The sequence below is a fragment of the Anopheles gambiae genome, chromosome 2 (assembly GCF_943734735.2).
Source record: "Anopheles gambiae chromosome 2, idAnoGambNW_F1_1, whole genome shotgun sequence".
Taxonomy (NCBI): Eukaryota; Metazoa; Arthropoda; class Insecta; order Diptera; family Culicidae; genus Anopheles; species Anopheles gambiae.
Genome location: NC_064601.1, coordinates 71,012,199 through 71,084,287, shown reverse-complemented (window position 1 = coordinate 71,084,287; position 72,089 = coordinate 71,012,199). Strand labels below are relative to the sequence as shown.

The window sequence follows — 72,089 nt, the reverse complement described above, 5'->3', positions numbered from 1 at the left end:
CATGAATGTGAACGCGACACCGGTGCGAAATGGACACGCGCACAATAGCAATGAACTCGGCATTCCCTCACAGGTGTTTCTCCAGTGCACGCCATTGAAAGGCCTTCGTGCATCTCTGCGTTGCACGTTGTGTGCGAATGGTAAACTTTGTGCGTGCATTGAGCTGGCGCGCAGTTATTCTTTTCAATGGGCGTTTTGTTTCATGAGCGCGGCAGTATTCTTTTCTCGATTTTGTAGGGAAGACGCTTATTCGCGTACTCGTTGATAGTTTTTATCCATGCGATGTTTTCGCTGCTCCAAAACGATGTAATTCATCGCGTATAGAAGTATAACGCAGGCAGAGCACGGGATCAGCCGTGTCCAAGTTTTTAACCAGCGCGTTCTTGACGGTCCAAGCAAGCAATATTAGTAACAATAGGTCGAGGTAAACGTTGTACCGATTATCAGCGCCATATGTAAAAGCGAATGGCTGCTGCTGGCATTAAGCGCAAAAGGATCGAGTTCGTAATGGAACGATCGCGCACTTTTGTGGCAAACGCGCTTCGGACAACCGAAACGTGCTTAGACAACTGAAACGCGCTTGGACAACCGAAACGCGCAAGTCAACCGGACGTCCTCAGAAGACCACGTCGAAAGAAGACCGTAACATTGTTAATATATCGAAAACACACTGATCGCGAGGACGGTGGTCCTGCTTATCACACCAAAAACCTAACCCAAAACACAAAAAAACTACTTACAAATCTATCCGAAACGACATACTTGTGAAACAAACACACACATCAATACACATTCAAACATACATCCACACACACACACACACACACACACACACACACACACACACACACACACACACACACACACACACACACACACACACACACACACACACACACACACACACACACACACACACACACACACACACACACACACACACACACACACACATGCACACACACATACACACACACACACACACACACACACACACACACACACACACACACACACACACACACACACACACACACACACACACACACACACACACACACACACACACACACACACACACACACACACACACATACACATACACACACACAAACACATACAAACCACACATAAACTAGGCCCAACGGGTGCACGGTGCGTTAAAAAACCAATGCCCTATCTATCTGTCCGATACTGTATGTACATGAGGCACACCTGCCCTTGGCTGGGGAATTGCCTACGTTCTTCACGTCGGTGCACTGTAAGATTGCACGCATACATGTACGCCATCGCATACATGTATCGCCAGCGTGCGCGGCTGATCCTAACACACTAACGGCGGGTCAGTTGCAAATCAGAGGTATTTGTGTTCGGATCATTACAATATTAAAAATTTCTATCGCTTTATCCATAACTATATATATATCGCGGCAGAATTAACCCCTCCAACGAATAATGGTTGGTTGGATGTATTTGCCGCGAGACGAAAGATATATTCCTCTGTCGCGTAGCCAAGAGGACCGCACCAATATTGGGCAACCTTATACGGTCCAACGTTGCTGCGGGGACCAGGATTTTAACCGAATGTTGGCGCAGTTACAATCAACTGGACCAACTGGGATATTTGCATGCCACCGTAAACCACACTACGCTTTGAATTTTTACCTGGCGGAGTATGCTTTTGGCCGGAAACATAAGGACAACGTATTTGCTGCACTCTGTGCAGCACTTACTTTTGCTTGAAGCGCTGTTGCTTCCCTTTTTACCAGCTTTGCTTTCGTCCTTTTCCCCTTAATGAAACTCTTGCTGCCATTGTCCAGTTGCATTTGAATCAGTAGACTACTTTGATTTCCTTTGGGCTACCGTGAGCAGTCCTGCACATACCATCTGCAGCGGGCCAAAGCAAAGTGTATGAATATCAGGTGGTCTCGTCCCATACAAATTGACAACTAATTTCGAAATCAAAAAAATCTCCTTTTGACAGAATGGGTGAAGTGAATTTCCATAGGAACCGTTCGCTTTGTTCTTAGCAACACATACGTAGTACACATTGGTGTCCTCATCGACGGCATTATTTTGATCCAAAAACGGATTTTAATTAGTTCAGATTTGGTTTAGCTTACAGTAACATATATTTTGAGTGCTTTTTAAGGTATTTCAGTGCAAATAACGAAGATTCTAAGATTGTTTGTGTGTAAGGCAAGTCGTCAGAAAGCTTGTTTGGGGAAATGTTTTCACCCATGCTGTCAAAAAGTGACGTTCAACTTTTGCTATGAAAAACAGGCTATGAGACCACCTGATATTCATACACTTTGGGCCAAAGCCTTAATGCGCTGACGGCAACGCGAGCAAAGTAGTCACTGATTTTCATGTAACTTGGCAAAGGTTGGGAGGATGTAATAGGGTGCATCCGTCAATAAATACAGTGTCAGGAGAAGCGGACTTGTGCTCGATAGTGTAAGGGTCTCATTAGCCCTTACACTATTTGGTACAAAGTCATAAGGCTCATACGCCAAACGTCTCTAACCTCGACGTCACAGCGCGGCGCCGAGACGATAGGCCCGATTATTAAACACAAATTGTAAAGACAAGTTGTCAAAATCGGAAGATTTGTATTATGACATCCGTTTGTGTTGCGTGTTGGAATTTTTTTTTTGACAAAACACAAACTCACAAGCATACTGCCAAGATATGTATTATGAAACGCAAACGGAAATCCAAAATTGTCAAACTGCTTTCCGTCAGCTTTTTGTTACGGAAAGGCGCCAATCTCAGATTGTTTGACCGACAAAACACAACAACAGAGTTGTTGCTGTTGCTTTCACGACAAAATATAAGTATTTTATTTTAGAAATAATCAAATTTTATCATTTTAATCTAAAATATGTGTACTGCCATATCCATACAAATGGCGATATGCTGGAGATACTGGTAACGTGCTGCTGTTTTGGGTTAAGAAGCTGCTGTTATTTCCTTCCTCTGTTGTTCTTCGATGGTAGTCGAAAGATGAAGGGCTCACGCACCTGGTTTGCGTTCAACAGCATTGGATTCCAGCAACTTCTTCAGTGAGTGGCTGCTTCAACAACCAACAGCATACGCACATGAAATTATCACATCTAATACTGCATACACTTTTAGTAATAACAAATACTCGGAGGGCTCGATCTCCGCCAGAATGCTAAGGAAAATTTCCTTTGACACACGATTTTTTTTTCTTAAATCTGAAATTTACAACCACGAAATGAAACATGTATAACACGGTTTGCACAAATGATCCGTATGCTTAACTCACGCTTGGTTATAAAGCTGTAACGGGTCGAAAACACTTCGAAGCAGTCGGCGCTGTTTTGCCAGATCTACTGTTGTTTCTTCTTCACTGCTGCTATCGTCACTTACGAAGTGGGAGAAAATCATTTCGATGTTTTAAACAAGGATTGTTAGCTTGATAAACGATCGTGTCTTAAATAAACTTGTTTACGTTTTTTTATTTTGATTTTGAACATTTTGACACATCGATACAGCTTTAACGAAAGAAAAAATTTAACGAAACTTGTCTGTCACAAGAACGGTTTCAAAATGCATACCTATTTTCCGTTTGTCTTGACGCACTTGTCTTGTATCATTTCCGTTTATGTTTAATAATCGGGTCTGATATCTGCTGATTCGTCTATACCATTTTTCTGCACAAAAAAGGCTCGAGGAGGTTTCCGAAGGCATCCGACAGTACCCGGGGGGTGGTCCCTGCTGTGCAGCCGTCCAACTGGATGCTGGTCCCTATGCATGGTTTCCTCCCTGATTAAAAAAACCAAAATCGAACCGAACGAATATATATATATATATATATATATATATATATATATATATATATATATATATATATATATATATATATATATATATATATATATATATATATATATATATATATATATATATATATATATATATATATATATATATATATATATATATATATATATATATATATATATATATATATATATATATATATATATATATATATATATATATATATATATATATATATATATATATATATGTATATATATAGATATATATTCGTTCGGTTCGATTTTGGTTTTTTTAATCAGGGAGGAAACCATGCATAGGGACCAGCATCCAGTTGGACGGCTGCACAGCAGGGACCACCCCCCGGGTACTGTCGGATGCCTTCGGAAACCTCCTCGAGCCTTTTTTGTGCAGAAAAATGGTATAGACGAATCAGCAGATATCAGACCCGATTATTAAACATAAACGGAAATGATACAAGACAAGTGCGTCAAGACAAACGGAAAATAGGTATGCATTTTGAAACCGTTCTTGTGACAGACAAGTTTCGTTAAATTTTTTCTTTCGTTAAAGCTGTATCGATGTGTCAAAATGTTCAAAATCAAAATAAAAAAACGTAAACAAGTTTATTTAAGACACGATCGTTTATCAAGCTAACAATCCTTGTTTAAAACATCGAAATGATTTTCTCCCACTTCGTAAGTGACGATAGCAGCAGTGAAGAAGAAACAACAGTAGATCTGGCAAAACAGCGCCGACTGCTTCGAAGTGTTTTCGACCCGTTACAGCTTTATAACCAAGCGTGAGTTAAGCATACGGATCATTTGTGCAAACCGTGTTATACATGTTTCATTTCGTGGTTGTAAATTTCAGATTTAAGAAAAAAAAATCGTGTGTCAAAGGAAATTTTCCTTAGCATTCTGGCGGAGATCGAGCCCTCCGAGTATTTGTTATTACTAAAAGTGTATGCAGTATTAGATGTGATAATTTCATGTGCGTATGCTGTTGGTTGTTGAAGCAGCCACTCACTGAAGAAGTTGCTGGAATCCAATGCTGTTGAACGCAAACCAGGTGCGTGAGCCCTTCATCTTTCGACTACCATCGAAGAACAACAGAGGAAGGAAATAACAGCAGCTTCTTAACCCAAAACAGCAGCACGTTACCAGTATCTCCAGCATATCGCCATTTGTATGGATATGGCAGTACACATATTTTAGATTAAAATGATAAAATTTGATTATTTCTAAAATAAAATACTTATATTTTGTCGTGAAAGCAACAGCAACAACTCTGTTGTTGTGTTTTGTCGGTCAAACAATCTGAGATTGGCGCCTTTCCGTAACAAAAAGCTGACGGAAAGCAGTTTGACAATTTTGGATTTCCGTTTGTGTTTCATAATACATATCTTGGCAGTATGCTTGTGAGTTTGTGTTTTGTCAAAAAAAAAATTCCAACACGCAACACAAACGGATGTCATAATACAAATCTTCCGATTTTGACAACTTGTCTTTACAATTTGTGTTTAATAATCGGGCCTATCGTCTCGGCGCCGCGCTGTGACGTCGAGGTTAGAGACGTTTGGCGTATGAGCCTTATGACTTTGTACCAAATAGTGTAAGGGCTAATGAGACCCTTACACTATCGAGCACAAGTCCGCTTCTCCTGACACTGTATTTATTGACGGATGCACCCTATTACATCCTCCCAACCTTTGCCAAGTTACATGAAAATCAGTGACTACTTTGCTCGCGTTGCCGTCAGCGCATTAAGGCTTTGGCCCAAAGTGTATGAATATCAGGTGGTCTCATAGCCTGTTTTTCATAGCAAAAGTTGAACGTCACTTTTTGACAGCATGGGTGAAAACATTTCCCCAAACAAGCTTTCTGACGACTTGCCTTACACACAAACAATCTTAGAATCTTCGTTATTTGCACTGAAATACCTTAAAAAGCACTCAAAATATATGTTACTGTAAGCTAAACCAAATCTGAACTAATTAAAATCCGTTTTTGGATCAAAATAATGCCGTCGATGAGGACACCAATGTGTACTACGTATGTGTTGCTAAGAACAAAGCGAACGGTTCCTATGGAAATTCACTTCACCCATTCTGTCAAAAGGAGATTTTTTTGATTTCGAAATTAGTTGTCAATTTGTATGGGACGAGACCACCTGATATTCATACACTTTGCTTTGGCCCGCTGCAGATGGTATGTGCAGGACTGCTCACGGTAGCCCAAAGGAAATCAAAGTAGTCTACTGATTCAAATGCAACTGGACAATGGCAGCAAGAGTTTCATTAAGGGGAAAAGGACGAAAGCAAAGCTGGTAAAAAGGGAAGCAACAGCGCTTCAAGCAAAAGTAAGTGCTGCACAGAGTGCAGCAAATACGTTGTCCTTATGTTTCCGGCCAAAAGCATACTCCGCCAGGTAAAAATTCAAAGCGTAGTGTGGTTTACGGTGGCATGCAAATATCCCAGTTGGTCCAGTTGATTGTAACTGCGCCAACATTCGGTTAAAATCCTGGTCCCCGCAGCAACGTTGGACCGTATAAGGTTGCCCAATATTGGTGCGGTCCTCTTGGCTACGCGACAGAGGAATATATCTTTCGTCTCGCGGCAAATACATCCAACCAACCATTATTCGTTGGAGGGGTTAATTCTGCCGCGATTGTATTTCCTCTTGACCAGCTTTGTTTCGTCTATCTCGACAGTTTTACCGGGACCACCAATCATCGATCCGGTGTACTGATCGAGATACATCAATAAGGAGCGGATTTTACGGTAAAACGACATCACAGTTTTACGGTTTACATCCGCTTCGATTGCGGCTCTGTCGACGCCTATCTCCATGCTCCAAAAATACATGAGCATCATTATTTTTTGTAGCGAAAGTTTCGAAAGCGTTGTAGCGAAAGTGTGTGTGTGTGAAAAAAGCGTATGCTTAATGAAATTTTTGTTATTATTGGTTAAGTCAGTTAAGTTAGTTGATGTGTTAAACATTATGGTTGCATGTCGTTTTGTTTTTATTTCATCTTACCCGCTGCGCAAAGCGATCGAAAACTTCTCTAACTCAAAATGCAAACATATTTCACAACTCATGGCTGTGAAATATTTCGCATTCAAACTTGTTGCAAATTTATAAATGAAATATTTCGAAATTTTCAATGCTGAATTTTAGGATTGAAATATTTCTTCGATCGGAATCCAAGCGTTTTCCCTGACATCCCGCTGCGCAAAGCGATCGAAAACTTCTCAAACTGCAAACATATTTCACAGCCCATGGCCCATGGCTGTGAAATATTTCGCATTCAAAATTGTTGCAAATTTATAAATGAAATATTTCGAAATTTTCAGCGCTGAATTTTAGGATTGAAATATTTCTTCGATCGGAATCCAAGCGTTTTCCCTGACATTTCTGCTCGCTTTTTCGATCGCTTTTGGCGGAAAGCGATCGAAAATCCGAGCTACAAAACTGCTCGATTTTGTCGTGCGGGATTTCTGCTCGCTTTTTCGATCGCTTTTGGCGCAAAGCGATCGAAAATCCGAGCTACAAAACTGCTCGATTTTGTCGTGCGGGTAGTGTTTTGTTAGCGGAAAATAAAAATATGCCAGGCTCATACTCGAAGTGATTCCTTTCGCATGGCATGCCAGCATCTCAAACATTGACTTCATAGCCGTGTGGGGGCGGCCTCTTCGGATGCTTACCTTATTTATTAGATGGTTAATTAATTAATATTTTTCATGTGTAACGCCTTTGTTACTTTGTTAGCGTATGGTAGTAGGATTAGGAAAAATAAAAACCAATGATACTTACATGCTGTTTCGAAGGTAATGTTAAAAATTTGCGCAATTGACGCAGAGATTGCTCAAATGCAAAGAGAGAGGTTCACGCTTTTGGCGGTCTATTTGTTATGATCGATTAGCTGTTGACATTTCTGTGGGGTTATGTGCACACATAAGCACATGAGATCGGTGTGTTTTTGTTATTTTAGTTTGCTCGATTGTACTAATTCCTTAAATTGGGGCTATCGTGCGCGAGACAAACATTTATTTTCTCGTTTTCGATTCATGATCAGGTATTCCATGCCTAGATTGCTGGTGCAATAGATCGCAACACAATCGAACAGCAAGCACAACACATTTTCACAATCTTCATAAGCAAACTGAACACGCACAAACAAGTGCAGCCACTTTTCATCTGTGGTGTGCGTTTCTGTAATTTTGGCACTTTATCGCATCGGAAAATAACGTGGCGCATTCGCATTAACATGCAGCACCGGTAGCGCAATATCAATGCAACTAATTCCAAGCATATACCCGCACGACAAAATCGAGCAGTTTTGTAGCTCGGATTTTCGATCGCTTTCCGCCAAAAGCGATCGAAAAAGCGAGCACCCGCTGCGCAAAGCGATCGAAAACTTCTCAAACTCAAACTGCAAACATATTTCACAGCATGGCTGTAAAATATTTCACATTCAAAATTGTTGCAAATTTATAAATGAAATATTGCGAAATTTTCAGCGCTGAAATTTCCCGCTGCGCAAAGCGATCAAAAACTTCTCAAACTCAAACTACAAACATATTTCACAGCACATGGCTGTGAAATATTTCGCATTCCAAATTGTTGCAAGTTTATAAATTAAATATTTCGAAATTTTCAGCGCTGAAATTTTAGGATTGAAATATTTCTTCGATCGGAATCCAAGCGTTTTCCCTGACATTTCTGCTCGTTTTCTCGATCGCTTTTGGCGGAAAGCGATCGAAAATCCGAGCTACAAAACTGCTCGATTTTGTCGTGCGGGCAGAAATAACAGGAAAAACGCTTGGATTCCGATCGAAGAAATATTTCATTCCAAAATTTTCAGCGCCGAAACTTTCGAAATATTTCATTTATAAATTTTGCAACAGTTTTGAATGCGAAATATTTCACAGCCATGGGCTGTGAAATATTTTGGAAGATTGAGTTAGAGAAGTTTTCGATCGCTTTGCGCAGCGGGTAACCATCGCGGCCAAATGCGACGGTTGTACCCAATTCCCAACGGCTATTCAAACCTTTCGAATCGAGCAATAGTTGAATTTAACCTCAAGCTTAACAGCTCGTTTCGAATAGTTTAAATTCAAATATTGCTCGATTCGAGAGGTTTGAATAGCCGTTGGGAATTGGGTATAACCGTTGCATTTTGCCGCGAATGTTAATGCTTCGAATTAGTGGCATTGATATTACGCTACCGGTGCTGCATATTAAGACGAATGCGCCACATTATTTTACCACATTACCCGCTCTTAGTTTATAAGGGAGGGACTCCATGACTCCACGTCCACGAATGCCTCCAGGCATTTGGATTTGCTCCGTCCTCGGATAGTCCTAGGTCCGCAGGGTTGATGTAATCGGTGACCCACGGATTGTTCGTCTGTTCTCGCTTCCCGCTGCGCAAATTCGAGCAGTTTCCTGCGCAGGAAATGTACCAAAATCTGCGCTAACCAGCGCAGATTTTGGCCCGATCCCCGCGCGGGACTTCAGCGATTCCTGCGCAGGCCTGCACAGGTTTAGCGCCCTCTGTTGGCGAAATTGACGAACAATTTTTGGTGGTGGAGCAAAAAAAACAAAAAACGGTCAAAAAATTTAAAATTATTGGCGCCCTTTTTCTCGTCCGCTTATTCTCCCTCCCTCACCCTGCCTTGCCTTACTTGCGCTTCAGCCCGTGCCTTCCGCTGATTGGGTGTTGCGGTGTATGCGTTGATGCTCATATGTGCATTGCGGTTGTGTATTGTTATTGGTGGGTGTTAGCATTTATTAATTTTTGTGTGACCTTGAGACGAAGCGGGAGAAGCTGGTTAGGGATTTACAGTGTTATCGGTGTATTGATGGTTTATTTTATATCGTGTCGCTGCTGATGAGACCATTCGATGCCCGTGCCAATCGAGGGTAAAGAAGCCAATTTCAAACGAGCGTAGGAGAACGTCTAACACTAATCGAATATTTTTGAATTTGAACATGTTTGACGCTTCAACGACCTTCTAAGCGTCATGTAGCACAGTGTATAGTGGCAATAAAATACTTTTTTTTATATGCCGAAATCTGTCTCGAGTTTTTGGGTTGTGACATACGCGACATACACAGCGCGGGGAAAGTGACCGTCCACTCTACCATGTCTCGATCCCCCATCCCGCCCGGCGCTTTGGATGAGGATGCGCTACAAGATAGCTGAACCAGCTTTTCTTCCGATAAGGTAGCCGTACCCAAACGACCAAAACGCGATGAATGGGTAAAACTACACAGCAAATTTTCTCATCCTGCTTCAGTAAAGTTTTTTACTGAAACGGTTCAGTAATAGAATATTTTACTGATTTTCAGTATGAATGTCATGTTTTTACTGACTTTCAGCAAAACAATTTACTGAATGCATTTCAGTAATACACATTTTACTGAAAATCAGTAAAATAAGTGTCAAATTAGTCGTTTCACTGGATATCAGTAAAACAAATTACTGAAAATGCAGCAATTCATTCTGTCAAATCGACCTGTCAGTTAGAACATCAAAACAAAACAATGCGGTACCTACTTGCTCGTGATGTGCAAAAAGTTGATTTTGTAGGCGCTTACAAGCACCCTGGTGAAATTTCAGGTGATATTTCGGCTTACGGGATTAATTTAAAAGAATTGGCAGTCGTGTTGGTGTGTAAAATGTTTGCTACAATCCACTGTGCTTGCTGAAATTGCGTGGTGTCTGAGCGCTTACTGAACCATCTACACTTGCGGTGGTGAAATACAGTATAAAAACTGTATAAAACAACACGAAACATGTATTAATATGAACTGAGCGACTGGCAATATCTGTGCATCAATAAAAACTCAATTTAAAAGAAGTATTTCGTCATTTTTTAATCGCTACCAACTACTGAAAAATCAGTAATATGAGAATGGCTTTACTGGGATTTCAGTAAACGAGCTGTCATTTTGGTGACCACCGGACATTCCTGAATGATTCAGTAAACATTCTTTTTACTGAAAGGATTACTGAAACTTCAGTTAAAAAAAATTCAGTAAAATTTTACTGAAGTTCTGTAAAAAAAGTTTTCTGTGTATGGACCTGAGATGGGCCCCAACTCAGTACCCAAACTGGTACCCAAAGGCAGACACTTTTGGACTTAGTGGTGGGGATTGGTGGAGGTTGCGCGCTCGTGGGTGCGTTCTCGCGTGCGTGCATACATGCTTGTGTGCGTGCGTGCGTGCGTGCGTGCGTGTGTGCGTGCGTGCGTGTGCGTGTGTGTGCGTGCGAAAACACCACAACTGTTTGATTCTGATGCGTACATTTTCATCCGCTGCGGCTACAAAGTCGGTGCATTTTCGATCACGCTACCTGAGAGACAACACAACCATTGGACTGGCACCACCATCTTTGTCATCGGTTCTGCTGTTGGGGGCATTAAAAAGACTCACGATCGAAGCAAACGTGCATGTGATATGTAGCACATTTCTGTCCCATTCAGCTACCGGACGCTTCTGGAAACAAAACTTGAATTAAATTTATACAAAAGAGGATTCTGGATTTGTTTATTACGGTACGCGTATGGTGCTGCACCTGTCCGTCCAAAATCTGACGGCTTGTTGGCTTGGAGTTGATATCGTGACGCCGTGCGACCGGCTCTGCCTTGAAATGGGTAAGGCTCGGTAGGTTCATGTTTTGGTGCATTGCATTCCGTGCATTTGTCGCGTCACAGCGGTAGCCCGGCAGCAACAAAGACAAACCAATCTCTTCTCCGTGTGTGGACTGCGATGCAAAGTTATTTATTAATATTATTATTATTATTATTATTATAATTATTATTATCATTTTTATTGGCGTAATAGCTTACGCGATCATGTCGGCCTTTTCAGGACTTGAATACCACGTAGCACCATGAACCAGAGGCGGTAGACGGACAAGGCGATCGCCGAAAATCTCTAGTCTGTGACAATTGGACAGAGTATTAATGACAAGGGCCCCCAGAAAGATGGTCGTTGGAGCCCCGTGCCTGGAGAACCATTTGCCCCCACCCCCGTCCTTTCATGCCTGCAACAATTTTAGGGCCTGTGACCGATGATCGTAGGGGTCCCATGACCACTACCTCCCCTCCACCCGAAGGTAATTTAAGTGTACTGTTCAATCTCCCAACAGCTGTGTGCCAGTACCCTCTCCCCCCGGTCATTAGTTACCATTTACAGGGACCTCAACTTGTCTTACTGCCTAGGGCCCCCGATTCCTCTAATCCGCCACTGTCAAGAACACCTTCCTTTCTTTGACCGATGGATCATAACATTCCGTAAGAAAACACATTTGGCGACAGTTTTGCACACACACGCAGGCTCACACCCATGCGCAGACGGCACAGCATATCTGTGTAATCTACACCATACGAAAGCAAAAGCTTAGTGTAACAAAGTTATGCTTAATGCTTAACACGTTCAGTTCGATGGCAGGCCCCAGGGACTGCCAGTGAACTTTCCAGTATACCGGTTTCACAATCAGCATGCGTTCTTGATGTCGGCGGAACAGAATGTTGATGAAAATCAACACCGGGCTCAACGTGTTAATGCGAATTAGGGTTCTGCGCGTTGCACAGCAAACCCTCCATCGTGCGCTAGCGATTTCGTACTCATTTTTACATTGCATCGATTAAACTCATTGCGCTTTTTTGGTTTGATTTGTAAAAATGCAACTTCATCGCCGCAATGTGTATGAACGGTTTTTTAAGCGCCACAGCAATTCATGAGCATTGTCCACACGCGAGAAAGAGATAGCGCTATGGAGGGAAAAAGCACGGACGACGGCTGACAGCGATTGGCCGTCTGACGCACCAACACATCCAAACCTTCGACAGCGCGCTCAGGCGAGGGGTATGAGGCGGAGCCAGGGACGGGTAGCTCGACGAGCTGCCCGAAAAAGCGAAAAAGCGAGCAGAAATGTCAGGAAAAACGCTTGGATTCCGATCGAAGAAATATTTCATTCCAAAATTTTCAGCGCCGAAACTTTCAAAATATTTCATTTATAAATTTTGCAACAGTTTTGAATGTTAAATATTTCACAGCCATGGGCTGTGAAATATGTTTGCAGTTTGAGTTTGAGAAGTTTTCGATCGCTTTGCGCAGCGGAAAGTTTGAATGCATAATATTTCCCAGTTATGGGTAGTGAAATATGTTTGCAGTTTGAGTTTGAGAAGTTTTCGATCGCTTTGCGCAGCGGGTTTTGGCGGAAAGCGATCGAAAATCCGAGCTACAAAACTGCTCGATTTTGTCGTGCGGGCGGTTCTTCGGACGTTTCTGCTCGCTTTTTCGATCGGTTTCGGCGAAAAGCGAACTAGAAGCCGAATTCAAAAACTGCTCGATTTTGTTGTGCGGGAATGTGCACATGAGAGTGATCCACCCGCACGACAAAATCGAGCAGTTTTGTAGCTCGGATTTTCGATCGCTTTCCGCCAAAAGCGATCGAAAAAGCGAGCAGAAATGTCAGGGAAAACGCTTGGATTCCGATCGAAGAAATATATCAATCCAAAAATTTCAGCGCTGAAAATTTTGCAATATTTCACTTATAAATTTGCAACAATTTTGAATGCGAAATATTTCACAACATGGGCTGTGAAATATGTTTGCAGTTTGAGTTTGAGAAGTTTTCGATCGCTTTGCGCAGCGGGCACCCATGGATCCACCGTTCACGATGGTCGAGATATCGCTTGCTCTGCACTCCAGCAAAAAAAATCCCAAGGACCCGCACGACAAAATCGAGCAGTTTTGTAGCTCGGATTTTCGATCGCTTTCCGCCAAAAGCGATCGAAAAAGCGAGCAGAAATGTCAGGGAAAACGCTTGGATTCCGATCGAAGAAATATTTCAATCCAAAAATTTCAGCGCTGAAAATTTCGAAATATTTCATTTATAAATTTGCAACAATTTTGGATGCGAAATTTTTCACAGCCATGCGCTGTGAAATATGTTTGCAGTTTGATTTTGACAAATTTTCAATCGCTTTGCGCAGCGGAGACTGGATCAGATTAGGAATAAATTGCTCCTTAATCTGCAGGTCCTGGCGAGGAAACGGCTGTTGAGATTATTCAACATTATGTTGGAGCTTAACACCGTCCCGTTGGAGTGGAGAGAAGTGAAAGTAGTCACCCTTTTGAAACCTGGTAAACCGGCATCAGAATACAACTCATATCGACCGATAGCAAAGTTATCTTGTCTGCGAAAATTATTTGAGAAAATGATTCTTTTTAGACTGGACAATTGGCTTGAATCCTAAGGCTTCATGTCAAGCACCCAATTTGGCTTTCGCAAAGGCAAGGGTACCAACGATTGCTTGGCGCTGCTAGTGTCCGGAATCGAGATTGCTCATTCTCGTAAAGAAATGACGGCATCTATATTTCTTGACATCAAGGGGGTTTTTGACTCAGGATCAGTCGATGTTCTGTGTCAAAAGTTAGAATCTGCGGGCTTAATCCCAAAACAGAATAACGTCTTATTCAACCTCCTTTCGGAAAAGGCAATGAATTTCGACAATGGTCACATGAAAATTCGGAGAATCAGTTACTACCCGACCGACAAAGAGAACGAAATTTTCAAGCGAGGGCAAGGTGGATTTAAGAAGATCAGATGGTGGAATATGGAGCATTTTGCCGTTTTGCGAGTTGACGTAAGGTCCCCAGATTTTGAGTTTGTTTACGTTGGGATTTGTTAACATTTGTTTTTGCAGTTGTTCCAGTTTTCTTCGCAGGAATCTTATTAAAGTTAAAAGTGTTTTCATCATGCCTTGTAGCTGTTCAGAGATTTGTTGCAATAATGGCTCGTCTAAGGCCAAAAAGTTTGGGTTAAACATCAAATTTCATAAATTTCCTCCCGGTGAAGATTTAAGAACAAAGTGGATACAGTTTTTCGGACGCGAATCGGATTGGGAACCTTGTAACCGAACTGTGATTTGTTCGCTTAAGTTTAATGTGGAAGATTACCAAATGTTACCTCGCAATTATACAGAACCAAACGCTTATAGATTTTATCTACATGGTAGGTTCAGAGAAGTAATAGTAGAAAGTTTAGTTTGATTAAACAATAAATGTAAAACACATATAATAATTGACTCAACATTGGATTCGCAATGTGTTTTCCTGTGTAATCGAGAGTGTTAGTGTTGTAGAGCTGAGTTAAAATATGTTCTTTGTCGGTAGTAAATGTACGTTTTGAGTTAAAAAAAAAAAACAGGAAAAAAACAACATACACAACATACGCGATTTGGCCGGTTAAAAATAACAAAGTCTAAAATGTAGTCAACTTTATCGAATCTGAACGATACGAAGGCGTCGGAGGATACCGCTATGAAAAAAGGACGTTGATTGCTCTAAACGATTTTTGCATTAATTGCAAAACTGTTCAAATGATAAAAACATGTTTGATTTATTTAAACTTATATTTCGGTGGTTCTGTCCAAAACGAGCATTTCAACTACTGAAAGATAATTAAGAGAAAATGAACAAAATACAGATATTTGTGTTGAAGAAAGTAGTAATGAAAATGTTACCCAAATAGTACCACTGAATAATTTAGAAAGTCTCATGATAGTTGTTGGATCGACCGATTTAGTAGATGCAGGAAAATCGCAGGAATCATTACAGGTATTACGTAAGGCAAACCATGTACTGAAAGAAAAACTGAACGATTCTTATAAAGAGCTAAATACTTTGAAAATCGAAAACGAAAACATCAAAGAAGAAGCTTGAAAAAACAAAAGAAGAAGTATAGAACCGGTAGAGTTCGTTGCCAAAATAAAAACTATTTTCATAGCGACTCTTTCCAGCAATCAGATAGACCTGATTATGAAGGAAAAGAAGCGTGTGCAATGGACAATTCAGGAAATAAGCTCTGCACTGACATTGCGATATTTCGGAAAACGAGCCTGTAGGTACACTGGTGGACATTAAAATAGGAAAAAAAAATTTGTGTGTTTTTTTTGCATACACTAGGTGTGTCATCGCCAACAGTTCGAGGCGTACTGAATTTGTAATAGCCGAATTTTGCCTTTTATACTCTCATTTTTGGTGCGCTACTTATCTGAGTTTTGAGTGCCGGCAGCGTTTTGCGGCAGTATAAAAGGAGAGCCAAACCGTGTTGTGCTTCATTCTTCCATCAGTGGTCAAGGTGAAAGGTTGCTGTTTAAAAATTCCACAAAATCATCATGGGTCGCGGAAAGCACTGCACACCAGAGGAGCGAAAACACATTCAGGGGCTGTATCGTGAGAACGTGCCAATCAAGACAATCTGCAAGGCGTTCGGCCGTTCGCGGACGTTTGTGGACAACGCCATTCGTAGCGAGGCTACGGGTAAATCGACAGGTCGTCCGCGAAAAACAACGGCCGACGTTGACGCGCGGATTGTTGAGATGATCAGGGCGGATCCTTTCAAAACTTGCACTCGTATCAAGCAGGAGCTTGGTTTGCAAGTTTCGGCGAAAACGGTGTCTCGCCGTTTACACGCCGCTGGGTTCTGTGCCCGGAGACCGAGGAAGGTTCGTAAGATGCAGCCGCACCACGTAGAAGCGCGCATTCGGTTTGCCGAAGAACATTTAGCTGCATCCATCTTTTGGTGGAGCAAAATCATTTTTTCGGATGAGTCCAGAATCAATCTGGATGGTTCGGACGGCATTAAATACGTCTGGCGCTTTCCTAATCAGGCGTATCATCCGAAAAATACGATAAAAACCCTTAGTCACGGAGGCGGCCACGTAATGGTGTGGGGTTGCTTCTCCTGGCACGGCACGGGTCCTTTGTTCCGTATCAACGGGACACTGAACTCGGAAGGGTATAGAAAAATACTTAGTCGTGAGATGTTGCCATACGCCCGACAACAATTCGGAGACGAAGAGCATTACATCTTTCAGCATGATAACGACTCTAAGCACACATCGCGAACAGTTAAATGTTATTTGGCAAACCAGGATGTGCAAGTTCTACCGTGGCCTGCGTTGAGTCCTGACCTCAACCCGATTGAAAATCTGTGGTCAACTCTCAAGCGTCAGCTTAAGAACCAGCCTGCACGTTCAGCCGATGATCTATGGACACGCTGCAAGTTTATGTGGGAACGCATAGACAGAAGCGAATGCCGTAATCTCATCGGCGATATGGCCAAACGCTGTCAGGAAGTGATAGCGAATAACGGTCACCAGATTGACCGTTAGAATGTGTTTTCGCTCGGTGGAACACCGCAACACCTCCTCCCAACAACCACTTAAACAGTCCTTTTCAGGGCTACCAAATATTTCTGACAAGAACTATGTCTTTCGGTCACAGAAAAAAGTTCCTATTTTTATGTCCACCAGTGTACATAGCAACCCTACTAGCAAAGAAAATGTAAAAGTGTGCGACTTTCAGGCGAGGGACATGTAGAAGCAGGGGGAGACGATTGGAGAGCGTGTTTTTCTTTCTACACAGTTTTTGCACTCATACAATTACACAAGTGTGGATGTGTGCGTTCACTTTCAGCCAGCGCGCTCACCCAAGTAGCAGAGCTGAAGTTGTTAAGAGATTTTGCTGTGAGCCAAACCGAGAGACCCCGTCTTCTCTTTCTAGATTTTGGAAAGTTTACCGTCGCGCGTGTAAAGGTGTGTGCGTGTGACGAAAAATGATAGATGAAAAACGCTTGGAGCGGGGTCTGAAGTCTTTCGTTCGAAACACACACATATACATATGCCAATGGATTGCGCTGGACCGAGTCTACCCATCTCTCTCTATCTACTATGATTTTTTTGCTATTGCACTCATCCGGGTGTTCAGCATCTTCAGTTTGTCCAGAACATTCGTTGTGAGAGGATGTGCCGGAGTAATGTGTTATTTCTTGTGTCCCCCTACTATCCTTGTTTACATTTTGCGCAGTGTTGCTTGATGAGGTAAATTTAATCTCATGAGTAGTGCTGGGTAAAGTAGCACAATTCAGTGTGCTGTGCGCCCTTTTCCCTAAGTGTGCTGTGCGTTCTTCGAACCAGTGCGGAAGTGCTAGCACAGTGATAGCACAGTGCTAGCAATTTCGCACAGTGCGGCTGTGCTAGCACAGTGCTAGCACTTTCCCAACGGAACAAAAGTAGAAAGCTTGGAGCGCTCGAGTATATTCTCTCAGAACTGAGTATTCGCAGTTCAACCCGTGTAGTGAGAATGTATGTGTTAATGTGCAGCGAAATTTGTCTCTGTATCTCACTCCCCCACCCCCAAAAACCCACATTCACTCTCCGCGCACTCTTAAAATTTTGACGCGCACGCTACGTACAACACAATACAAAAGGTCGTTTTAACTACGCGCACTGATCAAAGTCGCGATGGTTCAATCGGAACGCCGACACTCCAAGTCAGAGATGTGGTGTGAATAAAAGGTTTAGCTGACCAAATCGACAACATACACCCAAACGACCAAAACGCGATGAATCGGTAAAACTATGGACCTGAGATGGGGCCCTATCTCAGTACCCAAACTTGTACAGTATCGGACATAATGATAGGGCATTGGTTTTTTCAACGCACCATGCACCCGTTGGGACAGGTTTATGTGTGGTTTGTATTTGTTTGTGTTTGTGTGTGTGTGCATGTGTGTGTGTGTGTGTGTGTGTGTGTGTGTGTGTGTGTGTGTGTGTGTGTGTGTGTGTGTGTGTGTGTGTGTGTGCGTGTGTGTGTGTGTGTGTGTGTGTGCATGTGTGTGTGTGTGTGTGCATGTGTGTGTGTGTGCATGTGTGTGTGTGTGTGTGTGTGTGTGTGTGTGTGTGTGTGTGTGTGTGTGTGTGTGTGTGTGTGTGTGTGTGTGTGTGTGTGTGTGTGTGTGTGTGTGTGTGTGTGTGTGTGTGTGTGTGTGTGTGTGTGTGTGTGTGTGTGTGTGTGTGTGTGTGTGTGTGTGTTTGAGTGCGTATTGGTGTGTGTGTGTGTGTGTGTGTGTGTGTGTGTGTGTGTGTGTGTGTGTATGTATGTATGTTTGAGTGCGTATTGGTGTGTGTGTTTGTGTCACAAGTATGTCGTATCGGATAGATTTGTTAGTAGTTTTTTTGTGTTTTGGGTTAGGTTTTTGTTGTAATAAGCAGGTCCACCGCCCTCGCGATCAGTGTTTCTTCGATATATTAACAATATTACGGTCTTCTTTCGCCGTGGTCTTCTGAGGACGTCCGGTTGACTTGCGCGTTTCGGTTGTCCAAGCGCGTTTCGGTTGTCCAAGCGCGTTCCGGTTGTCTAAACACATTTCGGATGTCCGAAGCGCGTTTGCGACAAAAGTGCGCGATCGTTCCATTACGAACTCGATCGTTTTGCGCTCAATGCCAGCAGCCGCCATTCGCTTTATGATATGGCGCTGATAATCGGTACAATGTTTATCTCGACCCGTTGTTACTAACATTGCTTGCTTGGACCATCAAGAACGCGCTGGTTAAAAACTTTGACACGGCTGACCCCGTGCTCTGCCTGCGTTCTGCTGCTATACTTGATGAATAACATCGTTGTGGAGCAGCGAAAAAAGCGTATGGATAAAAACTATCAATGAGTAAGCGAGTGAGCGTCTGTGTGTGTGTGTGTGTGTGTGTGTGTGTGTGTGTGTGTGTGTGTGTGTGTGTGTGTGTGTGTGTGTGTGTGTGTGTGTGTGTGTGTGTGTGTGTGTGTGTGTGTGTGTGTGTGTCGAGAACTCATGTTTTTGCTCTTTCCTAGAACCCACTTCGCTGAGAATGCCGCTTTACAATCCGCGTTCCACCAAGGAGTGGGTGGTCTTTTAAAAATCCTGGTGGACGGCCTCGTTTGGGCACCGAGGGCGCACTCGTTTATCGCCATAACGAGATTATATAGAGATATATATATAGCGAGATATATATATAACGATATATATACAACGATATATAACGATATATAGATATATATATATATATATATATATATATATATATATATATATATATATATATATATATATATATAATATATATATATATTAAATCAAAGTTATCGGGCAGGATGCTCAAACAACAAAATGCTTACAGTGTACATGTTTAAAGTATGGCCCTAGAACTAATTTGAATATTCAGCTGACTAACGGATTGATTGAAATCTGATGTTTATAATAGGTTAGGGTTATCAGCAATCGGTTCGAGTAGTGGCGACTAAACCAGTCGATCTAAAAGAGCTTCTTAGTAGCTCTCTACTTCTAAGACCTCTAGAGGGAGTAGAAAAGCAAATAAAATTTAAATTGTCAGGTGCATCAACATTTCCAATTAATAATTTGTGCATAAAAGTTATCTGAGCAGTAGTTTTCCTATGCTGGAAAGTCTCTAAGCCAAATAATAAACAGCGAAAATTAACCGAAGGACGTGGAATTTGAAACATAACACGGAAGACGATGAAACATAACACGTGTGATTTTTTTCTGAATTTCAATTTTATCTATGTATGTAATCTGATGGGGACACTAAACTACACTGGCAAATTCCAGGATGGGACGGACTGAAGAACAGTATAATATTTTCATAATAGGTATATCAATGAAACTTAGTTTCGAAGCTGTTTTTGTGTGAATAGCAAGGATTACTGCCATAATATTGGTTTCTTGCGTAATTTGATCGTAAAAATGTATAAATTTGATCGATTAAACTATTGACTAAAGTACTGCATCACACCTGTCGTCAACCCACACTCAGAAGAGTGTGCTTAATTTGAAGTAAATTTTTCATTTAGCCAAAAAAGCGAATTTTGGCTTTTTTTTGGTAAATTTTCTACATAAAACTCATTCCTGTAACAAAACATGTCAAAACTATCCTTGAAAGAATCTAAAATGACCTAGTTTTATCGATTTTATTACTATAACCACTATAGGAACATGCCTGTTTTGTGTAGCCATAATGACACTATGGTACAAAGCATTTCAAAATGCATAAAACAAAAGGCAAGTAATTTTAGTACAACAATAACATTTCATAACAGTTATGTTGAAAAACTAGTAATTGCGTGGTTATGTGGTCATTTAGAACGTTAACAGAAAAATGAGTTTCGTTTTCAAATCGTAAGGATTTTGGAAAAATGTTGACACATTTAACAAAATTTTTGAATTTTTCAGCTAAATATTTTTATGTCTTACTTTACTAATAACAAATCCTTGTATAATTTTGTCCATAACAAGATGGTTCAACAAAACCTGCTCTACATATGAAACTGCAAAAATGTTCAATTTGCCTTCTCCTAATGAGTTTCTCCAATCAGACTTAATTTGGTTCAATGTTGAAAAGGATCTTTCTGCGGAATGCATTAGATATCAAAAAAACCTGGATTAGTCAAGAAAATTTTAAAAAAATACTTAGATATTCGGGAAAGTGCATGACATATTTTTTGTTATTTTATACATTTCTTCTGCTCTGGTCTAATTCATCATCAACTATTTGAACCTAAATATCATCATTATATATATTTTTTAATACTGCTAATGCTTCTGATCTGTTTTAATTGCTCAAACTCCTGTATCATGCATATGTTATAGTCAGTTTACATAACTCTCATTACACTCAAATAACAGAAATTGTCAACACACAACACACAATTACAACCTTCAGTCAGGAAATGTAAATCAGCAGAAAAACTCTTATCCAAAAACACTTAAAAACATGCAAGCCACACACTAACTTTCAAAGGTTAGAAAAACATTACTCAGCACAAAACCCTTTAGAACGCACTTGGAGCGTAAAACCATAACATTGCATAATAGCAACCATCAAGTCATATATAATGAAATAGGAGATACCGTACCTTCGTGTGTACCAATAGAACCGTTACCCGCAAGCGTAGAAACAAAACACCGCATAAGCACAAAACCCCAGAACTGACCTTACAGAATAAGCGCACCCATATGTAAACTCAAAAACTGATCTTCAGCATAATTGACACCAAACAGAAAATGAAAGTAAACCAAATCTAACTATACTCGTAACTTGTATAAATAAAGATGTAAGATAAGACCGAGTACTGCTCAGTTACGCACAGTACGCACAGTGACACGGTTCAGTGGAGCCGTTTAGATCTTATCGTAATTCGCACAAACAACACAAATGTGTTAAATTCATTCATTGTGTCCACTCGTTACCTGGAACGCCGATGGCTTCCAATGATCATCCGAAACTCCGCCTTGTTCTAATTAAATGTACTAGTGAGTGATGTTTATACACATTATGCCGGTCTCGTAGTACAGTCGTCAATTCGTACGACTTAACAACATACCCGTCATGGGTTCAATCCCCAAAAGACCGCGCCGCCATACGTAGGACTGACTATCCTGCTATGGGGGGGAATCAATTAGTCACTGAAAGCCAAAGCCCACAAGTGGGTACAGGCAGGCCTTGACCAACATCGGTTGTTGAGCCAAAGAAGAAGAAGAAGTGAGTGATGTTTAAAACTACAACACTGTTGATCTACCCGGCGCGTAGGAACCGAACATTACACTCCGATCAAATAGTACACCGAAAGGCTCTAACACCGATTCATATTTTTTAGCTCTTATCATTAGGTCTGATTTAACAAATCATGAAGAAAGTATTGATTCTAAATTTATCCTTCAGTGTACGTTCGGTTTCATTTTCACTTGCTAACTGATTTTGTTTCCTCTTTTCATTTAGATGCATCGTTTCAAATGATAAACCACAAAGTTCTGTTGAGTGTTGCACAACTTTTTCGTAATCATGTCTATATTCGTCTATAAATTTTTGATAACGATACCAGCAATTTAGAACCAGTTAAAACTTCACACGTTGGTGATTGTAACGATTTAGCTGTAACATTTATGCGTTGAAGAATTGAATGACATGTTATTGTTAGCAATGCAGTATCATACTTGCACTTTTTTCAACAATGACTTAGCCTCCAATTTCGTTACTTGTTTTTCTGCCTCTTTTATCTTATTATACCCACGATAAAAGCGTTTATTGCGTCCGCTATAGCCGACCATCTTGTGTCGCAAATGCGTTTTAAATGAATTTGATGGTTTTTGAGAATGTTTAATTTTTCTTGTAAACTCTTCCAACGGTGTGTAGACCAAGAAAATAATGTGTATAAATTTTGAATGAACATACATTACTTTACTGCTTCAATACAATTCTCTGAGGCTTTGGGATTACGTTTTTTAAGGCGTATTTGCAGTCCATTATATTTTCCTGCCATGATTGCTGCGTTGTCGAAGGACTGGCCTCGACTAATCCATAGCCTCGACTGGTTTAATCTACTCCAAATTTATCTAAAAACTGTAACACAACTTGTTCTAAATTCACAGCAACATGTTCTTCGATTGGTGTGAGAAAACCTCACGAAATTTCGTCTACGTTCTACAATTTGTTTTTTCCCGATATTTAGAAAAATTTGTGCCGGTTATGAAAAGAAGTGCGACTCGTTCAAATGTCCGTTTGCTACTGTATATTCAATTGTCATGAGTTCATTACATATTTCATTTGTGAGTTCATTTCGTTATCGTTATTTATGCTTACGAGTTCATTTCCTATCCTATCTCTAATTTAGTTCGAATTCGAACTAATAAATTTCAAATATTCAATCTCCAACAATTGGTATGAATCCAACAAATCGTTCTACTATTTGGCCAGTCGATGATTAATATCTCATGATAAAAGTTAATTGATCGATTTGTGAGATATCTGGAGTTGAATCTTAAATCATGCTGTAATATTGCGCTTCTTTAATTTCTTGATTATTATAGATCTTACTGCCGCATCGGCAATGATTCGTATAAATTCATCGCATATGGTATGCGACAAATAACTTGTTTTCCACTTCCCTGATTTCCATATTTTTTCTGCAACTCATCATACTCGCTCAGGTGTTAAAACTTGTTAAATAATTTCCTTTTCTAACTGAATGAATTCTTACATCAGACCACGAAAATCTATTCCTAAGCGACAAAGAAGTTTTATAGTTGAAAAGATTTTTTTAATAAATTTCTCCAATATCTTTCTTCTGTTTCTTTTTCCGCTAAAAGAAGATTGCATTTTTTTTTTCGACCTATTAGACAAAGTACACATAGTAGCAATGTGATTTTTAGACACTTCATGTTATCCTAAATGCACTGTTATTGATCGCCAATTCTATAATCCTGTAATACATTTTGTTTTAGATTTAGAAAATAACTTGCAATGATAACAGTAAACGCACTTCGTAGTTTCAGAAAACACCAACCATGTTCATTCCTCTAATAAACCGTTTCCTGTCTAGCTATATAAATGTATTATTATTCTGCGACCAAAAAATAAGGTGACTTTGCATTTTTTCTTTAATGGTTTTTTTATTCGGCCAAATATAGGTCATCACCTTTGAAGTAATCCCCTTCCGTTTCAATGCACCTCTTCCACCTCTTCTCCCACTCCTCGAAGCAGGTGGAAAACGCGGATGCAGGAATGCCCTTTAGTTCCGCCGTCGTTGCGGCTTCTATCTCCTCGATAGTATCAAAACGGTGTCCCCGAAGCGGCCGTTTTAACTTGTTGAACAGCCAGAAGTTGGCTGGTACCAAATCTGGTGAATACAGCGGTTGCGGATCAATATGGGTACCAGTTTTTGCGAAAAACTCTCGCAAAATGATGGCCGTATTAGAGGGTGCATTATCGTGGTGCAAAAACCAGCTGCAAAAACCCCAAAACATCTTTCAGGATGGTTTTGACCGAGCCTTTTGAAATCCCAACACTTCCGACACATCCCAACCAATTCCGATAGCTCTCGTATCGTCAACCGACGATTGTTGACAACCAAATCCTTGATTTGGACGACGTGGGCGTCGTTGGTCGAGGTGGAAGGTCTCCCCGGACGGTCCTCTTCTTCGACCTTCTCACGGCCATTCTTGTATTCACTATACCATTTGCACACAATTTTCTTCGACAAAGATTCTTCTCTGAAGGCTTTTTGTAACATGTTTGTAATGTTTCCGCAGCGTTTATTTCATTGCGCAAACAAAATTTGACGCATGCGCGCTGCTCCACAAACTTGGACATGATCAATAACGACAAAAACACTTGCCGCAGATCGAAAACAAATTGTCACTCCTAGCCGGGATGATGTAGTGACTTGAAACTTGGCAGATCTGTCAAACACATACATATTGACAAACAAAAAATAAAAACATGGGGCTACTTTTGGCACACGAAATTTACATCCAATGTCACCTTACTTTTTGGACACAGTATTATTGTACATATAAATCTAGTATTATATTATACATATAAATCTCGTGTCACGGTGTTTGTTGCGAGCAACCTCCGAAACAGCTGGATAATTTTCAACGAAACTTTACACACACCTTATGGTGGTATGAGAATAGTTTTTAAGACTTACTACATATTCAGATATTACACTAAACATAATTTAATTGCAATTTTCGAACTCCCATACAACCCGTCAAACATTGTGAGGGTTGCGAATGGTATCATCTGCTCGAAATCTCAGGGTATTATAAATAATATTTGTTTCTTATTCATTAATTATTTTTGTTGCGGTGTTATTTGTCGAAAAGATCACTTTTTCAATGTTTGTGGATTTTTTCAAAATATAACCCGCCATGCAATTGACAGCGATTTGCGAGGGCGCGCGAGGGCTCGCACGCCATACAAGTTCACTGCTCCAGAGCCCTCGCATTAAAGAGCTTGCGAGCCTTGGAAGTGTCATATGAGCGAGACAGCTGTATGTCAAGTGTATGGCTATCTCTTTCTGGCAAGAAAAAAGCTCCAAAATGCAACGGTGTTGGTGGACAAAATTTAAATGGCCAAAAATTTTGACCACACACACTCTCTCTCCCGATGCCTTCCCCTGTCCTCTCTTCCTTCAGGTCTCTTCCTCTTATTTGCGCGCGCCGCTCGCTTATGTGCGATAGATCATCAGCTGATACTGGTATATGGTAGGGTTGTAGTTGTATCTTGATTTGGTGATTGGTTCATATATATGTAATGTATTTGGTTTTACCTGTGACCTTGACGATGCGAAAGCCGGTCAATTCTGGTGTTGAAGCAATATTTGTGCTATGCTGGTGGTTGCCGTTCCGTGCCGTTCCGTGCCGTTTCTGATGTGGCCATTTGATCGCCATGTCGATCAACGGTTATGAAGCCAATTTCAAACGAGCGAAAGTGAAGGAATAATTCCGTACCGGAAATTTGATTTTTTATCAAGTGTGATACTCCAATGGTGATCTCAACCCGATGTAAGCTGGTTTTAACGGCCATATGAGATAATGTACTCATGTGTTAAAAAAATGTCGCTTTTTTTTCTTTCCTGATTTTCCCGAAAATTGACCCATAATTCAAATACGATTTGACTATTTTCATTGATTCCTCATACAACGCATGGAAAGAGGTAAACTGGCTTCGCCAATTCATTCATCTCCGCTCCCAACCATTCATCACCCAAACCACCCACAACCTCATCATTCCATCCACATGCAACGACATTTCCCTCTTCTTTAACAGCAAAGGTCTCAACCTAAGCTTCTACAGACTGCTACTTTCCATTTCCCTGTTTCTGTTTCTTCTATTTGCCGTATCCATCTACCTGGTCATGCCAGCCAATGCAAGCTTTTGCGTCTTTTTAGTACCACACATCCGGCTGGCCAGTCCTTACTACGAGGGGACCGTCTATATGAGGCTTGAACCTATGACGGGCATGATATTATCATCCTTTATGTATCCAGTAGCGGATCTAACGGTAGGCGGACTAGGCGGTCGCCTGGGGCCCCGCCGACTAAGGGGGCCCGTAGATCGCCATTCTATAGTATGCCGTATGGACAGAGTACTAGCGACAAGGGCCCCCCGGAAGGATGGACGTTGGGGCCTCGGGGCTGGCGAATCAATTTTAGAGCCTGTGACTGATGATGGTAGGGCCCCCCGACGGCGTTCAAACTCCCAACAGCCAGTTTAATGCCGCTAACACCCCCCCCCCTCCTCCCAGCCCGCCATTTACCATTTACAGGGGGCCTCAACTCGTCTTACCGCCAAGGGCCCCCGATACCCTAAATCCACCACTGTATGTATCCATCCTGACCACTCTGACCACTCTCGGTTCCGTGTCAAGATCCTCTCTGAGGACATCACACGCTGACAGTGCCTCTTTCAACGGTGAGCCCTCAGGATCGGGCCGTGATCTGTGCACAACCATTTGAACGTGTCACCAACTGATAATAAAACATTAGAAACGGACTCTCTCACCCGCAGGTACCCATTTTCTACCATCTGTTACACATTCTTTGACACACCGTTTTGTCTGTCCTTGCAAAGCGACATGTGCAATCGCAACTGCAGTCCGCATCAACCCGTGCAAATGCAGTCCGCAAAAGTCCAAACAAAATCAACTAGTGAACGTGCATAGGAACCTTCTAACAAACTAAATATATGTCATCATGTTTCTTCCCCCTTTAAAAATGCGTAGTGTTTTATGATAATATAAACTAAATTTATTTATCTAAAATGTAGTGTAAAACCCGCACAAACGAGAGGATGCCCTAAGCAGTCGCATAAATGTAAGTTTGGTTTAAGCGTCTAGCAGGGAAATATTCTAAACTAGAGAAGGATTTAGTAGCAATTTAACTTGCGAGCGGGGGGTGGGTTCCTTTTTTGGGGCCCCTCAAGACCACGGGGCCCGACGCGGTCGCTTAGTTTGCTTAGCGCTTATTCCGCCCCTTGACACACACGGGCATGTCAAAACACTTAACTTAAAATTAGGCATATCGATTGATGCCTTAAAGCGTACTTAAGTCTAATCTTAACCCACTTGCGCACATCTACACGACATCACCATAACAGTGTTATCTTGTTAATTCAAATATTTAATGTTAACACTTTGACGGTCGCGCACACCACTGAACACTAAAAACATCTTAGGCCGTTGGGAATGAATGGCCTTTTCGGGGTCCGTCCGTAGCCTGTTCGATACACCTGAGGAAAGATAAAATATTTGGTTTAGAGACAACAGATCTAGATGTAGCAATTGTGCATCTAGAAGGAACTCACTTGTGGGATTTTTTCTCCTGCCAGGACCGCAATCAGTATTTGACCGCAATCAGTAGTGCAGTCGGTTCGGTCCTGTTGCTGCTGCAGCTATTGTGAGGCGGAGGATAATGATCCGAAAGGTTGAATTCCTGTCTCGAACGTTGTGAACGAGCGCGCTCGACACTGTCTGACGGCGCAATCGAGGCACCCGGTGCCGGCTGGGTCTCTAGCGTGTTGTGCTGGTAGAGCCCGACTCGTCGCCGTACAGCTTCCGGAGGATGTTCTTAAATGGTTCCTCGTAAGCCCACGTTCCAGGATAGAGGAAAATTGGCTGCAAAAAAAGGAATAAACACCATGATTAGCATCCTAGTCGCTAGCGTCACCAAACAATCTTCTTCTTCTTTCGTGGTCCGCTTACATACCGAACATACCGAATCATATACAATGCATCGTACAGTGGCAAACACCTGCAGTAGGCCCATATCGTTTCTGCATTATATCTGCAAGTTAAAAGAGGCCATAGTCTATTAAAATAATGTTTCTTTATCACTATAATCGCTGGATAACGCTTACCCACTGTCTTGTGCTGTGTTCTCCACCACACCACTTTTCTATGCCGGTACATGCACGTACCGCTTCCGACAGAGCCAGCACGCATTGGGCAGGACTTCAACTACTTACTTTAGCTAAAATGGCACGTAAAATTAAGAACTTAATTATTAAAAAACTTACCACACTTGATCGGCCAACAACACTGTTTACGTTTTTTTACACACACAACCTAACTTCTACAGTGACAGTAGCCGCATAGCACCAACACAACGAAAGGTGTCAGGCGAGACGTCAGACGATCATAGGCGAAGGGTAGGAAGGAGATCGGTGGTGAGGGACGTGAAAGCTCAGCTCGACAGAATCACTATAGGAGGAAGCGAGGCAACTAGACTAGACTAGAGAAATTAGAGCGAGAGGTACCTCACCAACCCTCGCATTGTTTGTCGGGGTATGAGAGCTATCCACGTACACTACGATATCATTGATTGCCTGCGTGCGTATGTGAATTTTTAAAAATAACGGTAATTGCAAAGGTGACTGTGGGACGGACAGTGTTCATGAAATGAAAATATTTGAAAACTCATAAATAAAAATATAACGAAAGTATAGTTGAGTAAATAAATTTATTTTTTGCATTAATTATTAAACCCTTTCAATGTGTATCCGCAATAAATATTATATTTTAAACCAGCTCCTACATCTGCAAATTTAAGCAGTGCTACCGTTGTTCACCCATATCTTAACCCTGGTTTGTATCCCCATCGATATACCGCACACATACACAATATTTGGCGCCACTTGTGCATATTTTTCAAAGCGCAAAGAGGCAATTGAAAATGGCTTACAATACTGATATGCTTTCTGATATTTTTCAGGACCGTGAACAAGCGATCGAGTGGATGCAAAAGCGGGCTCTTCTGCAGCCGGTTCAATTGTGCCCGAGATGTCCAAAGCAAATGAAGCTAACTCCCTACAAAAGCATCGACGGCTACAGGTATGTATGTCCCGACTACAAATGCGGCGGGACCAGCAGTATCCGGGCCGGGTCCATATTTGCCAACCACAAGGCTTCGCTTAGGAGCCTTGTGTGTTGTTGTTACGAGTGGGCCAATGGGGCCAACTCAACTCGTTGTGCGTTGGAGACTGGCCTCTCCCACAACACGGTTCTCTCGTGGTACGATACGATCCGAAGTTTTCTTTGGGAAACATTCGATCGTACACGAGAGAAGATAGGGGGGCCTGGCATGACGGTGGAAATCGACGAAACTGTCATCACTCGTCGAAAGTACAACGTCGGCCGGGTCGGTAGCTCCGGTCCTCAGTGGCTTGTGGGTGGGATATGCCGGGAAAATAAGGCCATTTTCCTGGAGCGTGTCCCGAAACGCTCGCTTGCCGTTTTGAGCGATCTGGTGGTTCGGCATGTTGAACCCGGAACGAAAATTATGACCGATCTCTGGAAAGGTTATAATGGGCTGGAGGAGCTTGGATATCCCCACGAATGTGTCAACCACTCCAGAAATTTCCTCAATCCAGATGATAACAATATCAACACACAACGGATTGAGAATGTTTGGAGATGGTTGAAGGCATTTTTGAGAAAACAAGGCACTAATATTAAAAGCAACATGGACAAATATTTTGCTGAGCATATCTTCCGGAAATGCAATGATGATGTGTTTGTCGCTTTGATAGATGCCTTGGGGAACCAAATCGAACATTTTTAATAATTAGTTTTCTTTTTTTTAAGAAGGTACACTCAAAGCAGATTCTCATTTGGTCCAGAGAAGCTTAGCTGCGAAACGGACCCAAGGAGGAGGTTTTGATGGCACCTTGCTAAGGTGCATTCTACATTTCCCCTCCTTGTAAAAAAAAAAGAAATTAAGTTTTAAAACAAATCCCTTTCTAAGATTTTGTTTTTTAGGCAGCGCAGTTGAAAACATCGATTTTTTTTGGGGTTTTCCCCTGCGGTAAGTAATTCTAGATCATAGCGATCGGCTTGCACGAGATGATAACCCAATTTCCTTCCTTTCCTAACACTTTCTATTTGCATGCCTCCTGCCGCACGAGCTCGGTTTTAAGTGGCAAGCGGGATAAGGGATAGATCAAGTACACCGCATACCATCCGACCGATTTCTTGAAGCGGTAGCACACCTCACTAGTCGAGGGGGTTTCCCCTGCGGTAAGTATTGATACATCATAGCGATCGGTTTGCAAGAGACAATATAGGCAGTTTATTAATATTTTTTATTTTTCTTCCTATTTGCATGCCTCCTGCCGCACGAGCTCGCCGACCTACGCGTCGATCCGGTTTTAAGTGGCAAGCGGGATAAGGGATGAATCTAGTACACCGCATACCATCCGACCGATTTCCCGAAGCGGTAGCACACCTCACTAGTCGAGGGGGTTTCCCCTGCGGTAAGTATTGATACATCATAGCGATCGGTTTGCAAGAGACAATGTAGGCAGTTTATTAATTTTTTTTTTCTTCCTATTTGCATGCCTCCTGCCGCACGAGCTCGCCGACCTACGCGTCGATCCGGTTTTAAGTGGCAAGCGGGATAAGGGATAGATCTAGTACACCGCATACCATCCGACCGATTTCCCGAAGCGGTAGCACACCTCACTAGTCGAGGGGGTTTCCCCTGCGGTAAGTATTGATACATCATAGCGATCGGTTTGCAAGAGACAATGTAGGCAGTTTATTAATATTTTTTATTTTTCTTCCTATTTGCATGCCTCTTGCCGCACGAGCTCACCGACCTACGCGTCGATCCGGATTTAAGTGGCAGTGGGAAAAGGAATCTACAACGCCAACCATCCGACAGTGTTCACGATAAGAAAGGAAACGTCTCTTATCGTGGGGTCTCCCCTGCGGTAAGTTATTTCACATCACCAGTACAAGTCGGTAACAAAATTTGTAAACTTAAATGTTTCTTTTTTTTTGCATGTTCCCTACCGCATGAGTTCGTGCTACATGTTGGAATCACACGCGAAATGATAGAGAATCGTTTTTCAGTGCACATGCCACAACACACTATCGGTAAGAAACCACATGCTCATTTACTTTTTACTGTATCTCTTATGTTTTTTTTAAACGTTATTTTGTTTGTTTTACATTCTATTTCATTTTCTAAGGTATTCGTTTTCCTTCATCTAACTGTAAGAAACAGTCACTGCGCAACATCCTACGATAGCCAAGCATATAGACGAAACATTAATGTTGTATCATGCTAACCCGTGACAGGCAAGTGCTCAGTAACTCACGCACGTCCTTCAACGCACACATCATGAAACATCTGGTGAATGAGATTGCTGAGCAAAACACTCACCAAACGGAATAGAATGGATGAGTTTATTTTATGCATCATGTACCCCCCCCTCCCCTCCCCCCCTCCCTTTTTGCCTTATAATGTGACCAGTGCCTTATTTTTTTTTCTTTTGTTTTATGTTAGCATAGGATTAGTATTAGTATTAGTTTGGTTTAATTAGATATAAGATTTTATTGTGCTAATATACGCATGGACTATTGAAACATATAATTATGTGTTTGTTGAGCAACACCATTTGGGTAAAAAAATAATAATTTACGTATACTCGTGAGGAAGCACGCACTTTGAGTAATAATTAACATTTCTTCTTGGTCGCGATCGTCCGATGTTCTCCGCTGGTTCAGCGGATCAATGGTCAATTCAAGTGGTGAGGTGAGCGTGTCACTATGGTCCACGTAACTATATATTAACAACATCTTGGAGTATTATTAAGGGCCATGGTTCCGTTATAGTTAAAACCACGCAACAAGCATAAGGAAACTGTAATTGAAATTTGAATCAGTTAACAAATTATCTAATGGATCCGATAATGAAGCTGATTTGGAAATGTGTACACACTCATGCACACAATCGTGACACTATCGAAAGTGTATATTGCACTATAACGTTATTTACATGTTAAAATGATTCATTATACAAACACATATATAATTATTGCATCAAATATACTACTCATTTTTTTAACTGAAATTGTATAAATATATCGCATTACTCACCAATTGATAGCCTATTTGTTTTTCTTTCGTTTGGCATTGGGGTGTAATAGCCATATTTGGGATATGTAATGTAATCATATTTTTTATTCTACTGGGTTTGGTCGGTTCGATCGGTAACAAGATAGGAACATTAAAATAGGTGCACATAATAATATGCACGCACCACTAACAAATACTTTTACTAGACCCGTTCCAAACAGAGTCCAGTGTATGTTTAGTACACCTTGTATATTGTTCATTTGAATCTGAAAATTTGAATAAGAAACAAAGATATTAGCATTCTTTATTCATATTCATATTCATATTCAAATTTATTTGTCTACCTTTTGGTTACACAAATACTTAAATAATACTTATTACCTATGTTCCTAACCTAACAAAAATTAACACAAATTATCTAAAATTTGAGAAAATTTTTTTTTAGAAAATTAGAATTTAAAATTAAAAAATTGAAAATTAAGGCAGCACGGGATTATGGAGGGTTCTGATGCGGGATCGGAAAGAGGATAAGGGAAGGTTGAAATCAAACATAGAATATACACAGTTAAATCGACGAATTGCACGAAGAAGGGGGTCATTACGGCCCACTGCAGTTCGGCGGGAAGGGATCACTAGGGGAGGGCGGTTTCGAAGAACACGGTTAGGGGCGTAGAAAGGGATAGAAGAAAGAAGGGAAGGAGAATCAATATTACCAAGGAGTAATGCGGCAATAAAGGTGGATTGGGCATGGGAACGGCGGTTTTCCAATAGTTCCAGGCCAAGCTGCCGACACCTGTCCTCGTAAGGAGGTATGGGGGAGGACAATCTACCCAGGATTTTACATATAGCAAACCTGGTGAACGATCGCTGCACCCGCTCGATACGTTCCACGTGGGTTCGAGCTATAGGGGACCAGACTACTGAGCAGTACTCCAAAATCGATCTGACCAGAGAGCAGAACAGAGTCTTCAGGCACATTGGGTCGGAGAAATCGCACGCAATTTTCTTTAGGAGACCCAATGTTTTCCGCGCCTGATTGACAACTGAGTCAATGTGGTGGCTGAAGGTGAGGCCTCTGTCAAGCAAGACACTGAGGTCTTTTACGACACAAACACGATTGACTGGTACAGAATTTAGGACGTACGAGTAAGTGATTGGAGACTGCGAACGACTAAACGAAATGACGTTACACTTATCAGGACATAATGTGAGGGAATTACTAGAACACCAAGACGAAAAACGATCAAGAATATTTTGTAGGGAAATGCAATCACTAGGAGACGAAACTGGGCGAAAGATTTTGAGGTCGTCTGCGTAGCAGAGGAAACATTCAGGAGGGAGGGTGGTACGGACATCATTAATAAAAATTATGAACAGCAAAGGACTTAGAACACTACCTTGCGGTACGCCTGCACTACATGAAAAGGGAGTCGAAAACATATCATTAAATTTAACACTATAGGAACGATCACATAGAAAAGAACGTAACCAAGATACAAAAAGATTATTGACGTCAAGTTGTGAAATTTTATTTAGAAGTAAAGAATGAGGAATACGATCAAATGCAGATTTGAAGTCAGTATAAATAGTATCAACTTGTTTAACTGACTCTAACTGGGATGATACGAAAGAGGTGAAGGACATAAGGTTAGTTGTTGTAGAACGGTTAGGAAAAAAGCCATGTTGCTGAGGGATAATAGTAGAAGAGGTGAGTTTAAACATATAGGTATGGATAATATGCTCAAATACCTTGGTTATTGCGCATTGTATTGAGATGCCACGGTAATTGGAAATGACAGACGGGTTACCTTTTTTGTGAATCGGAACTAGCCATGCTCGCTTCCACAATAAAGGGAATGAAGACGAGGACAAAGATAGGTTAAACAATTTTACCAATAGAGGGACGAATAGAAAAGGTGACTTTTTTAAAACCGAGGCTGGTATTCCATCCGGTCCAGGGGAGAAGGATGGCTTAAGTTTTTTAAGAGCTTCAGAGACTGTATTAACATTGACAATACCCTCAGCCCATGCGACGGAGTTTAAACCAGGCCACATGCCCTCAGACTCTGTCAAAGGTTGACTCTCCGGTCTAGACAGACCATTGGCGAAATGCTCAGCGAATAGGGAACAGGTGTCAGCAGCATTGTCCGTAGTGACCGAACCGAGCGACATGGAAGTAGGAAGGGAAGAGGGATTACGACGCTTCTTGGCATAAGACCAAAAAAGTTTAGGATTACGGTATAACATGCGTTGAAGCCTTCCAAGATACAACCTATAACTGGCCCGATTATAAATACGAAAAGCAGAAGCGGCATATTTGAAAACTCTACTATTATACTCAGAAGGAGTTGAACCGAGTTTTTTGAGGGCACGTGTCCTATCCGCCTTTAATGACCGCAATGTAGCATCGTACCAAGGAAGGCGAGAGGAGGGTTTAGAACGAGGACAACATAAAGGGAGAGCTGTCTTAACAATATTACTAAATTGCTCCACCGCTACGTCCACAGTGGAGGGAGAATCGGTTCTAATTTCTAAAAAATTCCAATCAGAGTTGGTTATGATTTCCCTAAATTTTTCTAGGTTCATTTTCCGATAATTCAACTCAGATTTGTTATCTCTAACATTATTACCATTATGCGGTAAAGGAACATTTACTACGAATTCCAGAGGTGGGTGATAATGATCTAATTTAACAATAGGGTCAATACTACAAGAAACTGGTGAACATGAATATGTCACTAACTCATTAACAAAAACTAAATCTAGTTGCCTCCGAAAAATATTTACGACCCCTGAAAGTTGACGCAGATTGAATTCAGCTAATCCGTCTATAAAGTAGGATGAGGCAGGGTTAACGGCAAGCGGTGCGAAATAATCCTCATTTTGAGACCACGATAGTCCAGGTTGATTGAAATCACCGCATAAGACAAACAAATCCCTATCTTTCATGAGAGATTGTATTAATGTAATTGTATTGAAGAATGAGTCTAACGTGTCAGTATTCGAGCTGAGGTTTGGAGGTAAATACACACCACCAACAAAGAGTGAGTGACCGTTCAGTTTAATTTGAATCCATAAAAGTTCTAATGAGCATTGGGATACTTCAATGTGCAGCGACAATAGCTTAGCGGAACAGGCAATGAGTACACCACCGCCGCCAGAGCAGGTACTGTTAGCGCTTGAACGATCACAACGATAGACGGTATACTTTCGGTCACAGAAGAGGGATGAAGGAATCGAATCGTCCAGCCATGTCTCAGTTAGTATTATGACATCATAACTCGCAACTTCGAGAGAGATGCGAAGATCCGAAAGTTTGGTTTTGAGACCGCGAGTGTTTTGATAGTAAAATTTTAACGGAGATTTAGAGTGCGAGTGTGTAAGTAGTGTTGCTATTGCTGCTGTGATGATCGAGGAGGTGACGTCGAGACTGCAGTGTTGTTGGTGGAGGCAGTAATGTTGTGGTTTGTTTCCATATGAATAGATACATCAGTGTTTGTGGTGACAGGTGCGTGTGTATTTGTTGGTGCTGTAGTGGTAGTGGTTAGGAGATTTGCCGACAATGTAGAAATAGGAGCATTCCTACGATCCGTGAACTCTTTGAAGACAGTTCCGATCGGCCACGATGAGCATAATAATGCTTTCTCCGTATAATCCGGCGTCAAACCGACTTTAAACGAAGAGAAAGTCAGAGTGCGGACATCGCGGTTAAGTGGCACCAGCTTAAAAACGGTGACATCCTCGATGCCGATTTGCTCCTTGACGAAAGTCTCCACTTCTAAGATTGTGGCTGTCGGGCGGCAGCGAGACAGGTACAACCAGAATTTAGGCGTTTCTGGTGGTAGGAGCAATGTGGCATGAGCTGAAGTGGCGATGGGTGCGGTGCCATTTAGAAGCGGGGAGGTGGCGACAACGGACGGCGGAGAACGGTCCATTAAACGACGTTTTGCCGGGTTGCTAAGTTCGGTGACTGGTGTTGACGAAAGAACTGGTGCTTTGGATGTCGATGTCTTGCGTTGAATGGTGAATGTAGAAGTGTGTGAAGCAGGACGAGTATCTGTGTGTTGATCGAGTGAGGATAGCATCGTGCGTTTTAGCGATTCCGCGGCAGCATCCATACGTGTTTGGAACTCAGCTGACAGCTGAGATTTGAGATCGGTGAGTGCCGCCGTTAGCTCAGCAATCATCACTGAGTGTCCGTTGCGGCGATTCTCCGAACAATTGTGGCAAAGCCACAGAATTTGAGAATCTTCTTTGATGAGATCCTTGACTGCGGCACTACTCACACCAAGACACGAACGATGAGCCCATCGCTTGCAGAAGCCGTCGCAAGTGTAAGTAAGTTCCTCGGATGACGAAGCACGGGCGCAGGTCAAACAGTGATCAGCCATGACGGTTCAATAGGCTCACCGCGCCTAGGAGTATACACTTTATATCACTTATACAGGCTTCGAGCACTTGAGTATATGAACAGTTTATTGAGGCTTGCACAACTGATAATCAGAACACAGTGCAATGATAGAACCAGATCGGGATTTGCGAAAATAAGTGCACAAAACGCAAAAAACGCGGAGCGAGATGTAGTACGTGCTATCAGTGTGAGTGGAAGCGAAGGAATGTACTTATTAAACGTACTGAAACTATATGTATACTTGCCTTGCGTTATACTGCCGTCAAGATATACCGAGCGGGAGACCGTCACCATCCAACCCGAGCAGGATAACGTTGTACATATTCACGGCTGCGCCATAGTGATTTGGTGTGGTATGGATGATACGTGGGAGCTGTGCCAAAGTCAAACCATTCTCGCCTCCTCCTGATAAGCTTTAGCGCAGTAGCTCCTTGGTGATGTCATCATCTGGTTCCTGCGGACAGTATATTCATTCCTTACAATCCAATATCCCCAGCGACTCGGCAAACGTTGCGACCGAAAGAGCCAAGTCTTCTAAACATGTTCATAGATTTGCACTTGAAGAGGCATCTAGATTAACCAAAAGAAAAGATGTATGAAAATTATTTAAAATGTGTGAACGATAAAGAGCCTCCACCTAGTCAACAAATAGCCACATGCAGGTCGCGAGCCGTACTATGCCGATCGCTGTCCTAACCGATCCGATCTGTGTCCTGCCAGCCGATTGGAACGCACCCTCCCCTTCGCTAGAGCCACCGACCGTGCGCCGATAGTCATGCCAGTTGTTGATGAAAAGGTGTCTGTGAACAAAAAAGAAACAAACATGAAGCTCAATCGCACACCCGGAACATACAGCGCATCGCACCACAATAGACGACGCAACTTAACTTCCGCTGCTAGTCGTGATGGCCGGACACACTCGGCATCGTTACACAGTTTAATCGTGCGCGTAACGAATATCGAATCGAACGAATCGAACGTATGCAGCCGGCTCTTGACCGCCTTCATTCGGCGTGAATGGCTCACCGAGAAACGGCTTCGCTGCCAGCTCGGCCGCGCCGATTGAATCCTGCTACTGCCGCTCGTCAATGCGGTGCACCTCGAGTGCATCGACGACCAGTCCGTGGAACAAGGCATTCACAGACGATCCAGGAAAACCAGCTGAATCCCATCAGCCGGGAACCAGCAACCTAAAAAAAAGCCGGACACAAACCATACCATTTTTTCGATCCTCAAAAAAGCCCAACAACCAGAACGATATTATCCGCACCCTCACCGTCGATCTCACAGAACGAACGGGACGAGTGCTTTCCTGACGAGCTTGCTTCGGATAGTTGTGAAAGTGTTCCACGTACCACTGGTGGGTGATTTTCAGCTTGCTCGAGAACACCTGCACGAACCAGGTCTTGTGGAACCGGCGCAAACACTGCAGCGTGATCAGCGTCATGGCAACCATCGTCTCGGTAGGTGTGGTGCGCACCATATGCTTGTTGGTTGCCAACGTATCGAGGAAGGCGATTACGTAGTCCCGCGCTGGCTACATCATGACGGCAAATCCGGCCACCGACCAGAGGGCAGCAAACGTCTGCCGGATGGCAGTGGGGAGATGCTTTTCGATCGTTGCCAACAGTCCACCGAGCACCACGATCGTCACGATGAGGTTGACGAAAAGAAAGCTCGACCGAATATCGAACCACGGAAACCTGATGATAACCGCAACGAAATGTAAACAAACCGCCATAAATGAAAACAACACCAATTGAAACTGACACAAAGAGTGTGGAGCGGCCCACAGTGCCCAGGTCGCATGCATGTTCGAACTGTCACTGGTTTATTTACAGCGCGGTATTGGGTTTTTACCACTCAGCCTTAGCCTCCTTCAATTTGTCAAAAGGCAACCTGCGCGGGCGACTGAATACTGGTGAGCCCGTTGTTAAAATCTGATGCTCGACCTTGTGGCAAGGTTTTTTCAACTGGTTTAGCTTGGTGATATCGCTGTACTCATGCAATATTGGGACGAATGGATTTTGGGTCGAGAAAGCTTTAATGGTAGGTGTATCAGCTGCATTTATGTTGAGAATCTCGCTTTTCGTTCTATTGTCTACTAATCTCTTTCTTTTCACGTCGACGAGCAAATCAAAATGGCCGAGAAAATCTGCACCGATGATTGGGCTGCCCACATCGGCGATTACAAACTCTCACGTGAACTTTCGTGCTAACCCAAGGTCAACAGTTAAACGTTTTGTGCCGAAAGTTGCTATCGTAGTGTTATTCGCGGCGAATAGTGTGCGTTTGCTTGCGTGTAACCGTTCACGCATAGTAGGGGGAATAACCGATATTTCGGCGCCTGTATCGATCATGTATCGATTGTACGAACTATTGTCCACTAAGTGAATTCGTTGAATATGTACGGGCGCTTCAGGGAGTGTATGATTCGGAGTGTTACCGGGGAAGTGATTAGTGTAACCTTTCTTCTTAATAATAAATGTGTTACGATTATTTGTGTTGAGCGGTTTTTTCGGTTTACATAGTGTCTCGAAAGAAAATGTTACGCGTTTGCGGGTGTCACTACTTACGGTTTGTTCCTGACGTGAACCGGTATGCCTTCTTCGAAAAAAAAATGCACTGGATGGTGCTGTCGCCTTCCTTCTCCTTCTCGCATTTATCCGCTTTCGCTCCGTGCCGGTACTGATACCAGCAAATCCATCTGCGTGACGAGGACGGCTTCCAATGATCACGAGATGAGTGCGTAGGTCGTTGTCCTCTCCTGTCCCTTGACCTTGATGTGTAGCGGGAACGGGTTGTGTGATGAGCTGCGCGTCGATCGACCGAGAGAACTTCGTCCAGTCTCCGGGAGAGTTGCTCGATCCGTTCTTCGAGTGCTGCGATATCCGATGATGTTCTCGGTGTGTGATGCGTGTGGGAGGTCTCTCTTCGTACAGGTGCAATCTCCGTGCGTGGCGCCTCCATGATTTTGTCAGCCACGATGCGTCGTCGAGTGTAGCGGTGGGCAAGGCGGAAATGATGGACCGCATTGTGTTGGGTAGTGCACGAAGCCAGATGTTAAGAAGGACGCTGTCGGAGCATCCTTCTCCGCCCAATCTTCGCATCTCGGAGAGCAGCATGCTGGGCTTGTAGTCGCCCAGCGAAACACCGGAAAGGAGGTTGGTTAGCCGCTGGTTTTCCGAGGGTTGAAAATACTCCAGTACGGCGTTTTTCATCGTGATGTAACGATCGTTATTCTCACTTTTGTTACACTTTGCAATGGCAGTGTAAACGTATTTGGCTCGGTTGCCGAGCGCCACGATGACCGTATTGAATTTCTGCTTGTCCGATTTTACGTCGTTGACGTTGAAAGCCGCTTCCAGGCAGAGGAACCATGTGTCCACATCATCCACATCGAAATTAGGAAAACTGATTTTTGAAACCACATGCCTTTCCTCGTGCTCCGCTTTGACGTGTGCCGGTGGCGCGTGGGGAGTCGTCTTCGGCGCGATTGGGGCACTTCCTTCGGGATTCATCTCGTACAGCGGTCGCGAGCACTTTTATTGTATAAACGTTCGCGGACAGGTTAAAAACGAGGTGCTGTGGACCAGCTTTTGCTAGGCTGATGGAAATCGCCAATAACAAACAGCTGATCCGAAGGCTTCAGTGTGAGAGTGAAGCCGCTGATACAATCATGTAGAGAGCGAAGAGTCGATATCTCGGAGCTAAGCTGCGGTGGAATGTATACTGCCATGACGTACAGATGTGCGTTATTGCAGGCGACGCGCACACAAATATACTCGAGAGAGCGATCACGGGAAGGTAGTTCTATCGACTCATATGCGTTAGAAACGGCTAGGTTTAGGTTGGAGGATGGCTGGGACTGAAACGATTCGCTGGGACTGAAGGATTGGATGGAAAAAGGGTTTGTAGGGTCGGGACTAAGGGAAGAAGAAGGTGGAACATACTCAATGTATGTGTGATCGGCAAGGATCCGGGATCGTGCAACGACCGAACCCGTTGTGACGAGGGAGTTCAGAGCGAGGCCCTCATCTTCCTATGATTGTTAGAATGCACTTTCTTAATTTAAAAAGTAGCACCGAAAATCTCATGAAAAGCAAGCGAAAACATCTAAATCAACATGAAAAAAGCAAAAAAAAGAGAAAAATATTGAACTAGTCTGTACATTACCTATTCTCATGAAAATCAATCAATGAGACTGTTGGAAACTCGTGAGTGCCCAACAATTTGCCAGGTCACAGCGCGAGAGAAGAAATGGAAAGATGAAGAAAGAGTATGAGGGAAGTCAAGCGAGCGAGAGGAAAGAGAGGGAAAACGATAAGTTTGGCGATAAAAAGGTACGATGCGCCTGCACTCGCCCTTTTAGTTGAAAACGGAAATCTGTAACAGTGGACTAATTTTTTGAATCACCATCATCACAATAAAAAATAAGTGTTATCTAAAAAAAAATCCACACCGTTTTCAACAGAGACATTTCATTAATTTGTTTTATTTTTGTTGTGTTTGTGCCGATAATATTTATTTAATTACAGCAATTATACGCAGTACGCGATACTCGATATACGCGAATTCGCAGTACGCGATTCCTCTAAATTTGACAGTTCCATATGTTTTTTGCAAATATTTTAATTCTTGAAATAGTTTATGCTCTTATTGAATTTCCTTAATGTTCTTAAAGCATTTTGCATTGAATTTTGGCAAAAGATATCTGTTTAACAACAAAACACTTTAATGCTAAACTCTGTGGCGATATTTTTCAACCCTCGAACCAGTAGTGTAAACTATTTTTCAACAGGAATCCGCTATTCGCGAAAACTCGAGATACGCCATTGTGCTCGGTCCCATACGATAGCGTATATCGGATAATGACTGTATTTATTAAACTATTCACTAAATAGTTGGTTTATGTAAATTATTTTTGTATCTATTTATTTGTTGATCAATGAATTGAATAATTAATGAGTTTATAAATTAGGGGCCCAAACGTCAACCTCTGACAGTTGAGAGTGAAGCGAGGTGATGCAACCCGATGAAAGTTGTGATGTCAAATGGTAAAAATAAACCAGTTCAATTGCCGCTTGAAAACTGAAGAAGCCAAACTTTTTTTCTGTATGAAAAGTGTGAAGTGAGAATTTAGCTAAGTTTACAAATTTATTTATTAATTTATTTATTCATTTGTTTGTTAGTATAATGAAATTGTTGGTAGTCGCAAATATAGATTTTCCTTGTATTTTATCCAGTAAACAGACTACATTTTTTTTTATTCTGAAGGCTACCATATGTGATATTTATTTATTAATCTCTATTATGTAGTAATCTGCAACCATTTCTAATATTTTCTTTGCTTGTTTGTATTTGGCCACCAGTTTTTGATTTAATGTTTCTGTTGGCACGATATATACCACATACGTTCTAAACAGTATAGTTATTTGTAAACATCTATCTGTCAAGATCAGCTAGATCTTTAACCTACTTTACCCGACAGATGGCGTACTAGATACATAAGCTCAGTAATATCACCAAAAAAAAAACAAAAGAAAAGAAAGTTCAGAGGAGAAAGAGTAGACTTGTGTGATATATTAACAGAGGAGGAAGTCTTTATGGTCATCGAAGGCACAAAGGAAAACCCAGTCAAAGACAAAAGCCTCATGCAGAAGCGTTTGGAAGCCGCATTAGAAGATCGACTTAAAAAAAAAAATAGAGACGGCCGTCTATTAGTATTAGTGAAAAGCAAACGCCAGGCTGATAAACTAGCGAAATACAACCTAAACCTAGGCAATACAATGGTTTACGAGCATGAAACCCTCAATACATAGGAATAGCGACGACAGAACAGGAGCTTGTAGAGGGACTAAAGGAAGTCAAAGTAAAGGAGGCTTACATCGTCAATCGAAAAGATAAGGACGGCAAATACGTTAACACAAGAACAGCAATACTAACGTTCAACAAAAAAGTAATACCGAGACGTGTGGACGTTGGATATTACTACGATGTGTTGGTAGAACAATACTATCCGAAACCGATGGGGTGTATGACATGCCTTCCGTTAGGAAATAAAAAAGATAACTGCCGGGGAACAAAGAAATGCGCAAAATGCGCCGAGGAATACCATGAAAACTGCAATGGAGTCGAACGGTGCATTGAATGTGAAGAAAGCCATAGCACATTGGAAAAAAATGTCCAGTATACTTAGAGGTCAAAATATAAAACATCCAAACAAAAAATAGACTAACTATGAAAGAAGCGAGAGAAATGAGAAGAGCGCTAGTACCAGCGGTACCCAGAAATTACATAAATAAAATGTTCGCACAAATGATTAACAACCAACCAAACACAAAAGATATACCTCCACCAAAAACAATGGAAAACGAACACAACACAAATATGCAGAACATAACTCCCACATTCACAGACAAGCAGAATAATAAGTAGCACAAAATAATTGCACAAAACTACTGAAATAGATATCATAGAAATAGAAACCAGCGAGGAGGAAATAGCAGCTTTTATGAGCGACGAAATCAATTCTCATTGGCTTCCAAATAAAAGTAAAACAGAAATAAAGCAAAATATCAAACAAACAGACAGATAAACACTAAAAAATAACACTCGCTAATAAAAAGAAAATGGAAATATAAAACTTTTCCCAAAATAATGAACAAAGCTTACGAAATTGGAAGAATGAACTTAGAGAATTCTTAATAAAGGGAAATTTTTCAATAGCATGTCTGCATGGATTCAATTAATTAATTCAAATTAAGACAAGATAGAGAGGATGGTTATGGCAAAAAATGCATTATTATTGAAAAAAATCATATTTAAAAGAATACCAGAACTATAAAGCTGCAAATTTATACAGTTAACCGGAATAAAACTAACCGAGTTGAATATTAATATAATTTCAATGCCTCGAAGAAAGTAACAACGTGTGAATTTGAAGAAACGATGAAACAAATAACAAATTTCGGCAAAAAGAAGATAATTGAAGGAGACTTTAACAGTTATTATCATATAGGGGTGATGAAAAAATAGACAGTTGGGGAAGTTCAGTTATCCGGCGCTACAACCGCTTTGCGGTCTTGGCCTGCCTCAGGAGTGTCCGAAACCGCTCACGGTCTCGCGCCTTCGTCTGCCAGTCCGTTATCCCGGCCTTAATGGCGGACGCCTCCACGCCATCTTGCCACCTCAATTTGGGCCTACCACGCCTCCTCTGTCCTTGTGAACGGCTTAAAAAGACTTTACGGGCTGGGTCGTCCGTTTCCATGCGTATAACATGGCCAGCCCACCGGAGCCTGGCGAGCTTGATACGCTGTACGACAGTGAGGTCGCCGTACATCTCGTATAGCCCGTCATTATAGCGTCTCCTCCATTGTCCTTCCACATATGGGAGCTTCACACAGTCAACCGTACTACTCGGTGGTTTGTCGATCAAAGAGACCGTTTATTCTTTCTTACTTCCTAACTTAACTCTAATTACATCTATGTTCGCTCTAGATAAGTTTAGCTCTAGATAAGCTGCAATTTAGATCGCTTTCGATTAGTTTGATTCCGATCCCATCTGAATCCCTACACACACATACGGGGCCAAGTATCCTTCTGAGCATCTTGCTCTCGAACGGGGCTAAGAGGGTTTCGTCAGATTTGGACAGTGTCCATGTCTCATAGGCATATGTGAGTACTGGTACTATATAGGTACTATATATTCCCAGCTTCGTCCGTCGTGACAGGTTCTTTGAGGTGAACTGCTTTTTCAGGCTGTAGAATGACCGGTTGGCAGCCAGCATCCTTGCGCGCAACTCAGCTTCCATGCTATTGTCGTTGCTGACCTTTGACCCAAGATAGGTGAATTCTGGGACGACTTCAAACGTGCGTTCACCTATCTGTACAACACGCCTACGTAAACGTAAAAAAAGTAAACAAGTTTAATTAAGATACATACGTTTCGCAAGCTAACAACAATCCTTGTTTTAAAAATCGAAATGATTTTCTCCCACTTCGTAAGTGACGATAACAGCAGTGAAGAAGAAACAACGGTAGATCTGGCAAAACAGCGCCGACTGCTTCGAAGTGTTTTCGACCCGTTACAGCTTTCTAACCAAGCGTGAGTTAAGCATGCGGCTCATTTGTGCAAACCGTGTTAAACATATGTGATTGTTCTTTTCAGATTTAAGAAAAATTTTCGTGAATCGAAGGAAATTTTCCTTGACATTCTGGCGGAGATCGAGCCCAAGTTCCCACCGGTTAAGGGAAAGGGGTTTAAGCCAAATGAAATTTTGGCTGCTGCTCTGCGATTTCTAGCTGAAGGTAGCTACCAAAATGGAACAGGTAATGATTACAAAATAACTATTGCCCAACCTACTTTCTCGGTAGCCTTTGCAAAGTGCTTGAACGTAATCGAAGAAACTCTTGGGAAAAAAATGGATCTCTTTAGCGATGGAACCAAATGAGCAACAAGATGCACGACGATACTTCTTCTCAATTTCTGGTGATGTGTGTTGATGAAACACACATAAAAATTATTGCACCAGTGGACGATTACGATTAGCATTATAACCGGAAGGACTATTACAGCATAAACGCGATGATTGTAAGTAAAGCTTTCAGTTTTTTTGTCTTATGTTGTAAACTTCAATATTATTTTTCTTCGTACCGGTAGATTTGCGACCATCTCATGAAACTTCGGTATGTGAATACCAAATTCGGAGGAGTCAATCACGATTCACATATTTGGAATGTAAGTGGAATGGACAACTTTTTCGAAACAAAACATCGAAGCGGAGAAACTGCATTCAAGCTACTAGGTAATACATTAAACCATCCTATGGGTATTTGTTTATGTAAATAATCGTTTAAATTCTCACTGGTGATTCTGGATACCCGTCAAAACCATGGTTAATAACACCAAAACGTAATCCTACTCCAAACACAACAGAAGCTGCCTTTAATAAAAACCATTCTTTAGGTAGAGAAATAGTGGAGCGTGCGATCGGGTTGCTAAAAATAGATTTAGGTGTTTGTTAGGTGCTCGAGAGTTGCACTACACTCCGTTAAAAGCAACTCAAATAACGAACGTATGTTGCATCTTACACAACATGTGTATTGCGTATGGATTGGAAGATCTAAGCTCAGATGAATAAAAGGCAACGCAACTAAGTTAGCGATTGAGTTCAAGTTTTTATTTTTTATTCATCACAAAAGTTCACAAAATGCATCACAGTTCAGCTGATCAAAAAATTAAACATAAACTAACGACTAAAAACTTAAAGATAATGATTTTTTTTTAACCAATTGTCAGGCGTTCCATAGCCTCTTTCAGCGCTGCTGTTGCATTCTCTATTGCGCCAGCTACCTTCGTTAGAGCGGCGGTAGATTCTTTTTGCGCCCCTATGTTGCGCTTCAAGAGCTGTAGCAGCTCTTCGTTTTGGCGCAACACCGCTACGGTGTTTCTGCGCTTCCGGCTTCGTTTCTGTCGAGCTTTGGTTACCACCGGGTTTTGCTGCTCGTTATTTGCCATCTCACTATTTGGCTGCTCGTGTTCTATGTTTGGCTCGTTATTGTTAATCGCCAACAATTGGTTGTAATTGTTGTTGTTGCTGTCCATCGTGCAAAGCTGATCGCCGAAAGAATGGCTAGAGTTGCCTTCTATTGTGGCCTTTAAGTTGGTCAAGTCAGCAACTCGTTCCTCCACGTCGTTTAAGGGCCGTTGATGGAACGGCCCGCCACCAGTAGCTTTATTAAATCGCAGATTTTTTTTTTTGACCGCACATTTATAATCGAACCATACCTGTAAAACCAGACATCGAAAATTAAAAGCAAAATGTATATAAATATTGTTGCTCTTTTAATCTTACCCGCTTCCACGTTGCACCCGTTCGAATTGGCGGTCCAAGGGCGTTAAGATGCTCGGCCATCGCTTCCCAAAAAGCGGTATGGTCACCCTTGAACATCCCTCTAGCGATGTCGGGTACATCTTCCAACTTGTCGACCATTTTTTGGTACTGCATTCTGGTTGTGCGGGCGTTTTTGTTATTCCTAAAAGTGTATGCAGTATTAGATGTGTTAATAACATTTGCTTATGCTGTTGGTTGTTGAAGCAGTCACTCACTGAAGAAGTTGCTGGAATCCATTGCTGTTGAACGCAAACCGGGTGCGCGAGCCCTTCATCTTTCGACTACCATCGAACAACAGCAGAGGAAGGAAATACCAGCAGCTTCTTAAGCCGAAACAGCAGCACGTTACCAATATCTCCCCTACTAGCAAAGAGAATGTAAAAGTGTGCGTCTTTCAGGCGAGGGGCATGTAGAAGCAGGGGGAGACGGTTGGAAATACGCGGAATTACGCGGCGGCGAGAGCGTTTTTTGCTTTCTACACAGTTTTCGCACTCACACAATCACACATGTGTGAATGTGTGCGTTCACTTTCAGCCAGCGCGCTCAGTTTGGTTTTCTCGCAGCGGCTTGCTGGTGTCGGTGTCTCGCTCGCACTAGTGCAGCGAGTGTTCCTCGTGCGTTCCCTTTCTTGCTACCACACAAAATCGTCAGTACAGTTCAAGCCTTCGCAGTGTGAGGCCGCGCGCGTTTTAGCCTAAGTCCCGGGCGCTCGATGTAATTTGAAGTGAAGTGTTGAAGTGTTGTTTATTTCAATTCACATTATTACGGCCTCGGCCGTATGTTCTATTGATAAAGTGTTGTGCGCATTGAAATAAAGCAGCATTAATCTTTCATAATTCAACATGAATATGTAAATTATGTTGCTTTATTTCAATGCTTTTTTTTACAGTATTCAACATGAACAACATACAGGCAGTAAAGCGGGTGCTTGAAGTGACGATTTTTTTAAATTACAGGCGGTCCCCGAGATACACGGTACCTCTTATACGCGGATTCGGAGATACGCGGTTTTCTAAATTTGACAGTTCTTTGAACAAATTGTACTGATTTGACACATCAATTTTAAATTGCCAAATAATTTCCGTTTTGATCGAATGTTAAAAACTATTTAAAAACGTTTAAAACTGTTATATTCCGTCAGAATCCTATCAAATAATTTATAAAGTGGCTAAAACCACCCCCTACTTTCAAAATTACACGAAAATTATTGATATTTTGGCTAAAAATCACGAGATTCGACTTACGCGGAAATTCGAGATACGCGGTATTTTGCGGTCGTTTTCGGTCCCCATTAACCGTGTATCTCGGGGACCGCCTGTATTTATAATAAAAAATATGTGTGGTTTTGTGGCAAGATTGTGGTTAGCGATGTGTGGAACTGTGCCTTAAGTTTCAATAAAGTGTTAAAATATCAAACGAGTTTGATGTAATTAAATTTATTTCGATGCATGCGATTTTATTACGCAGCAAATCAAAGTGAACGAAAGCGCACAGCGCACAACGCGCAACGAAAGAAACGAGGTGGAGGGGGTGTTCAGCGCAGCGCGCAAGTGCGGCAACAGCGCAGCGCAAACCGAAAGAAACGCGAGAGAGCAAGAACAGCTGATCCGCGCATCCAGCGCAGCGCGAGAGGAAAAAAACGGGAGGGAGGGGGTATCAGCTGATCAGCTGTTTTGTATCGCGAGAGCGCCCCGTGTAATTTGAAGGCATGCGAGAGAGCGCTGCGCGCGCTCACTCTCAATTCGGAAAAAATCGCTTCCGCTCGACTATGGCGGCCAATACAAAATCGACCGAACCCCTTCCCCCTGTTTCTACATGCCCCTCGCCTGTAAATTTCGCTCTCTTTGTCTGTCGGGTCCAGCATATCGCCATTGGTATGGATATGGCGGTACACATGTTTTTGTTTAAAATGATCAAATTTGATTATTTCTGAAATAAAATACTTACATTTTGTCGTGAAAGCAAATGCAACAACTCTGACCGACACAACACAACAATAAACAATCTGAGATTGGCGCCTTTCCGTGACAAAAAGCTGACGGAAAGCTGTTTGACAGTTTTGGATTTCCGTTTGTGTTTCATAATACATATCTTGGCAGTGTGCTTGTGAGTTTGTGTTTCGTTAAATTTTATTTTTCCAACACACAACACAAACGGATGTCATAATACAAATCTTCCGATTTTGACAACTTGTCTTTACAATTTGTGTTTCATAATCGGGCCTCATGGCTGTGAAATATTTCGCATTCAAACTTCATACCTTGCTGCACCGTGGCCAAAACACATATCTAGAGGTGCACTACCAAGCGCACCACCTCTAAAAACAATCAACGATTTTCCGCATCCGGCCCGTGACGGTCTACAACAATGGAAGAGCCGTAGATGCTGTAGCTATCCTGGACGAGAGATCATCGGTTTCCCTATTGGAAGCGGTCCAGGCTCTACAATTGGGCCTCGACGAAAAGGCAGATCCATTGGAGCTTTGTTGGACGTCCAACATGACCCGGAAAGAAGAAACGTCTCATCGCGTGAGCTTCCAGATATCAGCGAAGGGGGTAGGGCGGTGGCGCTACAACATAGCGGCCGCCTACACTATAAACAAGCTAAGTCTCCCGTCTTCTTCTTCTTCTATTTGGCGTAACGTCCTACGCGGACATGCCGGCCAACACAGGGTTTCGACACTTAATTCATTACCATGTAGCCGGATAGTCAATCCTTGCTACGAGGAGACGGTCCATTCTAGGCTTGAACCCATGACGGGCATATTATTGAGTCGTTCGAGTTAACGACTGTACCACGGGACCGCCCTTAGTCTTCCGTCTAATAACTTTAATTACGACATACTGATAAGTACTTTTACTCATCTACATCACTTTCCGACAACGTCGCTGGAGACGGCAAGACCCACCCTGCTGATCGGACTCAGTGATGTGAACCTAATACGGTCACTGGAGACACGGTTCGGACAGCCGGACGAACCCTTCGCTGTGAAAAGCACACTATGATGGCCCAAACGCTATGAATTCACTCACGGAACACTGAAGCGTTTGAACGTGTTTCTGCGTTACTCCTGTGTGCTGTCTGTTTTTGGTGTGATTTTTGTATGAAACCGTTCGTGTTTGAGTTTTGTGAAGCTGTTGCTGTCGCAAGTTTGCTGTGTTGCTGTGTTGAGGCGTTTTGTTCCTGCATCGTATGAGAATTTCTACGAGAACGCGTTCCTGAATTGTATTTCTATGTGATTTCTATTTCATCGACGACTGCGGTTCAGTGTTATTGACCCTGCTTAATACCCCGCTGCGCAAAGCAATCGAAAACTTCTCAAACTCAAACTGCAAACATATTTCACAGCCCATAGCCGGCATCGCGAAAGAAATGGTTTAAAATTATTAGTCGTTAAAAATTAACCAGAGTCGTTTAAAATTGCTAGAATTTTTCATCGTCGATGAAATAGAAATCACATAGAAATACAATTCAGGAACGCGTTCTCGTAGAAATTCTCATACGATGCAGGAACAAAACGCCTCAACACAGCAACACAGCAAACTTGCGACAGGAACAGCTTCACAAAACTCAAACACGAACGGTTTCATACAAAAATCACACCAAAAACAGACAGCACACAGGAGTAACGCAGAAACACTTTCAAACGCTTCAGTGTTCCGTGAGTGAATTCATAGCGTTTGGGCCATCATAGTGTGCTTTTCACAGCGAAGGGTTCGTCCGGCTGTCCGAACCGTGTCTCCAGTGACCGTATTAGGTTCACATCACTGAGTCCGATCAGCAGGGTGGGTCTTGCCGTCTCCAGCGACGTTGTCGGAAAGTGATGTAGATGAGTAAAAGTACTTATCAGTATGTCGTAATTAAAGTTATTAGACGGAAGACTAAGGGCGGTCCCGTGGTACAGTCGTTAACTCGAACGACTCAATAATATGCCCGTCATGGGTTCAAGCCTAGAATGGACCGTCTCCTCGTAGCAAGGATTGACTATCCGGCTACGTGGTAATGAATTAAGTGTCGAAACCCTGTGTTGGCCGGCATGTCCGCGTAGGACGTTACGCCAAATAGAAGAAGAAGAAGACGGGAGACTTAGCTTGTTTATAGTGTAGGCGGCCGCTATGTTGTAGCGCCACCGCCCTACCCCCTTCGCTGATATCTGGAAGCTCACGCGATGAGACGTTTCTTCTTTCCGGGTCATGTTGGACGTCCAACAAAGCTCCAATGGATCTGCCTTTTCGTCGAGGCCCAATTGTAGAGCCTGGACCGCTTCCAATAGGGAAACCGATGATCTCTCGTCCAGGATAGCTACAGCATCTACGGCTCTTCCATTGTTGTAGACCGTCACGGGCCGGATGCGAAAAATCGCTGATTGTTTTTAGAGGTAGTGCGCTTGGTAGTGCACCACTAGATATGTGTTTTGGCCACGGTGCAGCAAGGTATGATGTCGTAGCAAGGTATGAAGTTTGAATGCGAAATATTTCACAGCCATGAGGCCCGATTATGAAACACAAATTGTAAAGACAAGTTGTCAAAATCGGAAGATTTGTATTATGACATCCGTTTGTTTGTGTTGTGTGTTGGAAAAATAAAATTTAACGAAACACAAACTCACAAGTACACTGCCAATATGGGCTGTGAAATATGTTTGCAGTTTGAGTTTGAGAAGTTTTCGATCGTTTTGCGCAGCGGGCAAAGTCTGACATTATCATAAACGAACTGGCGGAATAAAGACCCAGGCTGCAAAAGACAGCCCGAAAGGCTACATTTTGTGTATTTATAATACTGGGTTGGCGAGTTAACTTGCTTTTTAAGCATTTTACTCTTATTATTGAATATAAATCTTCGTGAAAAAAATATTAGACATCGATTATTTTACAACAAATGCATTAAATCTGAACAAGAACTGTTTTTCATCATTTTTCATCTTTTGACCCAAATGCTATAGTCATTGATATTATTGATGTTGGTAGCTTGGTTCGAATGTTGTTGTTGTTTTGGTTGTCAGTCGCTCAAATCGCTCAAATCAAAACATCAGAGAAGCCACCAGAAAAGGTCTTGAGCATCAAAAGTGTATATTTAAGGCGTGATTTCAGTGATAATTCATGTGTTACTGATATTTTTTGTTTTAATAAATAACATAGAATGGAGGAGTCTTTCGCCAAGCGCATTCGATACAACTCGCATCTGTATCGGAATCGTGATCGTCTGGTTAAAACAGAACAGGATGAAGAACCTATTTCAAGTGGAAGTACGAATGGTATGATATAAATTTTACTGATTGCTTTTACTTTTTACTTATCGATTATTGTTACTACATTGTAGCTGTAGAACTCGTGGAAAACGCTGATGACTATATCATACCGGATGATGGACCTGCGAACGTTCAAGATATCCAGGACAGTGATGAAATTGGAGCGCTGGAATGTGCGCATGATGAGGAAAATGATAGTGATGATCATGTCATCGATTATCTCATGGAAAGTTCAGATGAAGAGGAAGCATTGGAACAATACAACGAAGCATTTTCAGTGCATGATGCTTTACGTCGCTGGGCCATATCGAGAAATCAAACGTATGAGTCAATCGAGGAAGTGATGGATATTGTTAGAAAAACAAGTAATTGTAAGCTGCCAAAAGATGCAAGGACTCTGTTGAAGATCAACCGAAACCCTTCTGCGGAGATAACAACAGTTGAAGGAGGACAATATTGGTATCACGGTATTCAAAAATGTTTCAACGAACTAAGCTAATTGATCTCGCGTAATCGTTATAAATTTTCTTTATATTCATACATACGGTTTGATTATTTAAAGCAATCTAAGCCTTCATTCCGATTCTACGCTTTTGATAAACGTATCGATCGACGGATTACCACTATTCAAAAGTAGCAACCTTCAATTTTGGCCCATACTTTTCAACATTCATGAAATGCCAGAAGTACCTGTAATGATAGCTGCTATTTATTGTGGTCCGACAAAACCAGTAAGCATCGAACACTTTCTTCGTCCTTTTGTTGATGAAATCAACTTCCTCATGAAAAATGGAGCACAGATCAATAATAAGACGGTTAAGATAAAACTGCGCGCAATTATAGCTGATTCTCCAGCTCGGGCGTTTATTAAAGGTAATACAAAACAGTTATACATATCTGTACTTAGGTGATTAAAACTTTATGATTCTTCTTTCGTAGGTGTTGTCAGCTTCAACGGTATACATGGCTGCTTGAAATGTGTGTCTGAGGGAAGGAGTATCCGAGGAAGAGTAGCATTTCCCAATATCGCTGGTTCTGATCGCACTAATGAAGGATTTAGGTCGCGCTCGTATGGTAAACACCACAAATTTGATTCTCCTCTATTATCTCTATTAGACGAATTTGATCTTGTAAAACAAGTAATAGTTGCAGATTTATTGCATTTAATTGATTTAGGAGTTACAAAACGTTTGTTAATGGGCTGGATATGTGGAAAATTTGGTGTGGTGCACAAGTTATCTCCTGAACAAATCAACAAAATGTCAGCAATGTTGATGCATATCAAATTACCTGTAGAGATACACAGAAAGTTCCGTTCATTACGTGATCTCAAGTATTGGAAAGGCAATGAATTAAACTCTTTCTTATTTTACGCATCCGTTGTTGTACTCAGATGAACATTGAGTGAACAACAATACAATCATTTTATGTTGTATTTTGGCAACATTACAATTTTTTCATCTGAAGTATACAAAGAGCATCTTCTTATGACTTTGAGAACGAACTTCAGCATATGAAACATTCATTGCGAAGTGGATCGAAAAGTTTAGAACAAACAATAAACCGTATAGCGGAATGGGGAGCCTATAAACCGGATAAATATATTAAACAACTACAATATCCCACGATTCATAGGAGAGGAAATATTACTACACTTCATGTGCGCCAAGGATTTTGTATAAAGAATGATGGTAGCAATTCTTGGTTTTTAACAAAATCGGGTAGCGTATGTCAATTTGTAAATGCAGATATACAGCAGTCTTCCGTAGACTTAACAGCAAGAAAGCTAACTAGGACTATTGATGATTTCAACTATCTTTTCAATTCTAAATTTTTGAACATACATCGCGGGAATATTAACGATTTAGGAAAAGAAAATATTATAATAGGTTTTCAGGATATAAAATGTAAATTAGTAGTAGTACCATTATCTAAGGAAAATGAAAATAGTTTTGTTCCCTTGATACATACATTGGTTTATTAAAACAAAACAACCACGTTTTTTAAAATGATGTGTTTTAATTCAATAAAACGATTTTTTTTTCAGTACGTACATAAATTCGTTAATAGTTCATTTATAAGTATTGACATTATTAAAACTATTCCTAACTGATTAATACTTCTTATATCTATGATGCGAAGTTTTCACTAATCCTACTAATTCTAACCGTTGCTTACTGTGCCTAAACTTATTTTGTAAAACTTCTTTTATTTTCTGGTCCGTAGGGATAAGTCCCTGACATGTGCCTATATATTTATAGAATTTTAATATATTTTTAAAATTATTGAAAGGAATTTTTGGGTTTGGATGACCTATACCAGACCAACTGATATTGACCACAAACTCTCTTTTGAAAAGAATATCCATGCTTGCATGAAGTCGCGCATCCACACTATCTGTAGGTAGCCGAGCATCCACAAATGCTTCCATCTTATTTTTAAAATCGTTGTCTACTAATTTAAGCTCCAGATCGTCTAGTTCGTCTTTGCTACCAACAGGCTCAAATTCAAAGCTAGTTGCACGTACAATCCCTACGCTAGGAGCAACTCGATCAGCTACTATATCTAGCTCAGAACGCATCAGCTTGATCTGTTTTTCCATGTCTACTAGCGTTTTATTCGTCTGTTGTTGTTCGTATTGAATTTCAGTCATTTTTTTTAAATATTATATTCAGACACGAGTTGTCATCAACAACAGACATCGTTTGAGTCTCGATTGATTGCGATCTTGATACTTTATCTGAAAGTTAAACAAAATAAACAACCATATTACAGTTTTGAGCTAGTTTAGTATGATAAACTATGAATTTACTAAAACTACTGGCTTTTACTTACATTGTACTTGTTTTTGCTTGTTTGGCATGCCCGGGATGGAACAAGAAGATGCCGTTTTGGAATTACCCGAAGTCGTGGCTGAATGTAGCGGAGCATTTAGCTCTTGCAGCAACTGCTCGTGCAAAATCGGTTTGGCAGCACTAGTTGTTGAATCTGGTATAAAAGCATTTTTAATATGACATTTCATAATACTATTGCAGGATGCGTTAGCGACCAAACATAAATTCTCGCCATTATTTTGTGGTTTCGATGCCACCATAACACACTTCCCATCTATCATTTTCAAAATTAGCTTAGGTCGTTTTGCGTTAAAAATGCAAGAAAAAAGCGTTATTGTTTTGTACATCTCGATTCTTCTTACGCACTTACTTCTCCATGTTGCGTATTGTGCAGCTCGCGTATTGTGTGTATTCTTATTGCCACACAAACGATGGCCTCTCTCGGGGATCCCGTAGCTGTTACCACAAACTCTGCGATGCAAATGCTAACTATTTCTACAGGAAGAAGCTCAACACTGATGCGGACCAACAAAGCCTTCCATGAAAAAGATGCTCATCGAAACAACTCTACACACACACACACCCGGTTTGACACGATATCACACGGCAGCAGCAACGAACGAAATGGTGATGCAGGGCAACTACAGGAAGTACAGGGAGCAAAAACGTGGGGCAGAGGGGGGAGTGCACATAAGGACTTCAGAAAGGCAATAACATACGACAGCTAATTTTTATTTAATTTTTTTTTTGTTGGACAGTGTGAGGGCGACATATCATCACGAAACACACACAAAAACCAAGCCATATATACATTGAGGTGTGCAAACTCTGTCAAATACTGCCTAAAGCATCGTTATAAAGGCGCCTTTTCGTAGCCGGACGGGCGCCCGAAAGACTGCGGAAAGGCGCCTTTTATGTGACATTTGCAGCCTGAGGAGACTAATTTGTTGGCAACAGCTATGTTGTGTACAACGGGGACAAGAATGTGACAGTTCACGGGCTAGGTATATGTTTACCTTACAGTGTGGAAACCTTGGGATAAAAGGAGTGTTCCCGTATTACACCTGTTTCCATCTACGTTTGAATCTCGTACCATTTGCATCGAATCGCAAACCGCCTGCTTTGAATCGCACGCCACTACGATTGAATGCGTGTAACCATGGTTGAATCGCGTGCCAGTACGGTTGAATCGCGTTCCACTATGGTCGAATCATATGCCACTACGATCGAATCTTGTGCCGCTACCATTGGATTCCTAAAAGCAAGAGCATAGTAAACTGTTTGTTTACGTTTGAAAGCTGTTTCTTTTTTCGCCGACTGCATTTCGTTTTCAAAATACTAATACACCTGTTTCCATCTACGTTCGAATCTTGTGCCATTTGCATCGAATCGCAAACCGCCTGCTTTGAATCGCATGCCACTGCGATTGAATGCGTGCAACCATGGTTGAATCGCGTGCCAGTACGGTTGAATCGCGTTCCACTATGGTCGAATCATATGCCACTACGATCGAATCGTGTGCCGCTACCATTGGATTTCTGAAAGCAAGAGCATAGTAAACTGTTTGTTTACGCTTGAAAGCTGTTTCTTCCTACACCGACTGCATTTCGTTTTTAAAATACTAATAAAAGGGAATTATACCCTGATTATAGGTAAACCCGACGAATATTGGTTGAAACCATGGATTTTACCATCAACAAGGGACCATGGTTTAAACCAATATTAGTGATTTACCTATAATCAGAGAATTCCCTTTTATTAGTATTTTAAACATGAAATGCAGTCGGCGAAGAAAGAAACAGCTCTTAAAACGTAAACAAATAGTTTACTATGCTCTTGCTTTCAGAAATCCAATGGTAGCGGCACACGATTCGATCGTAGTGGCAAATGATTCGACCATAGTGGAACGCGATTCAACCGTACTGGCACGCGATTCAACCATGGGTGCACGCATTCGATCGTAGTGGCATGCGATTCGAAGCAGGCGGTTTGCGATTCGATGCAAACGGCACGAGATTCGAACGTAGATGGAAACAGGTGTATCATTTTGATGCATTTATGAGAAGTGTCCATCTTACCCGCAGTGTCCGTCTTTACCTACCTTCCCCTACATATAAAAAAAATAATTCGTTCAAATCTTGTCCAAACCGTTTTCCATATCATTCAAATGCAGCATTTCGGCAATTTCTTTCATATTCGTGCCTAGGTCATAGGCTCGAACAATGCGTTCGCGGTTTTCGTTAGATGTCTTTTAAATGGCCCCACGTTCCATTTCGTAATGCTGCATGTAAAAAGCACGAATATTAGTAGAAATCTAGGATTATACTTTCAATCAGAGAATAACTACCTTTTATTAGAATTTTAGCACCCGACAAAAAAAAGAAAGAGCTTTCAAACGTAAACAAACAGTTTACTATGCTCTTGCTTTCAGAAATCCATAGTGGCACACGATTCGATCGTAGTAGCACACGATTCTACCATAGTGGAACGCAATTCAATCCTACTGGAACGCGATTCAACCATGGTTGCACGCACTCGATCTTAGTGGCATGTCATTCGAAGCAGGCGGTTTGCGATTCGATGCAAACGGCACGAGATTCGAACGTAGATGAAAACAGGTGTAAATTCCCTTTAGGTCGAATTTGAAAACCCATTTCAAAAGGTATAAAATTGTAATCTTCAGTTTTAAATTGTATAAATTGTTATAAATATATTGTTATAAATGTGTTATAAATTGTAAAATCAGATCACATAACTAATTTAGTGGCTAAAACCTACCACTTCACGTAAAATTATACGAAAATTAGCAATAATTTGACTGAAACCCTCGAAACTCGACATACGCTAATATTCGAGATACCCCAGTCAGACAGCCTTCTGTTAATCTACCCATTCGAGCAGTTTTGTGTCTGTCATAACAGTAATTTAAGAGCAATTTAGCGGTACGAAGTTTTGTCGATTGTTGTCAGTGATAAGATGTAGATAAGAACAAAAAAATAATTCTTTTAGTCATCTTTTAGTGGAAGAAGACGTTGGCGGTGTGTTCAAAACTGTAAAATGTAAAAGTCAACCGAGAAATAGCGTTTATTATTGCTAATTGTGCATCACCTTCTCCGGGTGAAGCGGCTGTTCGAGTCGAGTTTGCTAAACAAAATCATTATAATTGTTTGTATATTAAAAAATAAAAAAATAGATAAAGGAACAGGATCGATCAAAACTGCTCAAATGGGTAATTTAACGACTGCTAATTTACCATAAAATTACTCTTAAATTACCGGTATTTAACGGTAAGATAGGTGTAAATTCAGTCCGATTTGTCTGACTGGGACGCTATTGCCTCCAGTCCGCATTAATAGCGTATATCGGGAAATACCTATAGCGGAATTTGGGGCAAGTGTGCCATACGGGGCAAGAGTGCCACGTAGCATTTTTCCTTAAAAACTTTAGTTTAATGATCAATTGTGCATACAGTTGGTTGCTTTCCAATGACTAGGTATACTGAGCCGAATTTCATATAGTTCTTCTTCTTCTTCTTTGGCTCAACAACCGTTGTCAGTAAAGGCCTGCCTGTACCACTTGTGGGCTTGGCTTTCAGTGACTAATAGATTTCCCCCCATAGCAGGATAGTCAGTCCTACGTATGGCGGCACGGTCCATTTGGGGCTTGAACCCATGACGTGCATGTTGTTAAGTCGTACGAGTTGTCGAGTGTATTACGAGACCAGCCGACAATGCATCTAGCACATCATTATTTTCCGTATTTCTATTATGCTACCGTTATTGCCGCTCAGGATGCGGGGAACGTATTTTCTGCCTTACTTCGGCCTCCCTTAGAATCCTCCTCTGAGCTCTAACATTAGTTAACGGGAGGCCACGTCCGCCTCGGTCACTGCAATCACTTCTGCGCCGTTCATGTCTACTCGAGGCGCCTCGAACAAATGTGGGATTACTCGACCGTCGTCACTGCTTATGGGTGTTCGCCGACGCCTGCGGTAGCGCTCCTCACGAGATGGGACTTCCGCCCGTCTCTCCAACGCTCTGAGGGGAGGGGAGATGACGGTGTTGGTTGGATTGATACGGACTGTTCCGAACTGATCCGAACTGATCCGGACTGATCCGGACTGATCCGGACTGATCCGAAGTCAAATTCGGTTATCATCGGGAATTGGAGTCATATTTTGCGCACCGGAGTCGGAGTTGATCCATGACTCCACTAAAGGATTACCCATCACTAGTGTGTACAGCTTCTATTGGAAATTCCTATTGGAATTGTCCAACAAGGGTGCTGTAGAGTCCCATTCCCATTAAATTAAGTTCATTTCACGGAAGAAGGAGTCAATTAAGTGTCCCACAGCTATGAGAACTCCTGGAAAACCCTGTAAGGATCATAAAGATAATAAATAATAACACATACACATTGCAAATTCCAACTGGATTCTAAATTAGTCCGTCAAAAAAAGAAAGAAAGTTCCGTTTCCATATAAGAAAATGTTTAAAAAATCCCAAAACTATCGGAACACGTAAAATTCACACTATTTAATTTCACGGAATACGATCAAAACAGATGAACAATTTTAAGCAAGCATGCTTTATAGTTGAACGCTCGATAGTTGACAGACACTTCAAACAATACAATACAATACATCAATACAACTAACATCTCATGGCTCTCATTCACTCTTGCCTAGGAAAATTACAGAAGTTTTTTGGGTGAAAAAACGTGCCAACTAAAAAACACATAGTCGATAGTATGCAGGGAATCGAAGTTTAACCAGTGAGTTCGGACTGTAAATGAACAACGAACCATACAGAAGACGAACCTAAAATTACTTAACGGTTGAATATCTGTAGAAATCGCGTTCAGAAGGTTCAGTGGCAGTCCACGTACGCAATTTGACACAACATACATATGCATAAACATGAGAAATATAGGATGCCGATCAACACAACGGATGAATAGCAGCAAAGCACAAAGTTGTAAAGCGATTAAAATATCACAAACAAATAAACAATGACATTTTGACACCCTCAGGAGTCACCTTCAAAGAATGGGTTGCACATTTTCACCACAATTGTATCCTAAAAACGGACATAAATATGATAACTTATGCTAACACCAATGGTGTGACGCGGTTAATATGTTCGGAAGGGAGCTTAAAACAAATACCACGTTTTCGGGAAAACACCTCTAAGACTTAGATAATTTTGTTTAAGTTGATGGTTTCAATTAATAAAATTATGTATACACCGTATTGATACAGAATCTTTTTTCAATTATGTTAAAATTTATATGAAAAACTAATTAACACGTTTTGCCTGGTGGCAGGCCTCAGACCCTGCCAGTGAACTAGTTGATTTACCCGATTTCACACGGGATAACATTAATGTCTCGTTTTTATTAAAATGAGAAGAATATGCAACCTGAGGAGTACTAAAACAATTACAACGATTTTATCCCAAAGCATCATTTTTTCTTATCTGGCATAATAACTGTTAATCTGGTGTAGGTAGTTAAGATCTGCCATAGTAGCCATCATTCATTTGGATATCAGTTAGTTGATTGGTTTACTCGAATACCAGGATAAACAGTCGTGAGCATCAGGGACTCGATCCATGCAAGAGTTGGGCACATGACAGGAATTCTTTTGAGAGTACAGTGGAGCGCCATTTGTCCGGGTACCTTTTATCCGGCTGTCCGTTTATCCGTGCTGTTGAGAAATGACAGTTCAATACAATGATGACATTGCGTTATGAGGAGGATATTTGAAAAAGCGATTAATTGAGCACATTGTCATAACAAAACACCCGATAATTCAAGGCAAATTTCAAATATTCTGGTGGAAAAAGCATGAAGTTAATAAGAGCTGGGTTATTTTTATCAACAAATAAGACAATATTCCAAAAATTCTTCTTCTTAAATTTGGCGTAAACGTCATACGTGAACATACCGGCCTGTACAGGCATCCCCCGAGTTACGACGATTCGCAGATACGACGATTTTGATTTTGACAGTGAAAAGTTGTCACTGGCATGAAATTAATGTATTTTTTTGAATTTCTGTGCTGATAACCGTTACACACACATTTTCAAAGAATCTTTAACTAACCGATCTTCAATATTTACATCGTGCAATCGACTTTTGCTGTAAAATTAATACATTATCAAACATTGTTGCCCCCGGAACGCCGAACCTCTCGGCAGCAGGGCTCGTCGTCGTTGTAGGGTAGAGGAGAGGCTTGTCTTCGCGCCAGTTTTCGGTTGCAGTGCCGATGTAATGTGATCGAACGTACGCGGGGGCCGTCGAGCACTATGTTAGCGGGGAGTCAGTTTTTACTGATATGAGACGAGGTGGAGTGAACTGTTCAAAGCGGACTGATTGAACCCGGAATTTGATCGTCCAGGCGATCATGGAAACTCCTAAGGGGTTTCCCTTACTGGAAACTCGAAGATTTTTAGGAAGTGTAACGTCCTCTCTTGGCAGTCCGAACGAATCTGATCGGTCGTGATCGGTGTTGGTTTTATTTATCGATAAAATATATTGGTTCGGTGCAATTTCTTACAAATTAGGTCGCTGTGTTGTTTTGTGACAATTACTTGTTTTTGTTTTGTATGGGATGCGTCAGGGAGGGGTGAGGTGTTTTTGTCGCTGCGTGCTTATGCTGTAGTTTCAATGTATTGCGCAAGAAGGTTTCAAATGGGTGTCTTCGTCACCGCGCTTGTACGTTGCTATGTGTTCTCGGTGACGGCGACCTACTTTTGTTGTGGTGACAATTGCTTTTGCTTATGATGCATGTTTCGGATGTTTTTGAATGGACTGTGTGGCCTGAACTCTTCGGGTTTGTTGCCCTGGTCTGATTTGCTGAATATGTTATAAATGTGTTACAATAGTGTGATTTGTTACCATGTGTCTATAGCTGATAGTGTGGTTAATAATAATGTAGTTTATACTACAGTAGATATGCTACACCGATCTCGCTATATATAAAATCGAAAATCGCCACAATGACGTGAGTGTAAACATTCAGCGAGAGAGCGAAAGCGGTGAGCGCAGCTCTCTTAGCAACGCGAGTTGCTGCGAAAGGACTTGCTCCATGCCACACTGCCAGCCCGCGTGTAATGAGGGCAATGGTTACTTAGATTTTTTGTTTACACACACCGATTTGAAAACACGTGGTATTGGATATAATGATTTTTTTTTTATTAAAGTAGCAAATTAGCCACCTGATGATAAAGTGTCCCATCTCATACCCCTTCACATTATAAATCAAGATATTCAAGGCAATATTTAAAAAAAATGTTTGAAAACTGTGCAAAATAGCTTATTTGTGACATGGTTGATATTCCAATTCATTCAATCATTAATAAAGCCAACCATACTCATTATTGGTGCTTAAGCACCTCGCATACTACATACATTCATTAACACGTAGCCGGATAGTCAATCCTTGCTACGGGGGGACGGTCCATGGGCTTGAACCCATGACGGGCATGTTATTGAGTCGTTCGAGTTGACGACCACGTACCACGGGACCGCCCCAAATCTACTACTCCCTCAAATCTACGACTCCGCAATATTGGAGTCGGGACAAGGAAAACGCATGACAATAAGAGGCGGATGTAGGCGAGAGACCATAAGCGGCCATATGCTAAAAAGCCTTGATGAAATTCCGAGCAAGAAAGGGGCGGATGTTGATGGCTTGAAAGTTAACGATTTGCTCGAGGGCGGGAAGAACTACTTATTTCAGGATGTCCTTCGGGAACAAAGCACTAAAGGGAGAGATGGTTCATTGTGCTACATGACTGCAACATACTGCGCGTTAGTGGAGACAACCGTGCGCACTGCATTCAGCCGGATCAGCATCAACTGCAGAATGATCCACAATGAAACTATGCTTACTGTAACGTGGTCAAGAGAGCTGAAAAGATTCTGACTGTATCTATCAAGAGTGACGGCAATATCTACCATGTGATGCTATCACCGTACTATGTTGTCGATTAAGAACAACCACGTTATAATTAAGGACACGTCAAATTAGAAGCAAAATTTGACAAATGTGGGGCGGCAAGAGTAAATAAAGTAGTTTGCAAGTAAATGTGAATTTAGTTAATTGATCTGGAAAGGCTATAACAGTGCTGAATCATTCTTTTCTATAACAGTGTAGATTGGAATATTAGAACTATACATTTGGAATGGTGATATGAGGGGATATGTTCACTGTCGAAATCTGATATTTGGCACAACAGTAACAATTGTCTCATACACAAATACCCTTTCCATTGAATACTTCAAAACCAGTTTCAGGATAATAAAATAAAATTTTGATGGCGTTTTTGGAAATGACCCTCATGAAATTAAAGACCAAGCAAATTTACATTGAAATTGTTCTAAGCATCTATTACTAATTACCTAACGTATGAAACATAAGTCGAAAAAAGAGTAGAAATGGAATTCGAACCACGTGCGATATCATATTTTTGTAGTTCAATCTTAACATTTATGGGCACAAAAAACAGAAGTCACCCTAATTTTTTTTAATCCACTGCACATCAATACGTTTTTCAATGAACACGTTGTAGAGATTACTACTTAGCTATGCTTTCCAAAAAAATCACGCCAATAACCAAAAAATAATAATCAAAAAATTATACATTTGCGTCTACAGAGGCATTTAAGATTTAAGATTTACATCAGTATGGCTCAAAAGTAGCCTCATCGATATTTAACGGTTCTGCAATGTACAGTAAGAACTGTAACAACAAGGAAGCTACAAGGTTAAAACAGTTGTAAGAACAAATAAGAACTCAAACACCTATGAGTTATGGTTGTTGCCACTGGACGTGTAGAGTTTGAAAATGATTCGAAATTTGAGGACATCCGGTAGATTTTACCGGGCCTTAATTAGTATTCAATATATATTCAATAAACGACATTGAAATTAATATTTTGCAAATAAAGATGTTTTAGCCGGACTGTTTTTGTGGAACAGCAATGTTTATCTTAGCATTATTTTTAGTTATCATTTTGTTTGAGTGAGTTTTACGCTGCCCGGCCGTGTAGAAATAGTCTTCTTGTTTCTCGAAAGAATTTTTCTCTAACGGATCAGTGGTGTCTAGAATTAGTACGAGTACAGGCGGTCCCCGAGATACACGGTTAATGGGGACCGAAAACGGCCGCAAAATACCGCGTATCTCGAATTTCCGCGTAAGTCGAATCTCGTGATTTCCAGCTGAAATATCACTAATTTTCGTGTAATTTTGCAAGTAAGGGGTGGTTTTAGTCACTTTATGAATTATTTGATATTATTCTGACTGAATATAACTGTTTTAAACCTTTTTAAATAGTTTTTAACGTTCGATCAAAACGGAAATTATTTGGCAATTTGCAATTGATGTGTCAAATCAGTACAATTTGCTCAAAGAATTGTCAAATTTAGAAAACCGCGCATCTCCGAATCCGCGTATAAGAGGTACCGTGTATCTCGGGGACCGCCTGTATTCTTTATTTAACGGACATATGAACGGTTTTTGTTAGTTTGGTTGGTTTCAAATTAATTTTAAACTATGTTCGTTGTATCAAGGGGGTGGTTTAAACCGCTCAATTAATTGTTTTATATGATTCTTTCGTGAATATAACACAGGGTTTAACCTTTTAGAATATTGTTTTTAAATTCAATCAAGAGGGAAGTTCGCTTTGAATTTGACAATTGATGTGTCAAATCGATTGGGCTGCAGCCTGTCCGAGCAACCTGTCAAGCGAAGGCTGCACTCTGGCACCAATCGAAAAACGTCTCGCGCGACAAAATATAGCTCATTTGGCCCAGTCAACCTACATGCTTTTTGTTTAAAAAAAAAAAACATAAAAAATTAGTTAAAATGTGTTCAAATTTGTGTATTTGAGTTTTGAACATAAACAATCTCAACAAATCGATTGTTTCAGCCCGCGATTGTTTTGGTACTCATTATAACTGCTGCTGCTCATTTTGGTGCTGCGTTATAACCGACTCCAGAGCCGTGGGTGACTGGAGCTTAGCGGAACTGGCTATTTATGTAGGCTTTCTTAACATGTGAAGTTCCATGAAATCACATATTCCCTTTCTATAGAATGAATGTGAATATTTTCTGTAGACTTTAAACATTTAACTGGAAATTTTAATTGGCAATGTACTTTTCTAACTCGTCCTACAGTATAGTGAACTCGCAAAACTGACAATCATGAGTGAATAACTCATGAAAGCTTGTATAGGTCGGCATGTCCGCGTAGGACATTACGCAAAATGGCATTTAAGCGTTTAGAAAAATTATTCTTACTGTGTGTTACGGACAACAAAAGTGTTTGGGCTTGGCTTTAAGTATGCTGTTTATTAGAAAAAATTAGTATAAAAGAAAACGAAAAAAATGTAAAACAATAAATGCAATGGTTCTTGATGAAAGGCTGGTGGTTAGCAATTGCAATTGGTTGTATTCAATGTATTTTATTGATACTTGCGATATAAAATTTGGTAACACCAAAAATGAAAATGAAAAGGATCGAGTAAACTAAGCAACAACATAACTGTTAAGGATGTAAGTGAAAAAAAAACATACTTATTGAGGCGCATAATAATTTTTCTATAGCGACTCTTTTACTACCAGCATTAAAGCATTAATATTTGATACATAGTTTGGGAAATGTAAACAAAATCAATTGTTAAATTTTTTGCATAAAAACAATAGCTCTGATGCACAACATTTCTACTCCTCTTAATCACCACGCATTGCCGTGGTTATTAATTCAGGAAAAAATAAAGTTCAAAATTTGTAATGAGTACACAAATTGGAGGTGGAGTTGCAGCAGAATAAGATTGAGACATTGCCACAGAAAGTGTAGATATGACATGTTCAAGGTAAAAAAACAATAAATAAGAGGATGGAGCTTTTTTAAGCAGAATTATGATTTTTAGTGATCACTCCCCATTATGAAATTTTTCTCAGTGTATTGTAGCACCCTTTGGCATCTTCTCTACAAATTTGAGCAAAATCGGTTGAATGTTTAATTTTTAACAAAATATTAACATCATTAGATCTTGATGAAACCATCAAGAATAGGAGAATGGAAGGGGATGAAGAGGAGAAAGTGGTAAAAAAAGCACAACAAATCATGTCCTAAACTATAAAATACATTTATGACAACTTTAGCTAGAATTAATATGCAAGTTATTGCGAGATGCAAAACTGTATTCTGTTTGTAGTGATGGGAAAATGAAGTTTCTGTCGGAATCGATTTCAGCTAGTTCCGAAGTTTTCTGAAATCGATTCTGAATAGAAGGTCCGGAATCAGTTTTCAAAATCGATTCCGGAATCGGCAACGGAATTGGTTCCGATATAGGCTCCAGAATTGGAATTAGCTCCGGAATCGGAATCAGCTGCGGAATTGGAATTGCTCCGGAATCGGTATTGGCTCCGAAATCAGAATCGGTTCCGAAACTCCGATAGCGTAATCCAGCGGCCGGCAAAGTCCGGCCCGCGGACCGAATGCGGCCCGCCGCAACATTCAATCCGGCTCGCGAAAGGTTTTGACTGTTTTTGAAAGATGGGAAGAAACTATTCGTATACAACTTACTGAATATTTTCTAGAATTAAACTTTATAACATCGTACTCTTTCAACTTTAATTAAAGTACTATGGAATGACGGATCGTTCGGTATGTTCGAACTCGTGATCAATATCCCCGTAACGTTTACATGAAAAAATTGCCTTTTTTCGGCTGGCTGTAGAAAAAAAACCAGGAGAGATATTTTCTTTACATGTACATCATTTAAAAGGTAATTATTTAAGCTTCCTTGGACAAATAAAACTAAGACTTTTGGAGTTGTCTTTCATCAATTATCTGGAAATTCGCCATAATGGACGAAGACATGCATATAGGCATCCTAAGTGCTCGCGACAAAATTGTTAGAGTAGAGCTTTTGCATTATGTTGGTCCAGAAAAATTCGATGGAACACATGTGACGAATGTTGTACTAGTTTGCAGACTATGGTGTCATGTTTCAACAACCGAAATTAACGAAATATGAACGCATTGAGTTTTGGCGGTATTGTTTGCCTTTGCGAAGTCAGTGGACGCGATTTATGCTTGCTGATATGTGTGTTTATGTTTCCCATACTATTTCACTGTTTGGTGGGTTGCATCGATCTTCCGGCCCAGATAACTGAGTAATGTAGCCACTTGTACCTCTGTCTTCATTTTTAGCTTTTTTGGAACCTCAAACAAGAACCTGGGCTTTATTTCAATGCTTTGATTGTTGCCTTATAGTGCCAAGATAGTGGTGAACAAAACGCTGAAATGTTCTTATGCGACGACAGACTTCAGTACGCAGTCAATTTAAAAAGCTACGGGGTGTCATTCATTGATCGCGCACGCTTATAAGTTGGTTGGTTCACTTTTTTGGTAATCATGGTTAGAGTTCGACTGATAGAGGTGTCAAGGTAAGGTGACTGATAGAGGTTGTCTGTTGCCTCATGGGATACTGCTATTTAAAGTGCAATTAACGTTTTGTTAGAGCGGGTGAAGATAATCCCATGATAAATCCATGAATTTGTCAATTTTGTTGATGCAACCGTTATGTAATTTTAACATTGATTCAACAAGATAGTAAGACTTTCGAAATGAAGGAAATCGCACACGAAATTTAATATTGCTGAGATATACTAAAGCCTGGTTACAATAAATTTATCTAAAGATTTGCATGCGACTTGCATTTGATGGGAGAGCATTAGACTATCGCCAGCGCAAAACATGCAATACAAAATTTTAAATATAGTGAAAAAGCTCCATACATTTTCACGCGATATTTTTTTTTCTTTTTTTTTTCTTTTTTCTTCATTTCACACATATCAGTTGGTTTCCCTTTGAACTATTTTAGGGATATTTTCGATCATATTTGAAAGCAAAAACAAATATTTAAAACTCCTGTTATTTTAATGAGAACGACGATTCCACACTGTTGCTGTTTACGAGTGCAACGATTGTCAAAGTGCGTTTTCGTAAGGAATCAGTTATCAATTGATCTGACATGGTATGACATCTGACTTGTCCATAAAGCATTTTTATAATTACTGAATCTATGTTTGCTTCGATAATTTTTCAGCCGTTCAGACTTTTGTATCATACCCGGAATATATTCAATATTTTTTTGCGGCGTGGGAGGAGGGGTCTTTAAGAAGCGACATTAATCCCTTTTTGTTATTTTTTTACTGATCAAATGTTTAGTCATGTTTTGCTGATTCTCAAATGACTAATATTACAATTCGTTTTTAAAGTCGGTATCATTAATTTTGAACCGTATTTTGATGATTTAATTACAGAAAAACAACAATAACACCTGAACTGTTTGTCAAAGATTAAAATGTAATCATTTAAGCGCAATAATAAAAATACCGCATTCACCTGGCCCGCGGCACTCGATCATTTACTGAAGTTGGCCCTTTGCCTCAAAAGTTTGCCGACCGCTGACGTAATCGATTCCGAAGCTGATTCCCTGGGACTTGCCAATCGTATTATGCTATGGAAACAACATACATTGAAAACTGTACTCTACTCGCTTGAACAGCAGCAGTGGGCAAATAAAATAATGTTGTGAGAATAATTTTGGTTGATGAAAACAGCGGCCAAAATTCGCCTTTTCCTGCAAAATATTTAGCTAGACGAATACTTTTTGGACTGACTGTACGTTGAAAACAACTGTATTCTACTCGCTTGAACAGCAGCAGTGGGCAAATAAAATAATGTTGTGAGAATAATTTTGGTTGATAAAAACATCATCCCACACATAACAGTATTGGTGAACAGAGCACAGTTTTAAGTTTAGCTAAAAAAAAACTCAATTTTGCACATTCGGTTTACAGTCAACTGCTAGCGTTCTAGATTCCGGCGGAACGGAAAGTTGATGAAAATCAGCGCCGGGCTGAACGTGTTAATTTCCATTCGAAATTGTGTTTAAAGCACTGCCGAATTTCATCAACCGCATATCTCGGATTTAGTGTAATATGCTGTAATACAAAACACATTTCAGAATTCCACTCTCGTCTGTTAGTTATTTTAATTGAACAAGCTATGATCCAACATCTAGTATGTTGGCATTGAATAACTGACGCGTTATTTATTATAATACCAAACAATTCGTAGAAAATTTACCTGTTATGATTGCTTAATGCATACAACTTCACGAAAACTGCGTCTCTTTATCCATCACACACAAAAATGCACCACGATTTGGAATACGGCAACTATTTTAAAAACTGCTTATGTATTTTTCTCAATCCACACAAAGGGATACTTTTGCCAGTAAAAATGCCTTTGCTATACTTCGGTACCCTGTTCATTCGTTTCGTTAAATGCAACTTAAAGTTTCAAACAAATTACAAATTGCGTATAGCAAATGTGCAAAATGTCCAACTGATGCCAATTGACCGTGCTGCCAACTGGATCCAAACATTTTCTAGACGACCCCGCTCAAGGTGTATGAGTATGACAAGGTGAAATTGTAAAAAGCAAATCCTAACCAGAGTGACCAGAAATACCGATTTTAGGCCCGATTATTAGGGGCGGAGGCAACGCTTTTTCGCATGCGATTTTATCAGACGGCCTGTCAAATTTTTATATGGGAATTGACAGATAACGTCGGACGACGAAATCGCACGTCCGACGTTATCTCTGTCAAATCCCATATAAATCTCATCCGATAAAATCGCATCCGATCCAAGGTATATGGATATTAGGAGGTAAAGTGCTTTAGAGCAAATTGACATTTCTCGACTTGACATAACAATACTGGGGGCTACGGTATTAAAATCGGGGAGGGCTGGAGGGAGGTATAGAAAATTGTATACGATTTGACATAACAATACTCAATGATGGAAATAAATAAATAAATAAAATGTAAAGACAAGTTGTCAAAATCGGAAGATTTGTATAATGACATCTGTTTGTGTTGTGTGTTGGAAAAATAAAATTTGACGAAACACAAACTCACAAGCCTACTGCCAATTTGACGTTAATGACAGCACCTACAAATCTGCCGCAAGCGGCGATGCGGCAAAATCAAAATCATTGGATATTGCCGCATCGCCGCATGCGCTTTTGTTTCAGATGTCAAATGTCTAAAATCATATCAAATAATGTTTATCTTTATGAAGAAACAATGAAATATCATAACAATAGCTTAAAAACCTAGAAAATCAAGATAACTCATTTCTTGCCGCATGTGGTTAAATCGCATTCGGCGAGGTTCTGACCGTTTCCTTATCTGTATTCCTACCGATTTTTTATATGCCTACCGAAAATCACAGATTTTCTCATAATACTGACCGAAAATTCCTCCATTTCCCATATGATAATATGCAGTAAACTCCATATGAAATATGGAAATCAATAGCGACCAGAACCAGAAGTTCAACACTGACAACTAAGGCTCGTGTCTGTACTTCATGAGATGCGATGTAATTGGACGTGCTGCTAAAATTTTATATCGTATTTGACTGGTATTGTAAGACGTGCGATTTTGTCATACGGCAGAATAAAACAAAATATGCCGATGTAATTATACACGATGTGTAGAAACAAACTCAAACGTATATTTTTTATCATTATTGTTACGTTCAACTCACTAAGACCCGTGGCAACGCTCATCGGATGCGATTTTATCGGACGAGATTTATATGGGATTAGACAGATAACGTCGGACGTGCGATTTCGTCGTCCGACGTTATCTGTCAATTCCCATATAAAAATTTGACAGGCCGTCCGATAAAATCGCATGCGAAAAAGCGTTGCCACCGCCCTAAGGGCTTGGTACTTGTTCCGACGCAGCGTATCGCAACGCATTACGTGACGCACGCTGGTATTTGTTCGCTGCGTTCTGCATGGATATGTCAACACATTTAACAAAGAAAAACATCAACAATCAGTAATAATGCCTCTTATTTATAGGTTCTGATGTGATTATAATGTTAAATTACAACTGGAAAATCATTTACAGTTCTGCATAAAACAGTGCAAAGCATGTTTTCGCTTTTTTATTGCATATTGCATACTGACCCGCACACACCTGTTTTGCAGCAATTACGAAATTACTTTCTCTACATTTATTTTGTTTTGTTAATAAAATTATTTAGTAGTCCAACTACACGCAAAACTGCGCTCGAAACAATTTAACGTGAAAAAATATCGATTTTCACCCGATATGGTTACACCATTTTGACAGACGCGTCACGACGTGCGTCGAAATAGAAATTTTTCTACTTTGACGCTGCGTCGTGCGTCGTTAACGCATGCGTCTGTCAAACCCCATACATTTTGGCAACATCGCAACGCATTGCGTCGGAACAAGTACCGTTAGAGAGCGGTGATCAAAATAATCGCAATATTAATCTAAATAGCTGCTGACAGCACATACGATAAAATCGCACTCGAGTTAGCACTGCCACTGCGACTGGTTCTAAACGGCTGCGTGGAACCCCGAGAAAAGGGAATCGCAACCACTCAAAAGGAAATATGCATCTCAATACTTCATTTGCGTAGAATCCCTAGTACAATTTTCCGATCAACACTTCAGAAAGGGATCATTCGTGTGACCATAATGAACCGAATCTGATGCATCTTCTATTTAAAGACAGGATACATTTTCTCGTGCAAATTAGCACCCCCCCTTTCCGCTTAACACTTCAAAAGCTACCGAAAACTACCGATACTAATTGAAACACTTACCGAACACTACAGATAAAATGTTGGTTCTCCTACCGAAAACTGCCAAAATAATCTGGACACACTGATCCTGTCAAACAATTTCGATCAATCTGTGAGCTCGCATAAGGCAGTGCTCTGGCACCAATCGAACACGACTTTCAACTCGAACAAACCCAAGGTGGATTTAAAAATATCAGGTGGTGGACTCTAGTGCATTTTGACAATTCGTCACTTGACGTATGGTCCCCAAGATTCAAACTGTTTTGCATATATTAAATTTGTTCATATAATTTATCTACCTCATTTTTTCGATTAAATATTCTTTAAAAATATATTTTGCACATTGCGAGTTCTTATTTAACATTGAAACATGGATTAAAGTGTGTTATTTTGTGTTATTCTGCGAATTTTACTATAATTAATTGTGTTTTCGACATTTTTGATGATAAAAAATAAGGACTCATTATTTTTTTAAATTTTTACATTAATTACTCATTATCTACGTGCCGCATCGTCAATTTAAGTGAGATTTGAACTCTTACTCACATGATTTTAAACTTCGTGCATAAACAAATCATCAAATCTTTAGTTAACATATCTCATTTTTTC

The 72,089-nt window shown here is 41.0% G+C and overlaps 2 protein-coding genes, 2 long non-coding RNA genes and 3 pseudogenes across 6 annotated transcripts; 3 read left to right on the top strand and 4 right to left on the bottom strand.

Moving 5' to 3' along the window:
• Positions 1 to 27,647: 27,647 nt before the first annotated feature.
• On the bottom strand, positions 27,648 to 28,543 carry LOC133391478 (uncharacterized). Its single transcript, XR_009764976.1, has 3 exons — positions 28,367 to 28,543; positions 27,815 to 28,293; positions 27,648 to 27,739 (listed from the first exon to the last, which is right to left on the bottom strand). It is a non-coding gene; the product is annotated as an uncharacterized LOC133391478 (long non-coding RNA).
• Positions 28,544 to 30,552: 2,009 nt separating this feature from the next.
• Positions 30,553 to 32,811, top strand: LOC133391640 (uncharacterized). Its single transcript, XR_009765123.1, has 2 exons — positions 30,553 to 31,385; positions 31,481 to 32,811. It is a non-coding gene; the product is annotated as an uncharacterized LOC133391640 (long non-coding RNA).
• Positions 32,812 to 35,761: 2,950 nt separating this feature from the next.
• LOC133395130 (uncharacterized) lies at positions 35,762 to 37,668 on the bottom strand. Its single transcript, XM_061663828.1, has 2 exons — positions 37,418 to 37,668; positions 35,762 to 37,350 (listed from the first exon to the last, which is right to left on the bottom strand). Exon 2 carries the CDS (start codon positions 36,758 to 36,760, stop codon positions 35,762 to 35,764), a length of 999 nt encoding a protein of 332 aa, XP_061519812.1. The 5' UTR covers positions 36,761 to 37,350; positions 37,418 to 37,668.
• A 7,078-nt stretch (positions 37,669 to 44,746) lies between these two features.
• On the top strand, positions 44,747 to 45,923 carry LOC133395129 (putative nuclease HARBI1; annotated as a pseudogene).
• Positions 45,924 to 45,975: 52 nt separating this feature from the next.
• Positions 45,976 to 69,240, bottom strand: LOC133391354 (uncharacterized). 3 transcript variants are annotated; one of them, XM_061645057.1, is made up of 3 exons: positions 68,931 to 69,240; positions 46,638 to 46,818; positions 45,976 to 46,570 (listed from the first exon to the last, which is right to left on the bottom strand). In XM_061645057.1, the coding sequence occupies exons 2-3, from the start codon at positions 46,788 to 46,790 to the stop codon at positions 46,067 to 46,069; spliced, it is 657 nt and encodes a 218-aa protein (XP_061501041.1). In that variant the 5' UTR covers positions 46,791 to 46,818; positions 68,931 to 69,240; the 3' UTR covers positions 45,976 to 46,066. The 3 variants fall into 3 exon arrangements, 1 of the variants encoding a protein (XP_061501041.1); XR_009764860.1 differs by lacking the exons at positions 45,976 to 46,570; positions 46,638 to 46,818 and adding an exon at positions 59,929 to 60,465 and having other exon boundaries at positions 68,931 to 69,215; XR_009764861.1 differs by lacking the exons at positions 45,976 to 46,570; positions 46,638 to 46,818 and adding an exon at positions 67,858 to 68,785 and having other exon boundaries at positions 68,931 to 69,215.
• LOC133391353 (uncharacterized) lies at positions 51,393 to 53,908 on the top strand (annotated as a pseudogene).
• On the bottom strand, positions 53,920 to 54,787 carry LOC133395128 (uncharacterized; annotated as a pseudogene).
• Positions 69,241 to 72,089: the final 2,849 nt, after the last annotated feature.

Bases quoted from the DNA above. Each gene is read 5' to 3' on its own strand.
- LOC133395130 (XM_061663828.1), bottom strand. From the start codon at position 36,760: ATGGCTGATCACTGTTTGACCTGCGCCCGTGCTTCGTCATCCGAGGAA.
- LOC133391354 (XM_061645057.1), bottom strand. From the start codon at position 46,790: ATGCAGTACCAAAAAATGGTCGACAAGTTGGAAGATGTACCCGACATC. The intron at 46,571-46,637 runs GTAAGATTAAAA...CTGGTTTTACAG, and splicing joins CGGGTGCAACGTGGAAGCGG to GTATGGTTCGATTATAAATG.